At 39.4% G+C, this 72,089-nt stretch overlaps 2 protein-coding genes across 2 annotated transcripts; one reads left to right on the top strand and one right to left on the bottom strand.

Moving 5' to 3' along the window:
• Positions 1-24,556: 24,556 nt before the first annotated feature.
• Positions 24,557-37,459, top strand: ANKRD22 (ankyrin repeat domain 22). Its single transcript, XM_068547901.1, has 6 exons — positions 24,557-24,586; positions 28,800-28,991; positions 32,206-32,313; positions 35,168-35,245; positions 36,669-36,767; positions 37,035-37,459. Exons 1-6 carry the CDS (start codon positions 24,557-24,559, stop codon positions 37,110-37,112), a joined length of 585 nt encoding a protein of 194 aa, XP_068404002.1. The 3' UTR covers positions 37,113-37,459.
• Positions 37,460-40,221: 2,762 nt separating this feature from the next.
• Positions 40,222-60,073, bottom strand: LIPM (lipase family member M). Its single transcript, XM_068548955.1, has 9 exons — positions 59,927-60,073; positions 56,622-56,739; positions 49,152-49,350; positions 48,184-48,293; positions 47,121-47,257; positions 46,840-46,986; positions 45,459-45,530; positions 44,131-44,202; positions 40,222-40,467 (listed from the first exon to the last, which is right to left on the bottom strand). The coding sequence occupies exons 1-9, from the start codon at positions 60,071-60,073 to the stop codon at positions 40,222-40,224; spliced, it is 1,248 nt and encodes a 415-aa protein (XP_068405056.1).
• Positions 60,074-72,089: the final 12,016 nt, after the last annotated feature.

The raw sequence follows: 72,089 nt of genomic DNA, 5'->3' as shown, positions 1-72,089 counted from the left end.
CAGGGATCGAACCCAGGCCCATGGCAGTGAAAGCACAGAGTTCTAACCACTGGAATTCCCCCTACATCTTTAAATATATTCCTAAAATATAATTTACATCCAACTATGTCAGCTCAACAGATCATTACTGGGTGACTTTTTTTTTATATGTTTTTTTAAATTTTTATTTATTTTATTTTACTTTTATTTATTTTTGGCTGCGTTGGGTCTTCGTTGCTGCGTGCGGGCTTTCTCTAGTTGCAGCGAGCGGGGGCTACTCTTCACTGCGGTGCGCAGGCTTCTCATTTCGGTGGCTTCTCTTGTTGCAGAGCACGGGCTTCTCTCTAGTCGCGTGGGCTTCAGTAGTTGTGGCTCGTGGGATCTAGAGCGCAGGCTCAGTAGTTGTGGCTCGTGGGATCTAGTTGCTCCGCGGCATGTGGGGTCTTACCGGACCAGGGCTCGAACCCGTGTCTCCTGCATTGGCAGGCGGATTCTTAACCACTGTACCACCAGGGAAGCCCTACTGGATGACTTCTAAATGCCTAGCACCAAGAGAGATGCTTCAAGAGTCCTGGTTCTGTCACTTACAATCTCTTCGCCCTTAGATAAGTTACTGAACCTCTCTATGCCTCAATTTTCAGATCTCTAAAATAGTAATGATAATAATATCTACTTTGATGTTTGTGTGATGATTAAGTAAGACAGTGCCTTTAAGGTATGGTTCCTAGCGTATAGCAAACTCTCAGCCAATACTAAATAACATTATTACCATTATTAATAATGTTAATTAGCTTGTCCTGACCACACTTTTCAATGACATCTGTTATCCTGATCTTGCACAGCTGTTCCATTTCCCAGCAGGAATTCCCACATTCTTTTCTCTTCTTCGGGGTCATATAGTTCCAGGACACATAAGTGCCCATGTTGGTTTAGAAAGAACCAGCACAGTCTTCACTTACATCAGGGCACATAAATCTAACTTTACATTTTATCATAGCCACGTACACGCTACTGTTTACCATACCATTTAAACCTAAAGAAGCCCTTCAATTCAAAATTACTTTTAAGAGGAGATTATTTTAACAACAGACTATGTATATAAAATGAAAAATAAATTAGAAAGCAACTTAATATCTGAAAACTGTTTCATAAAACTGTTAACTTTCCTCATCATTTGGGCAAAAAGGTAGGACATCTTTAAGAAGCACTGGCACTTTAAGAAAAAAGTGATGTGCAACTAGTGGAAAAATAACCAAGATGTAAATGAAATACACATTGTAATTTAAGGTGTGTGAAAATATACATACAGGGAGAACTAAAGAGCTTGGGAAAAATGCATGTAGACACTGATAATGAATTTTCTCTGGGTGACTTTTAAAAAACTGGTTTCTTTATTTTCCAACTAAAAAAAATAAGCAAGTATTACTTTATTGCTTCAAATGAAATATAACAAATGGAATGTTTTTAAAAGAAATAGAAAGAGTATTAAAATTTATAGCAGATAGGATTCCCTCCTTCTTTTAAAATTAAGCAGTAAACCAGAAGATAACTTCTAAGGCCCCTTCCTTCTCTATCAGTCCATGATTCTTTAAATTAAGAAGGAGTATTATGTGATATTTAATTAACTTGAAATGTAGAGTTGGAATATAATCAAAGTAGCTGGTCTTAGAGGGAAGATGATGCAATATACACAGTCCGTCTTGGAAAACTGTTAGAAAAGCATTTTTCACTATCAAGACAATAGTGAAACTTTGAATAACATTTTTAGATAAGAAGGTCAATATCAAATTGTGAACTGTTTGAGAAGTAATCCTTCAAGCCTAATTTTTTTTTTATGATTCTCAGCAATGATAGTGTATGCTAATCAAGAAATATTAAAACTAAGACCATTATTCAACAATCAATAAACAAAAATTACATCTTGCAAGAACCATGAAACGCTATCCTAGGGAGCATTGCTGTGGAGAAAGAGAGCAACAATTGAAAAAAACTCATCAATGGTCCTCATGAAGCTGAGTTTCTCTATATTCTTGATTAAGACAAAATCTCTAGGGTTCTAGCAATTTGCAGGCCAGAGATCCAGCACCTTCAGAAACTGTATTATCTGGGGATTTTAACTCAGGTCCAGGATCTTGAGGTGATACAGATGTCACTTCCTTTTTTCTTTAAGACTGGACCGAGGAGAGAGCTTATACTTGCTTTGGGGGATGAGAAGGCAGATGATTTACCCAACACCTAAGAGACTAAACGAACCAACCAAAATAAAGACAAGAAATGGTTTTGTATAGGCATTTTCTCACCACTTCTTTAATATATCAGTCAGCATTGATAGGTGTGAGTGAAAGAAATCAAGTAGAAAATATTGGCCAGAGCTCACTAACTCCAGATGGGTCCAAGAATCAGATTTGGAGATGGTACAGCCTGGGCCAGTGCTGAAAATAATGCTGCAGAACTGGTCTGGTAAAGGTACCACTGACACCATTGTTCAGATGCGTCACTGCAATTAACGCCCCCAGTTCCATCAACACTGGTCCTTGAAGTGTTAGGAGACACTTCTTCATTGGCGTCTTGCATTTCTGCATGTCTTGCAAGCAGAGACACTGGTTGCCTTCGTTTCATATTATCTTTCAAGGATGTTTGCACAGCAGAAGCCTTAGAAGATATCGTATTTCCCTCCAGAGCAAAGAGTAGACATGCTCACTGCCCATTATAAAGGATCCAGGTTCGTCTCCTGTAACACAACCACTGCGTGTTCAGGCATCTATCTGGCCCATTTGCATTGCTCCCATGAAAATTAGGATCAAGGGCAGCTAACTAGTGCATATGCTAATATTCATCCAGCTTGATGTGCCATGATTAATAGAGTCCTTTGTCTTTGACCCAAGGGTTTAGTGTCTTCTACTAGCATCCATCCAACTGTGGCACGTGAACCTATTAGCTTAAAGTAGGGCAAAACCTCATACCCATCAGTTTTTGCACCTTGCTGCTAGAATTACTCCCATTGCTGTCTTAAGAAACTGGAGGCCACCACTAGAATGGAAATGGCAGTCTCAGCCTTTTTTCTCTTCCAAACTTCCAATACTAAGCTCAGGTGGCAGTTGCTTCTAATCAGTGGACCCTAGGTCATATGCCCATGTCTGAGGTGAACAGGAGTCCGGGAAATCCAATATTTGTTTTTCTACAGTTTTCACAGTGGGAAAGTCTCCAAACATAGCTTTTAGGAACACAGGCAGAAGTACAGACAAATGTTCACTGCATCAGTAGTTATTCTATATTTCTCAAATTGATACATAGCCGGAATTCTTAGGAATCTGTCAATGGTTAGATCTAAAGAAAGAGGTCTATAATATCCCTCAGGGAAAGGCTTTAAATTCCATGGCTGTTGGCAGTGATGTTTGTGCCACGAGGCAAAAAATACACCAGATGGCACTCTAAGTGGTAATGATACTTCTGCTTTCTTCTAACTGTTTTGGATGATTTGGGGGATTTTTTGTTTTGTTTTTGTTTGTTTTATGACTTGTGCATAGAAAGGCAAGCTGGGGTACCCCAGAATCCTTCCAAGAGAAGAAGAGAGATATGGCCAAATTCCAGTGTTTCCTTTCATATATCTCAAAGAAGATGCTTTCCTATGGAGCCATGGATTATTCACGGCTAGGATGAGGCAAGTTACAGGTGTCCAAGGCCTGCCAGAACCATAGGTGGAAGCCAGTCACCAACACTTGGGATAACAAGGAAAGAGGCAAGACTGAAGATGGGAAGATTCTCTAAGAGAACAGCGAGTTGCTAGGAGTGGGGAAGCAGCACTGGGGGAGAGGGTCCTAGAAGAGCATATTTGTTAAGTCCCTTTATCATGTAGAAGCCTTGACCTTGGTGTGTGTATGTGTGTTTTATTTTTAATTTTAGAGTAGCATACATACAGAAACATGTGCAGCTCATAAGCTCAATTAATTATCCTAAAGCAAATATATCTGTGAAATCATAACCCAGATCAAGAAATAGAACATTGCAAATACCCCAGAAATTCTCTCAAGTGCCTTCCAAATTACTATCTCTTTCTCTTTCCCAAAGGTAAACACTACTCTGATCCTGACATCATATGTTAGCTTGCTCTTTTGAATTTTATAAAAACGGAATTATAAGTATATACACTTTTGTGTCTGACTTCTTTGTTCAACATTATATTTGTGTGATTTATCCATGTTTTTGTATGTAACAATAGTCTGTTCATTTTTATTGCTGTGTGGTATTCCATTATACTACCATATCAAATTTTATTTATCCATTCTACAGTTGATGGAATTTGGGTTGAATCCAACTTTTGTCTATTATAAATAATGCTGCTTGAACATTTTTGTATGTCTTTGGTACTTACATTTTGCTTAAGTATATACCTAAGAGTAGCATTACCTGGTCATGGGATAGTCATGTGCAGAATTTTAGTAAATACTTCCAGACAATTTTACAGAGTGGCTATAGCAATTTATACTCCCACCTGCACTGGGGCTAAACTTTGAGGGACATCAAGCTCTGAAGCTATATAGAATCTTCCATCTTGGATCATCAAACGTCTTTGAGTCATTAACAGAGTTTTGGACGGAATGTAGGTAAAGGTCCCATATTTCTTAGCACAAGCTAAGTCACCGCCTTCTTTGTCAGATAGCTCTTTCCTTTCCCCACTCTTGGTTTCTTTCTGAGTCCCTGCCAAAATTCCTGAATATGGTCCCCTAAGGTTGGAATTATAAACTAGGGATCAATATTTGGTTCAAACCAGGTTCATAGCTCATGGGGAACTCAACTCCGACACGTGCACTGAAGTATGGGTGATAACAGTTGGAAAACAGCACTATTATTATCTTCTCCTTGGAGACAAAAAATAGCCATGGGTAAATACAAAAATGTTTGCTACTGTCTTTTCTATTTAATATTTTAAACATAATATGTGAAAAACATTAAATTTTATATATTTAATATTTTTTCTGTTGAAATGGTTACTTAAACATTTTTTTCTTTATGGAATATATCCAAATAAAATAAGACTAGCAAGGCAATTTAAAAGTTACAAGTTCCTTTAGCTTCTATTTCTAAGTAGACTAGGCTGGATAATATTATCCATAATAGTTAATATTTGTTGAGTTCTTTTACTGTGTTATTTATATACATAATGTTTTATTAACCCCAGAGCAACCCTCTGAGGTACGAACTATTAAAACCTCCATTTTATAGGTGAAGAACTAGAGGAATAAATTCCATGAGGCCAGAGACATTATCATTCTTTTTTGCTACTGGTTTTGAGCATTTAAAACAGTGCCTTGGGACTTCCCTGGTGGCGCAGTGGTTAAGAATCCACCTGCCAATCCAGAGGCCGCGGGTTCGAGCCCTGGTCCGCAAATCCCACATGCCGTGGAGCAATGAAGCCCGTGCGCCACAACTACTGAGCCCACGTGCCACAACTACTGAAGCCCGCGTGCCTAGAGCCTGTGCTCTACAACAAGAGAGGACGCCGCAATGAGAAGCCTGTGCACAACAACGAAGAATAACCCCTGCTCATTGCAACTAGAGAAAGCCCAGGCGCAGCAACAAAGACCCAATGAAGCCAAAACTAAATAAAAATAAATAAATAAGTTTATTAAAATAAAATAAAATAAAATAGAGCCTTGCACATGGTAGGTAATCAATATATATTTATTGACTAAATAAATAAAAGTAATATGAAGGTTTTTTGAGCAAGTCGATCCATCTCTGAGTCCAGAGCATGTGCTCTTAACTTTCACTACTGAAAAGAGATGCACTCCATTCAGTGATCACACTAACTGCATGTCACTGTAAGCTCTACCAACGGCAAGATGCAAAAAGAGCTACTGAACCCAGAGGTGAAAGGAGGTTGGAGGGAGGTAAGATTTATCAAAAGAGGAGTCCAAATGTTTTCCTCAGTCTTTTGATCCCTGATGTTTTTGATGCAAATGTATCACCAGTCATTCCAACAAGCATATCTGACCCAGCATCTAATATTCTGGCTACACCGTATGACTAACCCAGCTCTTGACGTAAGGAATCAGAGAATCAGGAGCTGGAAGGAACATTTAGGGTCAATGAGTTACCCCACCCAAAACTGGTTTCTTCTAAATCAAGCCAGGCCTATCCTCTTCTGGAGTCCAGAGAGCTCATTTTAAGTGCATTTTTTCATCTTGGATTCTCCCTTTGTTTCCAGGGGAAATTCTATCTGTGGAGAAACTCTGACTATATACACTGCAGTCATATCCCTATGTTATGTAGTCTGATTATAAGGGGAGAAGTGGGAGGACAGGGAAAACTAATCAGTGGAAGCAGTCAGCTTAAAAAACATGAATTTCCAGTGAAAACAAAGTAGCAAAGAATTAGAGATCAAAACATATTAACTAATATTCATATCAGTTATGAATTATCGTGTTCATTGTTTCAGTTATCTCTTACAGTGTAACAAACCACTCCAAAATTTACTTAGTGAATCAAAAAAACTTATCTCATGATTCTGAGAGTTGGCTGAGCTCTGCTAGGAGATGCCTTTATCTCACATTGTGTTTGCTAGGATCACTCATGTGGTAGCATTCAGCTGGGAGCTCCTGGGGCTGGAACATCCAAGGTACTGTCACTCAACTGTCTGGTGCTTCAGCTGGGTGGCTGAAGCTACCGGAGTTTGGGTGGGATTCTCTCTGTGGCCCCCCATCATGTGGTAGTCTAGCCTACGTTTTTTAAGCATGGCTGGATCCCAAGAGAAGGTGAGAAATAAACTGGCCTAGGTACAGAATCGGCATAGCATCCCTTCTGTCACATCCTGTTAGTCAAACAAATCACAAGGTTGTCCCATATTGACGGGAAGAGCAATATGCGTGCATAGGAATGGGAGGAATTGATGACTGTCTTTACAATTTCCTATGTTTGCTATGATTTAGACACTTCTAATCATTAGCTCATTTAATTTTGATGATTACCTTTTCAATTCTCTGATGAAGAAACCAGTAGTCAGAAAAGTTGTCTGAAGTCATCAGCCTTTTAGTAACAAAGCCAGGAATAGAACCTCTGTCGCTTAGATCCCAAAGCCCATGTTCATTTCAATTATGCCACAGTGTCTCTCATTTTTGAAATATTTAGTTAGGACACCATTTCGGCATAAACTTAAACAACTCTGAACTCAAAGACTTGAGAAATAATCTTGTCTAGCCCCTTCACTTCACAGATGAGGAAAGTGAAGTCTAAGCACGTTCAAATTCACATAGAAAATCAGAGCAGGAATTGGAAATCTAGTGTCCTAACATTTCATGCCACAGCTCAAGCCAAGGTCCAGCACTGTCCTTAGGGGTTGGAAGCCCATAGAAGTGCCTGCTGTGTGAGCTCACCAGACTATCCAGCTGTGTTGGCTGCATTTCCCCATTCTCTCGTCTGAGTGTTACGGGCTGCCAACTGTTGGGCTCCAAGATGTGCTCAGTCATCCAGGAGGCAGAAGTGAACCAACAGACATTTCTCACCTGCCCTATGTGACAAGGAGCTACAGGGAGAAGAGGAGCCGTGAGGCGAGGGGCTGGGAAATTGTACAGGAAACCTGACCCTAGCTCCTAACTCATTCAGCCTTCTGTTTGACCACCTGCAAATGAGGCTGTTAGCCTCAGAGCTCATGTCAGGAGGGCCTGCTCTGAGAGGGGAACATTCTAAGAGTTGTGGATTTCTCTTCTGTGGCATTTATTTGGTCAGAGTTAATAAGGCCTGTGTTGAAATGCAACAGGACAATGGCTGGTTGAGTTGGCTTCTTTTTTTTTTTTTAATTTATTTATTTATGTTTGGCTGTGTTGGGTCTTCATTGCTGCGCGTGGGCTTTCTCTAGTTGTGGTGAGCGGGGGCTGCCCATCCTTGCGGTGCGCAAGCTTCTCATTGCGGTGGCTTCTCTTGTTGCAGAGCACGGGCTCTAGGGCGCAGGCTCAGTAGTTGTGGCTCACGGGCTCTAGAGCGCAGGCTCAGTAGTTGTGGCACACGGGCTTAGTTGCTCCGTGGCATGTGGGATCTTCCCGGACCAGGGCTCGAACCTGTGTCCCCTGCATTGGCAGGCGGATTCTTAAGCACTGCGCCACCAGGGAAGTCCCCGAGTTGGATTCTTAAAAGTTCAGGGAATCCAAGCTCATGACAAGCAATATGGAGTTTCTGTGGTCTAGTGGTGTCTCGGGAGCTGAACAGATGTTTGCTCACAAACATCTGGAAACCAAAAAACTGTCATAATGGCAAGAAGTCTACTTGCCTCTGAGGTCTAAAGCACGTTAAGATCAAATGCACTACAGTCTCTTAGAGGTAGCAGGAGTGCACAGTAGTTCAAGGGAAGGCTTTTGGCTACGCTCAGCCACTTGCCGGCTGCTGACTTTGAGCAGGTAATCCTACCTCTCAAAGTCTTAGTCCCCTCATCAGTAAAAACGGTGATAATAGTACTAACCTCACAGGGTTATTGTAAAAGAGCACTGAGTGGGGTAAGGTGGATGAGGTTCTTGAGATCTGCCCAGTAAGCCCTCAGTAAAGGCTAGCCATTATTTTTTATTATTATCTCAAGGGATTACTACAAGGATTGAACTTGGCAATATATGATAAGCAGCTGGCAGTGGGCTCAACCCATGGTAAGTGCTAAATAAATGAGAGCTGTTATCTTTGATATCAAGGCAATGCTAGGTAGTCACTAAAAATGATATTAAAGACTATTTTGTAACATGGAAGGGTGTCAATATGTACTGTTGAAGGGAAAACATAAGATGCAAAAAAATCATGCCAAAAATCTCATTTTTTTCAAATAAATAAATAAATAAAATGTACATTTCCATAGGAAGAAGATTGGAAGGGTATGTATACCAAAAAACACTTTATTATAAACTAGAGCCAACCAAACAAAATCCCACAAAAACTTGAGACTGCATTTCATAGGCTTGGAGCTGAATCTAATACAATGAACATTAGGACCTCATAAGGGAGTAGACATAAATCATCTCTTTTTTAAGCCCTGAAAGAAGTCAGGAATAAAAGAAAATTATAGGTCACAGGGTAAAGTGGGCTACATTCTTCATCGTGGGTCAGAGTAGTAAACTCACACCCTGAAGTGTATATCTTGTCTCATACTGTGAAACTGGCTTTACTGCGGAATTGAAAGAGACTTACAATTTAAGTCATCCAGCAGATTCTTGAGTCAGTGGAGAAATAGTGGAAAGTTTGCAGAAGTAGGTGGCTGTATCTTGAAACAGGCATCCAGTGTAACAGGATTCGTCAGTAATATATTTACTTCCTAGTTTTATTTTCTGTTTTTACCAAGAAATAAAAATTAACTCTCTTGTCTCAGATATGTTAAATTATCTAACAAAATTAAGAAACAAAAATCTCAGCATTCCAATGACTATGGGACCACGAGCATGATATTTACTCTTTGAGTTTCCATTAAAGCACATGATAATAACTAATTCTGTAAGCACATGGTAAAGGATGACACAGAAATAGAACACACTGTGGAATTAATCATTGCATAAGAGCTAAACAATTAAATAACCTATTTTAAATTTAAACTTGCAATGCTGGTATTTTTTTTTATTTTAAGGGTTGGCTGACCCCATTTCCTTCTCCATTACCATAAATTTCTGTATTTACTGGAAAATTCAAAAGTGATTTCAAATCTGACAAGATTTTTTGTCTTGAAGTAAAAACCCTATATTAGTACAAAACAAGAAGTATTACTGCTGTTTGGCTTCTGAATCCTGGACTTAATTTCAAGTGAACAAATGATATAAAAAGCACTGACAGAACAAGAGAGAATTACAGAATGAGATGGCAGGGCTCCAACGCATAAAACTCAGAAACACAAACATTCTGATTAGCAAAAGTACTTATTTGATTAAATAGCAATTCTTAGCATTAAAAAGGTGGCTCAAATGAAAAGCCAATGTCCTTGCGTTATTTAAAGAAGAAATAGCCCTATACAACCAAGGAATTTATACAGGCTGTAGATGAGAAAAAAAGTCTAAAATAAGGTATCTAAACTCTCTCATTTCTTACATTGAAAACTACTGGTTGATATGCTAATAATTCTCAAAACCTTTATCTCTAGAACAACTCTTACTCCAAAGTTCTGAAACCACATAACAAACTTACTTTTGGATATCTCTCCTTACCTGTGCTACACTTGTGTCCCTTACTCACAACTTACGCAAACTGGAACAAATCGTCTCTCCCCAGCCCTTCCCTAGTCTGACTCCTCTTCCAGTGTTTTGAATTTCAGTGAAATGTATCAAAATCTACCAGATTTCCCAAGGAGCAAACATGCATGTCATCCTTGATGTGCTATTTCCCATGTATCTCATATCAGAGTAAGAATTCCTGCTATTTCTAGTGTCTAAACATCTGTAGAATATTATATCAGCCAGGGTGCAGTAAGGAAAACCACACTAGTTATTTCAACAGAAAGATTTAATATAAGGACTCAGTTAAGTGGGTATCGGAAGGTTGAAAAGGGAAAGAGAGAACCCCGAGGTAACGGAGAGAGGATTGCAGGGGGCAACCACCACTTCTCGGACTGGAGGAACAGAGAGCAGAGCTTGGAGTTATCAGAATTTAGGAACTTGGGGGAAGGACCCTGAAATTCTTGGGACCCAGGCTTGAAGAGGGGCCACTGTCTGGCCGTTGCTGACGCTGGAGGAGCTCAGCAGACAAATTGCATCAGGTTGGCAGTGGGAGGGGAGACAGCTGGTGCTGGGGACTCTGGGGGGGTGGTGATTAGGCCGGTTCAGGGAGTGTGAAACGAAGCTGGACCAAGGGACTTCCCTGGCGGTCCAGGGGTTAAGACTCCGCGCTTCCACTGCAGGGGACACGGGTTCGATCCCTGATCGGGGAACTGAGATTCCACATGCAGTGTGCGATGGGGCCAAAATATTAAAAAAAAAAAAAAAAAAAGTTGGCCCAATGGCTGTTTCCAGGATGAAAAACTATTGCTGGGCTTAAACTGATAGGATCAGCAAACATGGAATGAGCGGGTCTCTTTCTCCCTCCTTAGCCTTGTAGTCTCCCTTGAGGGCTCCCTATTGGGAGAACCTAACATGAGGTCAGTGGGGAGAAAAGAAATATAGTCCACAGGGAGCTAGTGTCAGCATCACAGAACAAAATATAAACAAGTGTGTTTGGTGCCAGGAGGTAGTAGCTGTCAAATGACGAAAATAAAACCGTTTAGTTTGATGTCCTTTATTTAAGGGGAAACAGTCAGTGGGTTGGAGGAGTACAGTGCCTCAGAAACAGTGGAGTCCTCTTTCCAAGGATGTTTGGGCAGGAGTGAGTTGTATAGGTTGTTAGAAGCAGCAACACAGATAGGGCATGATTGGTTAGGAGGTTGGAGAGCTCTTCACAAGGCTAGCAGGTCAATTAGGGCATAAGGAAAATGTATTTGGCTTAAATTGATTACCCTGGGGTTGCATATCTGACCTTATTTAGAACAAGGATATCAGAACAGATTCTTGGTGTTTGAGGACTGACTGGCTGGAAATACTGTGTTTCTGGTCAAGCAGAGCATTTACAAGGACACGAAAGTTATGTAAGTTTTGGTTTGCTGACGTGGCATCTTACGTCCTTCAGAGTTCCTCCTTTTCTCTCCATCCCCACTGTTGCTCTTCTGCCTTTGTTTGGTACCATAATCTCTCAGTTGACCTAACGCAGTAGCCTCCTAACTGGTCTTGCTGTTTTCTCTCTTGTCTGCCTCAAATCCACTCTCCACACAATGGCCAGAGTGTTGGCTTTATTATATAAATGAAATTCTGATCATGACACTCCTTTAATCAGATGCTTCCAGTGGGAGCCATTAGACAATGTGGTGAGTTAAGATCCCTAGGTATGCTCTACTGAACCTCTCTTGGGGGTCAAGTCTTTGGGCTACACCTTGAAGGAGCCTCTTTTTCCTCACAGGGAGTTAGGTGTTGGTCAGCTGGAGTTGGCTATAAACACAGCCATAGGAAATGGACATCTTTAATTTTACGCCTGTAGTGTCTGACTCAAATATTACTTCTTGATAGATGTTCATGTGTGAAAGTTGTTTCCTAGAACTTTTTCTCTTCTGTTTTTGTAATTAAGCCTTTTTGTAAAGGCTCAGTTTGCCAGATAGTGAACCCTAAACAATTTTAAAAAATTATCTGTTTCTCAGACCTCATTAGGACAGTGTTTCACCCTGAGGGGTACGAGAACATGCTAACCCCAAATATGCCTCTTTGGCATATGGATTATTTTTTTGAGCTAAAGGCCATTGAGAACCAGCAGATGCAAGACAAGATTTAAAAACAGGGTACAAGTTTTCCTTTCGTAAAGGAAATTTTTATCTATAAAGGAAATTGACATTTATAGAAGACACTGAACAACTTGTAGCAATAAATGGGGCACTGACTTAAATCTGCCTGACAAACTTTATTATTCAACTCTTGTTTACCTCACTTTTCCTGCCACCTCTCCATAACTTGCCTCCGCTCCCCTTCCAACCTTCCCCAGAAGCCCCAAACACCTTTCCTTTAGCCTAAGATGGTATCTAGTCCTAAATTCTAAACACCTCTTGGAGTTACACATCCCCCGAGTTTCTCTCATGTATATATAAGATATACATGCTAACAAACTTCCCTTTACTGTTCTCTTGTTGGTCTGTCTTTTGTTGAGCCCCAGCAAGAACCTAGAAGGGTAGGAAGAGAAAGGTTTTCTTTCCTCCTCTATGACTATATTCCATTCTCACAGTATAAGTGATCCAAGTCCTCTTTCTTCACCTTTAGTTCTCCTGTTGGCCTAGAAGAGGTTTTTTCTACCTTAGCACTACTTTGGGCAGGATAATTCTTGTCTGTGAGAGGCTGCCCTGTACACTGTAGGATGTTTAACAGCATCCCTGGCTTCCATCTTCTAGATGCCAGTATCATGCCCACACCTGGTTGTGACAACCAAAAATGTCTTCAGAGAGTGCCCTGTATTTTTATTTGCTAGATCTGGCAACCTTACCTGGGGAAAAAAATCATCCCTGGTCAATGTTCACTGGCCTAGAGACAAGTGCAAGTGTTTCGCCACTTGCAATGAATCAACTGCTTTATTATTACTTTGTTTTTAGTGTCATCTGTCCATTCAAACATTTCATCTTTCACAATTATAATGAGTATTGTGTCTTTAGAACCAGATTGTAGGGCAGGAAAAAGAATTTTCCCTCTACCCTTCTAGGTTCTATGGCTGAGAACCCACCTGTAATAAAGACAGATTAACAAGAGGAAATCAAACAGAAGTTTAATAACATGTATACCTCATGTACACATGGGAGAGACCCAGGAAAACTCTTGGAAATGGCCAAGCCACCACCTTAAATACCTCCTTCAGCTAAAGACAAAAGAAGATGTTGGGGGAGGGGCAGTTATGGGAGGTGACCAAGAAAAGCACAGAAAACAAGGGTAAGGGTGTTATGCAGATTTAAGTCATTGCCTTCTCCATTGATAAATTTCCAGAAGTCATCCTTTTCTTCCTGGTACAGTGAGGGAGACAATTTTACAAATGGAGAATTCCCTTATAAATGTAAATCTCCCTTACAAAAGGGTAAATTCTACTGCTTTCAGAGATCTGCAGTTTTTCAAGAATAATCAATTCAAAATAATCCTTATGCTAAAAAGACATATTTTAGGGTGACACATTCTGCTACCCTTTGTCAGGAAGGAAAAAAACCTTTCCTCTACCCATCTAGGTTCTTCTGGTTGGTCTAAGAATTAAATCGACAAAAGACAGATTAACAGGAAAAACTCAGATTTAATTTTGTACATATAGGAACCTAACATACATGAGAGGTTCAGTGACAGAAAAGTAAAATAAGGTATGTGTGCCATCCTGAGCTAGGGAATGGGACAGGGGCCTGGGGCTTCCAAGGACAGGAAGTTCATTCACGGGATAATAATAAAAAGAGGACATGTTTAGTAATTAAATATTTGCCCTGCCATATTAATTGGGCCACTTAGATAAAATTTACCTCCAGTAATAACGTTTTTCTGGGAAAAAACCCCAACTTAAGTTCTTCTAGGTAGTTAAGGGAGGGGCAATAGTTTCCCTTGAACCCACAGGATCTTGATTGCCTTTAGTTCAAAATAATCCTCATGCCAAAGTGGCACATTTTGGGGAAGCTTGTCCTGAACCCTTACACCTTCAAGATGCAGTCAAGGGAGAGATGCAGAATCCAAATAGAGGAGTTGTGGTCCTGATAAGAAATTAGAGAAGACTCTTTTTTTTTTTTTTTTTTTTGGCCGTACCACGTGGCAGGCGGGATTTTAGTTCCCTGACCAGGGATTGAACCCCTGTCCCCTGCAGTGGTAGTGCAGAGTCCTAACCACTGGACTGACTGACAGGGAATTCCCTAAAGAAGACTTTTGAGTTCAGTTAGGGTGAAAAGAGTTTGCAGAAACTACAAATTAGTTAGAAGAGGTTACAAAGAAAGCTGAAGGGGATTACGAAAGATTTGCGTAAGAGAGTGAAGGATTTAAGTCAGTGGGAAAGACACTTAAATGTCTTAGGAAATAAAGAAATGCGAAATGACACTAAGCCAAAGAGGAAGTCAGCTGCAATCTTAGTGGGTATTGCAGGCTTCCGTCTCCAACAGAAGAATTAGCTAATTCTTAAAACTCCTGGGAGGTAGGCCCCAAAGCTAAGTCCATAGTAAAGTGTCTAAGTCTCATTATAACAATGATAAGAATAGCCCATTGTGTCCATCATTGGAGTAGGAAGAATTTCCCTGAAAAAAAAAAAAAAAAATATATATATATATATATAGGCTTAGGCCTTGGATCCTGGCGCCAAATCTTGGCCACAAAGAACCTTAACTGATCAAATCAGTTTGCTTGGGATGGTTGAACGCTTTCTCTCATGGGTGTGTGTATTAATTCTGGGAAAGTTTAGCACTTTGCTGTGATTGTGTTAAGTTCAGAGAAAATGTGTGAATATTTGGTATCATATTTGGTATATAAAATATCTACGACGTTTAAGAGATTTGGCATGTTAGCACGTTTGACCAAGTGGCCTGGTGTTTCCATTTAAAATGTATAAGAGAGTAATTGATGTATAATAGAGTAATTGATTTTAGACATGATTTTAAAATGGAATATTATAAATTGACTAAATTTGGAAACAGTATTAGGATGTTTAGGATGACTTAATATTTATTATATTAGAGTAAGTTTAGTTTATTAGTTTATTAGATTTACAAGATCGTTTAGCTGGGAATATATTACACTACGCTCAGAATTAAAGTGCTTATAAAGGAAAATCAAATATGGTAATACTATAAGTGTAATTTAAACCTTTTAGTATAATTGAATTCACTAGAATGTAAATGGGACTGATATTTCAAAAAGTTTAGGTTTTTTAATTTGAGTTGCTCAGACTTTACTCAAAAGATGCCCTTGAATGTGATTATGAGCACATTTATGTATATAAAATACTATAGCTCATAAATTGACTTTATTATTTTAATTAGTCTATATTAATAAAAAATATCAAGGAATAATAAATAAACTTATGTGTGCATAAAGACAGCAATAATCCATCAGTTTTAAAGATTATTTTTCATGAAGGTCAAGTCCTATGCAGACATATATGGTTCTAACAAGCGAGTTTGTTTGCACTTAGCCTTTCTCAATAGCCACTGAAAACCAGATTTCAATTAGGAAATGTCCTAAACACAGTACCCTGTTTTGAGCCCTGAGTCGTTTCTGCCCGTGTGAGAACTTTTCTTCCCGCCTCATCTTTGTTTCCTTTTTTCCACATGTCACCACTGGCAGAGTAGGTATGACTCAGAAACCAGTTCCTCGGGGTTGTAACATTAGATGATGCGCAACTTGGGTGATTCATTACACAGTAAACTAATGCCCTTGTTTCATTGGGTTGGGCTCTCTGGAAGGGGTGTTGCTGTGTAGGTTGCTGGAAGAACACTCACAGGTGTGGAAAGAAAGGACTTGCCACCAACCTGGGCTTCTAGGGACCTTTCTCTCGACTGGGAAGGATTTTGATGTTAATTGGAAATACCTCCAGAAGATTCAAGAAGCTGTGAAATAAGTCTGTGAAGGACCAGCATGGGAATCCTATACTCTGAGGTATGTAACTTCCCTGGAAATAAGATTCCCAAGATGTTAAAAATTGCTTATGCTTTTCAAATGTAATTTCTTATCCCTATTAATGTCTCCTTTTCATCTGTCTAACTTTCTGTAAAAGCATTAAGTCAAAACAAAGTCCAGTGTGCTAGTCTTTTTGATATTTTAATATTTTAAGGCAAATTATTTTGCAATCCTAAAACTTTAGCTAGATAGTAGCTAGTAGAGAGCCATATAGTATACATGTCATGATGTCCAGATGTTTGAGGGGGTAATTTGGATCTGTAAAATGAAATTTATGAAAAGGGAGTTAATGGAGTTGTGTTTTCTGATGTCAAACATCCAGAGGACAAATGAAAATTGTCTTCAACTGGATTTTCTAAGCAGACTAAAGATAGCCTGGCTCTTTTATGGAAATGTGGGTATAGAGTAATGCCTTTCCGCTTGATATTTGAAAGGAAATTCACCTCTAGCAATTACTAATAAAGTCTATCTCTGTGTAGAAGAAGGATAAAAGCAGAATGTAGTTTTGATATTTTGAGTTTTTTCTTTTCACAGCTGATGGATACAGAAATGCTTTTTCCTGTATTGAGAGTAACCTACTAGAATCAAATAGATTTTTAACAATGTTTCAAAGGAGTACAAGAGAGTCATGTTTAAACAAGAGTCCAAGAGGTGTAATGAGGTTTTTATTCATGATTTGCTCCCTTTCCTCTCTCACACAAATAACCGGTCGGTCTGCATTTCATTGCAGATGCTCAACAGAACCTCTTTGGGCGCTTCTTCTAATACTGGAGGCAGTTTCTCAGTGTTGGCAGTTATGTCTAATGCCAGGTGTGTGTGTGTGTGTGTGTGTGTGTGTGTGTGTGTCTTTCTGTAGTCAACTTTTCTTTGATTAGTTTATATTTCTAGATATGTCTTGCCCAGTGACTTTAGGCTGGTGAAGAACTCACATATATGAAAATGTCAACACATGTAATGTTCTAAAATGCTACTCTGGCCTTTCTTAAGCCCTAGATTGCCTAAGCACCAGGAAGTGGAACTTGTTGAAAATGCAGTTTCAAGGGCCCCCAACCCAGAGTCTGTTTCACTCAGTTTGAGGTACGGTTCAGAAACCTGCTTTTTAGGGGAGCCTCCCAAGTGATTCTGATGTAGGTGATCAGTTTACCACCCCTGGGAGAAAAATGCTGCTCTCGGCTAGTGCTTTTCAAATTTTAATGTGCATACAGATCACTCAAAGATCTTGTTCAAATGCAGATTATTATTCTGTAGGTCTGGGTGGGGCATAAGATAATGCATTTCATCTCCGCAACATGCTGCTGGTCCTGGACCATGCAGTGAGAAGCCAGATTGTAGCGTACAGTCTAGGTCCTGGAAATAATTACTTAAGGAAGTCTTTGTGTGAGCAGTGTAATTGTTTGTTGATGGGGTGTGGATTTGGCAAGTGGTTGAGTCAAGGCAAGGCATTGATACTTATAAGTATCAGTGAGAATATCCCCGGAAGTGGAATGAACTTTTCACTTTTCAGATATATTGAGGACAAAGCAATGTGGAATCTACTATGATATTTGAAAGCAAATACGACAATCACACACACACACACACACACGTATACACACACCCCTAAAAGACCCTAACTTACCTAGAAGCTCATAAGTAATTATTCAAAGCTCATAATTAACATTGAATCAAAGCTAGTGTCAACTAAAATAATATATGCATAACCTAAAAATTGAGAGTTATGTTTTATTCAGCGGACACACTGAGGGCGTCAAGCCCGGGAGGCAACATCTCAAATAACCCTGAGAAAACTGCTCCGAGGAGGTGAGGGTGAGCTAGGACAGATAGGAGTTTTGCAACAAAGGGCAGGTAGTAGGAAGAAAAAAGTACTGTTAATAAAAGAAAACTAGATATGTCAAGTTAAGGAATTTAGTACTTTTCTATGTATGGGAAGATGCAAGAGTCTGGGCTCACTAAAATCACTCCTTTGATATGCACCTCAGCTATATGGGGCCAGGATCCTGTGTTTTCATATCCTGAGTTTCCGCAGGGCTCACCTTTGGAGTGGCTGCAGTCTGATGGCTGCTAGATGGCAGGTATTCTTTGTTTCCTTCCTGAGTTCCCTCGGGGCTCACCGGCTCACCTTTGGTGGCTGGTGGTGACTGCATTTGCTGATGACTGTGACATCCTTTGTTTACTGATATGGCAGGCAATATTTTATTTCTCAGTAGTCTTAAGTAGTGTTGGGATAAATGGTGTTTCCATGCAACTCAGTACCACAAGTGATACTACTTTGAGTAACTCAAAGAGGTACTTAGAACTTGGGCTCACATAGCATCTTAACAAAAGAAAAATAAATTTTTAGAGGAGTGGCAAGACAAAGGAAAAGTACATTGAGTTTCTAAGGCAGCAAACTGAGGGAAGGCAAATATGTAGGGGAGCTAATGGAAGACAAGGGCTAGTTAGAAATTTTACTCTGTAAAATACTTTGGTGACTTCTCTGGGCTGACAAAGGTAATTTTGTCCTTCCTGGTAGAGAAAGAAGGGGCAACACCTTCACATATTTATGTCCTGCTTTTAGCTAAAGAGGGGGAGGGCAGAGAACATTCTTTGTATCTGCTTCTTCTCAATTGCCTTTAGTTCAAAATACCTGTTACACTAAGAGGTGTAAACTGAGGTTCATATTCTGCTACCCTCTAGAGCCTTGCATTGCTAATAGTTATGCTATTATATATATAGCATATACATATATATTTATTGAGGTATAATTGACATAACATTATATTAGTTTCAGGTGTACAAAGGAATGATTCAATATTTGTATATATTGCAAAATGATCACCACAATAAATCCATTAACATCTGTCATCACACATAGTTACAAATTTTTGTTTTGATGGTAACTTTCAAGATCCACATTCCTAGCTGCTTTCAAACATGCAATGCAGTATTATTAACTACAGTCACCATGCTGTACATTACATCCCAATGACTTATTCATTTTATAACTAGAAATTTGTACTTTTTGACCCCCTTCACCCATTTCTCACACCTCTGACCTCCTGCTCTGTCTCAGGCAACCACCAATCTATTCTCTATATTCATGTGCTTTTGTGTGTGTGTGTGTGTGTGTGTGTGTGTGCTTGTTTGTTTGTTGTTTTTCATTGTTGTTGTTTAGATTCCACATAAAAGTGAGAGCATATGGTATTTATCTTTTTCTGTCTGACTTACTTCACTTAACATAATACCCTTAAGGTCCATCTTTGTTTTTGCAAATGGTAAAATTTTGTTCCTTCTATGGCTGAATAATATTCCATTGTGTATATGTACCACATCTTCTTTATCCATGTGTTCATCGATGGACATTTAGGTTGTTTCTAATATATTTGTAAGAAAGAAGGGGAGAATGAGGGGTTGTCCCAGAGTGGGTCCTAACCTCTGCAGTAGAGGATATGCTTAGAGCTCAGTGAGAGAACTAAGCTTGGATTGATCACCCCCGGCTATGCAGGCCAGACTTTTAAACAGGTCTGATTCATTTAAACCAGGGATCCCCAACTCCTGTTAGGAACCAGGCCTCACAGCAGGAGGTGAGCGGCTGGGAGGCATCATCTGTATTTACAGCCGCTCCCCATCGCTCGCATTACTGCCTGAGCTCCGCCTCCTGTCAGATCAGCGGCCGCATTAGATTCTCATAGGAGCACGAACCCTACTGTGAACTGCGCACGTGAGAGATCTAGGCTGCACGCTCCTTATGAGAATCTAATGCCTGATGATCTGAGGTGAAGCTAGAGCTGGGGAGCAGCTGCAAATACAGATGATCATTAGCAGAGAGGTTTGACTGCACAGACACCATAATAAATCAATTGCTTGCAGACATATCAAACCCTATCTGTGAGTGGCAAGTGACAATTAAGCTGCATCTTACGGAGCAGACTGGACATAAGCAACAGACTTCGGGTGTCACTGTCTCCCATCACCCCCAGATGGGACCATCTAGTTGTAGGAAAACAAGTTCAGGGCTCCCACTGACTCTGCATTATGGTGAGTTGTATGATTACTTCATTATATATTACAATGTAATAATAATAGAAATAAAGTGCACAATAAACGTAATGTACTTGAATCATCCCGAAACCATCCCCCCCTCCCCTGGTCCATGGAAAAACTGTCTTCCATGAAATGGGTCCCTGGTGCCAAAAAGGTTGGGGTCCACTGATTTAAACCCTTATCACACATATCTGTTCATACTATTTGCAATAATAACAAGTATTTAATTAGGCCTTTATTATGTGCCTGGCTGTGTTCTAAACATTTTAAGTGTATTAACTCATTTAATACTCACCCAACCATATAAAAGAGTCACTATGATTATCCTTATTTTACAAGTGAAAAAACTGAGGCAAAGATAGTTTCAGGAACTGGCCTAGAGTTATGCAGCTAAAAAGTACTTACTGGCTAGAGACCTGTGTATATTCAGGGAAATTGTGCTCATGTCCTGATGAACATGCTAAGTTCTTTCCCTAAAGCTCTCTCAATAGGCATGTCACCCTCCATAAATAAGCTGGTCTTAACCACTCTGCTCTTCTGCCAACGCTCTTCCCCACGAAGTTACACTCTTGTCCTTTTCCCTTTGTTAGAAGAATAGGGTAAACTAAATCCAGGTTCCAATGAGGTAAATTTTACTCCCACCCTGTAGAGAAGTGTTGCACACTGCAAAGTATTACAAAAATTAGAAAGAAGGAAGTTGTATAAGAACTTGAAGAGCTCAAGAATTTGTGCTTAGGAGATCTAAAGAACATTCTCCAGGCTCTTGTCCTTGTCAGGTGGGGAAACAAGGCCTTAAAAGGAATATCTAGAAAATTATATTATAATGATGTATCCCTTTAAACTTTGGGAAAGTCTAATGTTAAAGTTACCTATGAACAGTGGTACCCACACACACACATACACACATACATGCACTCTTAATATTAATGTTTTAGGAATATATCTGTTTTTCAGATGGGAAGATGTTACCATAGAAAAAGAGCATATGGTTTAAAGAAGAGGGGGATCATATTGAAATATACAGTGTCCAGAGAAAGCAATTTAGGCTGAGCAGGGCTTTTTGGGGGAGCTGGTACCATCGAGGAGGAGAACTCAGGGGGAACAGGAATAGAGATGTAATGAATGGGAAGGCCATTGGACCGGAAATCCAGGAAACCTAGAATTTAGTCCCCATTGTGCCAGAAACTCAGGGCAGTTGGGGGAAATCACTTAACTTCTTCTGGTCACAGTTTTGATATATAAAACAGGATAGCTGGGTGAGATCGGGTTCAGCATGAAACATTGTGTCCTTCCATGATAAGGGAAAAGGAGAGGCAAAGGCAATTGAAAAAAATGCCTCCCTCACAATCTCTATCTACTTAGTTTGGGTATTGAACCCTTTAAAGATTTTGGCATTGTATATTTATTTATTTTAAAAAAATATTTTATTTTATTTATTTTTGGCTGTGTTGGGTCTTCGTTGCTGTGCACAGGCTTTCTCTAGTTGCGGCGAGCAGGGGCCACTCCTCACTGGGGTGTGCAGGCTTCTCATTGCGGTTGCCTCTCCTGTTGCGGAGCATGGGCTCTAGGCGTGCAGGCTTCAGTAGTTGTGGCTCGCAGGCTCAGTAGTTGTGGCTCGTGGGCTTAGTTGCTCTGCAGCAGTTGGGATCTTCCCAGACCAGGGCACGAACCCGAGTCCCCTGCATTGGCAGGCGGATTCTTAACCACTGCACCACTAGGGAAGCCCTGGCATTGTATATTTAAAAAAGAGCACCAAATAGGTTCTATCCCAACTGATTTCTTGATTCTTTCCTTGTATATTTTAAGTATTTTACAAGTGATAATGTGGTACTAAATCACATTTTAAAAAGGAAATGATAGCTTCAATGTATGAACAGAAACCGGCACTAAACATTTGTAAATATTTATTCATTCATTCAGTCATCCATTTATTTAATCAACAATATTTATTGATCACATACTATATTCCAGGCACATGCTAGCTCCTGGTACATAGTGATAAATAAATAAGAGTAGATCTTGACCTCTTGGAGCTACCAATGTAAAATGAATACACAAGTTAAAAAAAAAATAATAGTAAGTAGTGAAAAGAGAAATCAAGGAAGCAACAGGATAAAGAGAGAGTATATAAGAGGGGTGTACATATGTAATTAGATTTAACCTGAAAGGCTCCAATGAGGTAGTGACATTCGAGCTGAACTCTGAGGAATACAAATCTAGTCTTGGGAATCTTGGGGAGAGTGTTCCGGACAAGGGGTGTATGTATGGAGAATCTGAAGCATGGGAAGTTGGGCCAGTTGGAATAACTGAGTGGTATATGAAAGGTATGGGTGAGAGCAGTTCGTCTAGGTACAGGCAATAAGTTTTATTGTCTATTCCGAATTTAGAGACTAATAATACTGACTAAAGGTTGATTTGCTTTTTGTCATCACGGTGCTCCAGTAATTCTAAATAATGTCAGTTTAACAGGGTCATCCCCACCCTTGGGCAGCCATTGTTTGGCAGAAAGTCTTGGAGCCCAGGAGGCAGTGAGAGTGACACTACTGCTTCCTCAAAGCCCTGCATTTACCTCTTTGGTGGTCTGAGGTAGTAGGGAGATATCAGGGCCTCCGATTGGCTAGATCAAGTAGCTAGAAGCCACCCTTCCTCCGTCCTTTCTCCTCATGATTGGAGGCAAAGGCTTTCTTGCCCTGCCCTGGCCTCAGAGCTTCTCAGGTCTCAAGTGTGGTAATGAAGCTTCTTTAACTTCCTGGCTGTGAAGACAACATCATATTCCTGAAAAGACCTTGTTGGAGAAGGAATAGAAAACAGATAAATGTGTGCCCTTCCTTGATTTCCCCTTCACTGTTACTACTCCTCATAATCCAACCACTGCTGGGGCTGTCCTTTATGTTACATAAAGGTTAAGTGGACCTACGACAAAAAAAAAAAAAAATTCCTGTGGCTTTTTTATTTATCTGAAAGAAAGAATTTACTAAGAAATTTAAATCACGGTATGTGAAGAAATGAGTCATCAGAAGGAAAGGCTTGAGCTTTATTGTACAAATAAAATAAAACCTTCACTATTATTCCCTAAGATTTCCTAAGTTGAAGAGGAAGAAAACGTCTTCTTGCCTTTTCTGGGAAGACATTTCATTAGTGTACACGTTTCTCTTGTACACTATCTGAACCGTGTTGCATCAAAAACCACAGATTTGGGCTTCCCTGGTGGCGCAGTGGTTGAGAATCCGCCTGCCAATGAAGGGGACACGGGTTCGAGCCCTGGTCTGGGAAGATCCCACGTGCCGCGGAGCAACTGGGCCCGTGAGCCACAACTACTGAGCCTGCGCGTCTGGAGCCTGTGCTCCGCAACAAGAGAGGCTGTGATAGTGAGAGGCCCGCGCACCGCGATGAAGAGTGGCCCCCGCTCGCCGCAAATAGAGAAAGCACTGGCACAGAAACGAAGACCCAACGCAGCTAAAAATAAATAAATAAATTTTAAAAAAATCTATTAAATCAGGAAGACACCAAGACTGGAAGCTTTTTTTTAAAAAAACCCAAAAAACCCACAGATTATCCTCAGAAATTGTTAGGGAACGTTTTAAATGGGGGGAGCTGCAGCATGGAGACGGTTAATAAGCAACTTATCAAGGCAGAGTTCCAAAGTCTCCCTCTTTAGACTGACAACTAGGGAGGATCCACTACACTTCAGGGGAAGCAATACTGAAAGTGGGGATGGTGGGGAAAAAACTTTGCTTTTCAAGACCTCTGTTACAGTGCAAGCAGCTCAGTTTCCTCCATGGTACTCAAATAATGTCAACTATTTTTCCGGCTGTGATTTCTATTTAACTTGGAGCAGTGTAAAACACGGTTATGTTAAATAACCCATACAGAATAGTTTAGTTAATCATCAACAAACTGAACGTGTCTTGTGCTCCCCAGAGGCGCTTCTTAAATTTTAGGGCCTGGAAAACAGTTATCAGCTATTTTGAAAGCCAGGCACGTACCCTTCCTCTTCTTCTGGCTGGTCTATGAATTAAATGGACATGAGGAAGATTAATAGGAGAAAATCAAACAAAAGTTTAATAACATGTATACATGGGAGAGACCCAGGAAAACTGAATAACTCACCAAAATGGCTGAAACCCTCACGTTAAATACCATCTTCAGCTAAAGACAGAGAGGGTGTTGGTGGTAGTGATTTGGGACTTTGAAGGGGAGGAAGGTAATTCACAAAAGATGGAAAAGCAAATGTTTGGTAAATAAATGTTTGCTGGGCCTGCAGAGACAATGGGACACAGAGTGAACTCTGATCTTTAGGCTCTGCTGTGTTTCCCCCATACTCTTTGCAGCGATCTCTGCTGAAAGCTCTATTCCAGAACAGGGCCCCCTCACCCCCGCTTTTTTTTAAATTGAAGTAGAGTTGATTTACAATGTTGTGCCAGTCTCTGCTGTACAGCAAAGTGAATCAGTTTTACACATGTATACATTCTTATTTCTAATATTCTTTTCCATTATGGTTTATTCCAGGAGATTGGATATAGTTCCCTGTGCTCTACAGTAGGACCTTGTTGTTTATTCATTCTAAGTGTGATAGTTTGCATCTGCCAACCCCAAATTCCCAGTCCATCCCTCTCCTCCCCCTGCCCCTTGGCAACCACAGTCTGATCTCAACCAACAGTCTGTGAGTCTGTTTCTGTTTTGTAGACAGGTTCATTTGTGCCATATTTTAGATTCCACACATAAGTGATATCATATGGTATTTGTCTTCCTCTTTCTGACTTACTTCACTTAGTATGATAATCTCTAGTTGCATCCATGTTGCTACAAATGGCATTATTTTGTTCTTTTTTAATGGCTGAGTAGTATTCTACTGTATATATGTATCATGCCTTCTTTATCCATACATCTGTCGATGGACATTTAGGTTGTTTCCATGTTTTGGCTATTGTGAACAGTGCTGCTGTGAACATAGGGGTGCATGTATCTTTTTGAATTATGGTTTTGTCCAGGTATATGCCCAGGAGTGGGATTACTGGATCATATGGTAATTCTATTTTTAGTTTTCTGAGGAACCTCCATACTGTTCTTCATAGTGGCTGCACTAACTTACATTCCCACCAACAGTGTAGGAGGGTTCCCTTTTCTCCACACCCTCTCCAGCATTTGCTATTTGTAGACTTTTTAAAAAAAATTATTTATTTATTTGGCTGAGCCGGGCCTTAGTTGCAGCACACAGGATCTTCGTTGCCGCATGCAGGATCTTTTAGTTGCGGCATGTGAGATCTTTAGTTGCGGCATGTGAGATCTTTAGTTGCGGCATGCGAACTCTTAGTTGCAGCATGCAGGATCTAGTTCTCTGACCAGGGATCGAACCCAGTCCCCCTGCATTGGGAGCTTGGAGTCTTAGCCACTGGACCATCGGGGAAGTCCCTATTTGTAGACTATTTAATGATGGCCATTCTGACCGGTGTGAGGTGGTACCTCATTGTAGTTTTGATTTGCATTTCTCTGATTATTAGTGATTTTTTTTTTTTTTTTTTTTTTAATATCTACTTTATTTATTTATTTATTTATTTTTATTTATTTATTTATTTATTTATTTGGCTGTGTTGGGTCTTCGGTTCGTGCGAGGGCTTTCTCTAGTTACGGCAAGTGGGGGCCACTCTTCATCGCGGTGCGGGGACCGCTCTTCATCGCGGTGCGCGGGCCTTTCACTATCGCGGCCCCTCCCGTTGCGGGGCACAGGCTCCAGACGCGCGGGCTCAGTAGTTGTGGCTCACGGGCCCAGCTGCTCCGTGGCATGTGGTATCTTCCCAGACCAGGGCTCGAACCGTGTCCCCTGCATTAGCAGGCAGATTCTCAACCACTGCGCCACCAGGGAAGCCCCTAGTGATTTTTTAAAATTAATTTTTATTGGAGTATAGTTGATTTACAATGTTGTGTTAGTTTCTGCTGTACAGTGAAGTGAATCAGTTATACATATACGTATATCCACTCATTTTTAGATTCTATTCCCATATAGGTCATCACAGAGTATTGAGTAGAGTTCCCTGTGCTATACAGTAGGTTCTTATTAGTTATCTATTTTATATATAGTAGTGTGTATATGTCAATCCCAATTTCCCAATTTATCTCTCCCCCAGTAATTAGTGATGTTGAGCATCTTTTCATGTGTCCACTGGCCATCTGTATGCCTTCTTTGGAGAAATGTATATTAAGGTCTTCTGCCCATTTTTCAATTGGGTTGTTTGTTTTTTTGCTGTTGAGTCGTATGAGCTGTTTGTATATTTTGGAGATTAAGCCCTTGTCGGTTGCATCATTTGTAAATATTTTCTCCCATTCTGTAGGCGCTTTCTTTTTTTTTTATATATAATGGTTTCCTCTGCTGTGCAAAAGCTTGTAAATTTGATTAGGTCTCATTTGTTTATTTTTGTTTTTATTTCTATTGCCTTGAGAGACTGACCTAAGAAAACATTGGTATGATTTATGTCAGAGAATCTTTTATCTAAATTCTTTAGGCAGCTGAGGGAGGGGTAAAAAAACTTTCTTTTTTAACTTTTATTTATTTATTTATTTATTTATGGCTGTGTTGGGTCTTCGTTTCTGTGCGAGGGCTTTCTCTAGTTGCGGCAAGCGGGGGCCACTCTTCATCGCCGTGTGTGGGCCTCTCACTATCGCGGCCTCTCTTGTTGCGGAGCACAGGCTCCAAACGCGCAGGCTCAGTAATTGTGGCTCACGGGCCCAGTTGGTCCGTGGCATGTGGGATCCTCCCAGACCAGGGCTCGAACCCGCGTCCCCTGCATTGGCAGGCAGACTCCCAACCACTGCACCACCAGGGAAGCCCTAAGTGAAGATTTTGAGGAGCCCAAGCAGAGGGAGCTTTGTGTGGTGTCCTGTGTGAATGTGGGCCCAGTGTTGTCAAATCTTTCAATTTTTAAAGAGAATCTGGAAAGCCAGATCACTACATGAAAAACTCCAGCTTTTGAAATACTGTAAATTAAAATGCTAGGAAAAGAAGAATTAACAATTTGTATGTGATATCTAAGTGAGCCAGGAAGACATTTTACTTTTTAGCAGAAAAATTAACTCTATAGCCACCTGTTTTCAAGTTCTGCGTACAAGACCATCAGTTTCCAAGTGCTAGCCCGTGAGTAGTAGTCATCAGTGGCAAATTTTCATTGGTGTATGCGAAATTTTTTTAAAAAATGAAGTAGGTTTTTCCATAGAGCTAATTCTATCTAACAGACTTTTTTCAGTCCCCTCGGATTATAGACTTATGTTGTCAGTGCTTTTATGACCCTGAGCTGCCCCCTAGTGGAGACAAAGTTTATAACAGCATAGAACCTTTTCAGTTGCTTTTACACCTCATGCAACAAAACACTACGTGATGTCTAGTAATTTAATTTAATTTTCTAACTTTTTAAAAAAACTTTGCCTCCTTTGCATCTGGACCATGTCTTTTTCTGATTTCTCCTGCAACCGCTCTGACCATCACTTCTTTACCTCTTGGCAGATATCGCTAATTAATTTAATTAATACTTAATAAGCAATTATAATAACCTCCATAAATTGAGCATCATTCATGTGCCAGGTATTCTAAGTGCTTTTTTATACTGTCTAATTAAAATCAATCTGAAACTATTTAATGTGTGCCTACCATGTGCCCAGTGCTGTGTTATATATATGCTGGGGCTATGGCAGTGAATGGAATGAAGTAGCCTCTATTCATGTGGAATTTATAGCCTGAACTTCAGTGCTTTCCCTCACTCACTGTGGCCTCAACCCCTCCTGGTTCACAGTAGCTTGCAACACACAATTATAAATAATTAAGAAAAGAGGTATAGTTTTGTCAGTTGCTGTGAAGGAATGCTGGACTCAGGAAAGACAGATAAAATGAAAATAAGTTATGACATGAAGGATGAGCTAGCAGTTAGCCAGGTGAAGAGAGAGGCGAAAAAGTGGCTGTTTTTTTGGCTTTTTGTTTGTTTGTTTGTTTTGTAGAGTAAGGGCAGAGGCCCCAATGGAAGAAACTAAACATGAGATATTGAAAAAAAGAGAGAAGTCCAGAGGGAGAGAAGAGAGGGAAAGTAGGCAAGATGATGTCTGCTCAGATCTTGCTGTTAAACTCCCATCGTGCTTTGCAAAATTCCTTATAATGCTTTCTAAAATAAAAAGCATCTAGTTGCAGCTAATTACATAATTCGTTATTTGTATATTATTTGTCTAAAATAGCTCTTTCCCACTGTGCAGATTTCCTTGAGTACAGGGGGCCATGCGTCTTTGTCCCATTACTTAGTGGTGCCCTAAACTCCTCCGATATGCAGATTTTATCTTGAGTAGAAACCTGCTTTTCTGACAGGCATCATTTATCCATGAACTCAACACACAATTTCCTTACTGAGTTGGCAATATTGCATCCATCTTTTCACTCATTCGTCCATTCAATGAACATTCCTGTGTGCCAAGCAATTTAGGAAATAGTAAGGGGTCCCTGGTGGCCCTACGCTTGTTCTAGACTTATGGCTAGACATCACTGAGACCCCAAATCTCATCAACAAAGCAGTAGATTACAATTTGGAAATATGGAATTTTAAGGTGTCGGGTGATTTTTTTTCTTGGTGTGGTTTAACTATTCCTATATTTCAAAACCTGCTTTTGTTTTCCTCTCCTCAGCCCATCTGCCAGGCGGCCTATCAGAATAACTTGGGTCAAGTGTGGCAGTGGGTGAGGGAAGACGGCAACTGTATCAACGTTCAAGATGGCTTTAATGGAGACACCCCCCTGATCTGCGCTTGCAGGCGAGGGCACCTGAGAATCGTTTCCTTCCTTCTGAGAAGAAACGCTGATGTGAACCTCAAAAACCAGGTGAGGCCATGACCATGGTAGTTCCTTTCTCCTCGCACCAGTGGAAGTAGTGGATGTCATTTGCTTATTGTTTGTAGCTCCTAACACCAACAATTTTTTTGGGCCTTACTTTAGAGAGACTGAGGCCATATTACCAGGCTAAAAAGCAAAATAAAACATAGGTCAATGAACAGGCATATTTTGTGGGTTTCATGGCTAATTATGTCCTTGTATTTCTTAAAAAAAAAAAAAAAAAAAGGAATGGTTCACTCATTTTTCTGGATAGAGCTTCTTCCTTTCTTTTCCTCCTCCTCCTCCTCCCCATGCTTTTCTTTGCCCTTCTTCTCTCCCTGCTCCTCTTCCTCACTATTACAGAAGTAAAAGGAAAGATTTCCTGGGAAACAAGTATTGACCTGGTGGTGCTATTTCATTAGTTAGATTTTTACCTACTATATCAGTGTTCTGATCTCCAGAAGATCCTATAATATGCTTGTGGAATAAAAGAATTTCACTGAGAAATTTGCCAAGAACAAATATGCTCACGAACCAGAGGCTACTTGAAACCAGACAGAAAGGCATGAAGAATATACTTAAATATGTGTTATTAGCTGACTTGGAGTCTTCAGAACTAAGGAAGAGCAGGACATGCTGTGAACATCCTTTCAGAACCCCATGGGAACATCCAGTATCTGCATCATAGTAAAGGCAACATTTAAAGTACACTAAGTCAATATAAAAAGTCACTCTTTGTAATAATTATGAATGCCCTGTACCCACTCAAGTACATTCAATGAGGGAAAATAGCCTATAGGGCCCCACTGCTCCCTTCCAAGTCAGTTTAAAGTCTAGCTCATTGGGAGTAATAATATATTATCAGAAAATGGATCACTACTGGACTTTCTTTTAATTTTTTTATTTTTTAAATTTTATTTATTTATTTATTTATTTTTTGGCTGCATTGGGTCTTTGTTGCTGTCCGTGGGCTTTCTCTAGTTGCCACCAGCAGGGGCTACTCCTCGTTGTGGTGCAGAGGCCTCTCATTGCGGTGGCTTCTCTTGTTGCGGAGCACGGGCTCTAGGCCTGCGGGCTTCACTAGTTGTGGTACCTGGGCTCAGTAGTTGTGGCTCACGGGCTCTAGAGCACAGGCTCAGTAGTTGCGGTGCACGGGCTTAGTTGCTCCGTGGCATGTGGGATCTTCCTGGACCAGGGCTCGAACCCATGTCCCCTGCATTGGCAGGTGGATTCTTAAGCACTGTGCCACCAGGGAAGTCCACAAATGGACTTTCTTGTTTGTGCTTCCTATTTTTTGTGGGTTGGGTTTAAAAGCAAGTCACGGCTGCGTTAATCTAACAGATAGGCTGCTTAGTGGAGTGTGACATGATTGCCCCAGCACCCAGCTGAGGAACCAGGTGTGTGGCCTTGTGGTGAGATGGGGTGGCCAAGACAGATGTCTCTGGGTTGGTGCCCTCTCAGGAGACTTGCTGGTTAGGAAGCTGAGGGAGGGAGATGTTTGTCAACACAGGGACGGGGCTGAGGAGGCATGCTTATCTCTGTTTTGCAGAGAACGTGAGCCAGGCTGCTTATGGAAATCCTGGGAAGGACTTCAGTGGATACCTTAGCAGAGATTTTATGAGAAGTGTTTGGTTTGCAACTGTCCATTTAAAAAATATTTTTAATGGTTTTTAAAGGTTTAATCCTTTCCCTTTTCCCCAATACTAATCCTTGTACATTAATAATCTGAATTGGTGCTTTCCCGTTTCTTAAACCTATATTTGAGTTATCTTCAGAAGTACTGAACAGAGGCCTTAAAAGCAAGCAAACAAAAAGCTCTGGTGTTGGTACAGATGTACATACATGCCTAACAGAGTGATGGATTGTATGGAAAGCAAATTAAATTAAAACATAAAGATATCTTTTTGTTGTGTTGTTTGTTTGTTCGTTTTGGTGTGCCAGATTGACCAGGATTAAGACAGAAAATCAAATGCTGATCAGGAAGGAAGTGTAAATCATTATAATTTTACCAGAGCACAATTTAGCAGTACGGTGTGAGAAGCATCGATGCCTTTTATGCCAGGAATTCTGTTTTTTGAAACTTATGCTAAGGACAAATTTAGAAATGTTGATAAAGCTTTATACATGAGGATTCAAGCAATGTTATTTGTGAAAATGAAAAGTTAAAATTACTTGAAATGTTCAACAGGTAGGGTTTGGCTAAATAAATTCGAACAGCTCCATAGAACGGTAAACAGTGCAGCCATAACAGTTACGTGTTTAAAAATATTAAATGGCATAGGAAAATGCACATATTCTACATGTTAACTGAAAAAAAGCAGATATAATTTTGCATGTGCAGTATGATCCTACACTGAAAAATTCCACATATATGCATTTTAAAGACTGGAGGAAGATACAGCAAAATATCAACAGTTAACTCTGGGCTGTTTGATAATGGGTGATTTTAAATTCTATCCTTATACTATTGTCTAGTTTATAAAATTTTTACAGAGAACACAGATACCTTGATATTAGAAAAACAAAAATACTCTTATTTAAGAAGAGTAGAAATGAACCTCTCTTTTCTTCCTGACTTTCCTCTCTTCTCATTGATTTGGTTGGAATTCCAGTCACCATAGCTTGTTTTGCATTACACTTACTTGTGTGTGTTTCGGTCTACCTTTGCTTGATTATGAGGCCCTGAGGTTTTATATCCCCCACAATTCCTAGAAGCTTAAATCTGTCACCTGATAATTATTCATGTATTTGAAGAATTAAATTGAGTTATTTCCATTCGTCCAGCACTGCTTGTGTTCATGTAGGAACATGGAAAAATTGCCATGTGGTTAAAATTTTCCTATAAACAAACCACAAAATGAATAATTGTGTACCATAGATGATTAAGGAGTAACTATAGCTTTTCATACTAAATTGTCCTATGCTTATATCTCAATGTATTTTTTTCCCCAAACCAAAGTGAATGTGAGAATCTTTTGATGATTCATAAAATGTACATTTCACTTGTCTTTCTCTGGCCCAACTTTTTCTTCAGACTGTACTGTGTTCAATATTCTGGTCAATGGAATTCTGGGTTTATTAATTAGATTTATTCCACAGAAAAAGATGCCATGAATACCACAAAAATAAAAAGCGCAGACTAAATTTTTTGATAGGGTAATCTAAAAATATGCAGTTTAAAACAATATTTTATTAATAAATAGTCCTTTTCTTAATTTTTTAGAAACAGAGAACCTGCTTGCATTATGCTGTGAAGAAAAGATTTACCTTCTTTGATTATCTACTCATTATCCTCTTAATGCCTGTCCTGCTTATTGGCTATTTCCTCATGGTGAGTACAACACTCGTGAGAGCAAAAGATAAATGAGTATAAATGAGTAAAAGATCGACAGCATGAGTCATTAAATTTTGCCAAGTTGGTGAGATGTAAATAAATAGTAACAAAGTAAGCTCTTGGTTTGTATTCTACAAATGGCATCTCTAACATACATGCTATGTTATGACTGAAGTAAAGCAAGAAGAAAGGTAGCCAGGGAAATCAGTCAATGGTAAAATAATCTGTGCAATGTTTATTAGGAAAAATAAATTAAATTTGTTCAAGAATCTTCTGAAGGAAAAGCAAAAATCCTGAATATTAAAAAAAATCCCCTCCCTACTATTTCTTTTCTTTTTTAAAAATTTATTTATTTATTTATTTATTTATTTATTTATTTATTTATTTATTTATTTATTTATTTATGGCTGCATTGGTCTTCTTTGCTGTGCGCAGGCTTTCTCTAGTTGCGCTGAGCGGGGTCTTCTCTTCGTTGAGGTGCGCGGGCTTCTCACTGCCGTGGCTTCTCTTGTTGCGGAGCACAGGTTCTAGGCGCTCGGGCTTCAGTAGTTGTGGCTTGCGGGCTCTAGAGCGCAGGCTCAGCAGCGCACGGGCTTAGTTGTTCCGCGGCATGTGGGATCTTCCTGGACCAGGGCTCCAACCCGTGTGCCCTGCATTGGCAGGCGGATTCTTAACCACTGTGCCACCAGGGAAGCCCCCCTACTATTTCTTTTCTCCTTTTTTTTTGTAAGAAGAGTTTAGATTTTTGTACATATCTTTTTGAGTTTCTGATTTTTAAGGACCCATCTTGGTGTGAGTTAAAAAACAGATCCCAGGAGACTTGCACCAGAAGCTGACAAACACAGGAGATCTTTACAGAGAATTTGAAGCCCACCTCTCACCTTGGTAGATTTATTCATGTTTGAAGGAACCTTTGGCATGCAGTAAGCTGCTTACATAAAGGAAGATGTAGTTTGTAGAGGAATGCAGTCATATTATGAGTAGAAGATGAAGCTTGAGGTGTTTTGTTTTGTTTTTTCCAAATAGAGCGACAGGTTTGCACTGACTCATTCACTTTTTTTCCATCTGGTTCCTCTTGTGGCCAGTTCTGCCTTTGAGAGATAACTCAACAGATACGTAATTTATTCCAGTTAAATGACCAACTCCCTTCTCTTCTTGCTAATAGACTATGGGTGTTAGTTATTCTTGTTAACATAAACTCCAGAACAAAATCTGCCAGTAGGTAATGTTATTATCTCCTTGGGTAATTAAATGTTTTACATTTTGAAGAACTATAATTAAATATGATAACATTGATTTTGATGCTTGGATTTATGAGAGAGAGGAAACTCTAATTCACTGATAAACACATACTCTGTTTATACCCTTGAAAAGTTCTTGAAAAATTGTGTATTTAGTACACAGCATTTGAATATTTGTAGTTTTGGGGGTGGGGTAAACCTGCCATTCATTTTCAAATGCTTTTGGAGATTATGAAGAAAAAAATCACAACTATGATTGGCAAGGCTCATTCAGAATTTGTTGACACACAACCTTGCTCTCTAAGACAGTAAAATGTTTAAAGCTGGAGCCCTGGGCAAATATACGAATTATTATGAATAACTCAGCTCTGATTGCACGTGTTTTATCTTAATTCATGGGGCCTGAAATTGTAAATTTGTGATGCCTAAGGAATAAATGACATGAGAGGAAATGATAGGGGAAAGGATCAGAAAAGACTGTGTTATATTAGAGGAAGATAAGAGGAGAAAGGCAGTTTAGACATTGACGTAGGAGGGAAGCCCAAAGAGAAGACAGCTGGGTGGCGCTTCCGAAGTGGTAAAGGGACTGAACTCCAGGACATGCCCACCTGAGCAGAGAAAGCCACGATCCCTAACGGAATAGGATGGTGGGGGGATGCTCAAAGTGTCCTGTGGTCAGAATCTCAGGGAACGAGGCAGGAAAAGTGGATTTCTGAGGAGCCTAGTTAATTTCATTCATGTGTTCAATCATTCAACACATACTTATTATAGACTTTTATGTGTCAGACACTGTGCTGGGTGTTAGGAATACAATGATGAACTAAACAGGTGTAGTCCTTGTCCTCGTGAGAGTTAGAGGATTGTGAAGAATAAGTCATTGATCCAATAGTGACAGAACACATGTGAAGTTCCTATGAGGTAGTTGGTAGAGAGAGATGGTCAGTGTTAGGAGAGCCCAGAGGAGAGAGATGTCGCCTGGACAGTTAGGTCAGGGACAGCCTCCTGGAGGGAGAGGGGCCTGGGCTGAGATATTAAAGATGAACTTACCAGGCAAAGAGGAGAGAGGAGCCTTCTAGGCAGAAGAAACATTCAGGGCAGCTCTTCTATGGCACGGGGGAGCCTGGTGGGAATGAAAGACTAACCAAGGCCAATGTGCCTAGAGCAAGGTGAGCCGGGGGTGTGGATGAGATGGCTGGGGCCATAAGTGGAGGGCAAAATATATGGCACCTTGTCACAGGCTGAAGACTTTGCTTTTGCCCCCGGAGCAATGGGATTCTATAGAAGGGTTTTGAGCAAGGAAGGGAAAGACGGGCCACTGGACTCCATCCTCAGTAGGATTTGGCAGGTGTGGGGTAGGGCCCCAGATTTTGCATTTTTAGGTCCCAAGGTGCAGATGCTATTACTCCAGGACCACACTCTGGCAACCATGGCTTTACCTAATTGATATTAATGGGCAGTGAGGAGGTGGGGGAGAGTTTAAGAAAGATGCATAGACGCATAGGGGTGTTGGGATTAAAATGAAGCCTATTGACTGGAATACTCCAGACGTAAGAGGGAGACAATGTTTGTAAATAAACCTCTCTTGTTCTCGTGCTTGCTGTTTGTCATAGGTATCAAAGACAAAGCAGAATGAGTCTCTTGTACGAATGCTACTTAACGCTGGTGCAGAAGTTAATGCTATAGATTGTGTAAGTTTATATTTTTAGTCACTTTGAAATAACATTGCAAATGGTATTTGTGGGTAGTGTACTTGTCATCTATAAAGTTGCTCGCTTTATTTTCCGAAACACTTGTACGTTTAGTTTCTGCTCCCTTCCCCTCCTTCCTTCCTTCCTTTTTACTGCGTCAGGCAACCTTGATATTGCTTATATTCTGCCACTGAACTCATGGGAATAACATTTTTATTGAATTTAGAATATTTTTAAAAGAACTGCTCCACCACTGGTGGGGAGTTAAGAAAAATACAGGCTCTGATTACAAAATTCCACCACCAGTAGTTAAGCTCGAGTCAGAATGCCTATGTATAAACCTAGGCTTGCCACTTTTTACCTATGTGAGTTTTGGCAAGTTTTAAACTTACTTGACTCTCGGTTTCCTCATCTGTAAAATGGGAACATCACTAGTCCTTACTTATGGGGATCATATGGTATTTGTTTTTCTCTTTCTGACTTACTTCACTCTGTATGACAGACTCTAGGTCCATCCACCTCACTACAAATAACTCAATTTCGTTTCTTTTTTATGGCTGAGTAATATTCCATTGTATATATGTGCCACATCTTCTTTATCCATTCATCTGTTGATGGACACTTAGGTTGCTTCCATGTCCTGGCTATTGTAAATAGAGCTGCAATGAACCTTTTGGTACATGACTCTTTTTGAATTATGGTTTTCTCAGGGTATATGCCCAGTAATGGGATTGCTGGGTCGTATGGTAGTTCTATTTTTAGTTTTTTAAGGAACCTCCATACTGTTCTCCATAGTGGCTGTATCAATTTACATTCCCACAAACAGTGCAAGAGGGTTCCCTTTTCTCCACACCCTCTCCAGCATTTATTGTTTGTAGATTTTTTAATGATGGCCATTCTGACCGGTGTGAGATGATATCTCACTGTAGTTTTGATTTTCATTTCTCTAATGATTAATGATGTTGAGCATCCTTTCATGTGTTTGTTGGCAATCTTATAGGGGTCATTATGTGAAGCATTGGGCAGAGTGCCTGGCACATAGTAAGTGCTCAATGAATCCTAACAGCTGCTGCTGCAGCCAAGATCCCAACCCACTGGTGAGAAGGCCCCCATCTGCAAACTAAGGAAAGATAAGGACAAAGGTCAAAGAGAAATCCAAATGACAGTAAGAACAGTGATAACAGGAGTACCATAGGCTAAATTCTTCCTGTTTATAAGGTTTTGTCTTCACCTTTTGCCCCAAACCTTTGCAATCATTTTCTTCTCCCAAAAGTTTACTTGCGTGAAATAGTTCCACAAAGATGGTTTGCAGACTGTTTGTTTGGCTTAGTTGTACATTACAAAATATGAAAAGTGCTTGCTAAAGAAGCCATATGTTGCAGTGTGTAAGGATTCCGATTGATGTTGATCCTTTGTGTTTCAGTATGGCTGCACTGCGCTACATTATGCCTGCAAAATGAAAAACCAGACTCTCATTCCTCTGCTCCTTGAAGCCCATGCAGACCCCATGATAAAGAATAAGGTAAGGATCTGTGGACCATGGTCTGAGGTTCTATCATCATAACCTTCTAACTTTGGCTTTGTGTTGACATAAATTAATTGCCTCTGAAGTTGTTAAGAGCAAATTAATTGTCCTCATTAAGGAATCAAGTTATCCTATTAATACTAGAACCGAATGACAGTCAACATTGTCTGTCATTCGGTTCTAGCATTAATAGGATGACATGGTCATTGCATTGACATTTGACTTTCTCGGAGATAAATAGCTATGATTTCTTTTTCTCCTCAGCATGGTGAGAGTTCCCTGGATATTGCACAGAGATTAAAATTTTCCCAGATTGAATTACTGCTAAGGAAAGCATCATAATCATTATGACTTCATAGGAAGAAGTACAAAAAGGACTGGATTCTATTTCCATCTTGGACTGTTGGTCTGTAGACCACTCAATCTGGAGGTCACCATAGTATGAGGATAACTATGGTTGCCATGGGTAATGTTTTGGAAGAGCTTTGTATTTCTAATGTTTTTTTGCTCAGTGGAGTTCACTGTGGTCAAAATCCTTCTAGCGGAAACACTATAGCTGTCGGATTCTCCACTTCAGTCAAAAAAGGGTGATGTTTCAAACTCAGTCTCCCCTGAAGGAGAGGATCAGCGTTATCCATGTTATCTGTTTTCAGTTGTGTTGCTCTTATAAAGAGGCTGTCCCGTCCATATCCTGCCCCAGGACAAAAACTGTTCTTCTGAGGCTCCTTTGAGTAGTAAGAGGAAGAATCAAAGCATGCACATTTGTATAGAATGGTGTGTGTATGTGTGCCGGTTTAGAGATTCATATATACATATTCCAGCTTCAACAAAATCGTCTATCAGTTGTCACCACAGATATTGGCAAATGCTACAAGTCAGAGCCTTGTTTTCCTTTCCAAGGAGCCAGTGTACCAGCATACCTCTAGATGTTTTGCTATCAATTTACAAATAAGAGCCATCTTGATTTTGAACAAGATTATGTAACTATCAAGTTGTTTATTGAAAAGTAGCTTTATGATTCTCTTGTGAACGCAAGGCAGTTACTAATCTTGTTAGGACTGTTTATTTTTTATTCATAAAATTAAAACTATTACTGTCAATTATTTGGATAAAGTAATTCTTTACAAGAAATAGAGCTATATGATGAGGTAGTGTCTGGATTATACTTCTAGAGGAGAGATTGTGAATATCAATATATCTCTCTCAAGTCCTTTGTCAGTGACACAGAGCAGAAATAAGCACATTTAAAAAAGACTGAGGGCTTCCCTGGTGGCGCAGTGGTTAAGGATCCGCCTACCAATGCAGGGGACACAGGTTCGAGCCCTGGTCTGGAAGATCCCACATGCCGCGGAGCAACTAAGTCCGTGTGCCACAACTACTGAGCTTGAGCTGTAGAGCCCACGAGCCACAACTACCGAAGCCCGAGCGCCTAGAGCCTGTGCTCCGCAGCAAGAGAAGCCTCCGCAGTGAGAAGCCTGTGCACTGCAAGGAAGAGTAGGCCCCGCTCGCCGCAGCTAGAGAAAGCCCGCGCACAGCAACAAAGACCCAATGCAGCCAAAAATAAATGAATAATAAATTTATTAAAAAAATAAAAATGACTGAATTTTGCAAAGCAAGACTGAATCATGAATATTTTTAGACATGGACTACGCCACACCGTGTGGTAACAAATATAGTCTAAGAACGAAAGATTTACCATCCTTGAACAGAGCAAAGGTCTAATAAAAATCAAATCCAGGAATATTTATTGAACTATGCACAGTGCCTTAAGGCACATATTTTGTGAGGGAAGTAGTTGTACGTAGATATAGATTCTGAAGCCCTTAAACATCTCTTTCTACATTATTTAAGACCCATTCACATTGAACTGAGTTATCAGGTGACCCTGAGGATTGAAAAAAAATCAAGTGAAACTTCACAAATCAGTATACCTTCAACACATTGCCAGTATACCTTCAATTTGGTGCCAGAGTTTCGCAAAAACTCCATGTAAAATTTATGTAAAATTACATGTAAAAACTGCCATGTAATTTATAACTGTTGTCTTTGAAACCGTGTGAAAATTGGACAATTTTCTAAAGAAATAAATCCAGATTTATAAATGAGTTGGGGTGATTGTCTAATAGTACCTTTGTCAAGATCAAAGCATAATGATTTATTATGCTCATGACATTTTAAAACTTTCTTCCCAGAGTTTAATTTTTTTTTAATTTATTTATTTATTTTTGGCTGTGTTTGGTCTTCGTTTGTGTGCGAGGGCTTTCTCTAGTTGTGGCGAGCGGGGGCCACTCTTCATCGCGGTGCGCAGGCCTCTCACTATCGCGGCCTCTCTTGTTGCGGAGCACGGGCTCCAGAGGCGCAGGCTCAGTAGTTGTGGCTCACGGGCCCAGTTGCTCCGCGGCATGTGGGATCTTCCCAGACCAGGGCTCGAACCCATGTCCCCTGCATTGGCAGGCGGATTCTCAACCACTGCACCACCAGAGAAGCCCCCAGCGTTTAATTTTTGAAGGCAGAAACCTGGGCCAGACATTGGAAACCAGAAGGTCTCCTAGCCGCAAGCTGTAAACTCTCAAACAAGCCTGGACTAGAACCTAGGTACGGAAATACACGTGCATGCTTTACGCAATGCATAATGCATTTATTAGAAAACTCAAAATACCCTACAAAATTATCTTCTCTGACACTCAACTACAAAACTTGGCCTTTTCATCTCTACTTGTACATTGATTTTTCTTTTTCTTTTTTTAAAAAAAAATTTTTTTGAAGTGGACCATTTTTAAAGTCTTTATTGAATTTGTTACAATACTGCTTCTGATTTATGTTTCGGTTTTTTGGCTGCGAGGCATGTGGGATCTTAGCTCCCCGGCCAGGGAGTGAACCCGCACTGCCAGGGAAGTCCCTTCTTTTTCTTTTTTGGTTAAAGCAGCTTGGCTTCCTGAGGTAGTGTTACGTCTCTGTAGCAATAAGGTGAAAACGTCTAGCTTATTTTGTCAAATTCAACAACAATCCAGAGATTTAAGACCTCTGACCCCAATTTGTCTTTTTACTTTATTGTTCCAAAAATATGGCTCGTAGACAAAAAAATAAATGTTTTAAGGAAATGTACCTGAATGACATAAAGAATGTCTAGATAATTTCTAGCTGTCAGGTAAAACCTACCCTTCAAGATGGCAGAGCACATAATAGCACATGAAAAGTATGTTCACCCAATGAGTAATTTAATTAATTGAAAAAATTAAATGCCAGTTTTAGTGCCAAATGCAGAAAATCTGAAGGAATGTATACTGCATTTCTGCCTTCCCTTCTCCACTTCCCTTCTACTAATATGGTAGGTTTCCAGTGCTGGAAATCTTTGAAGTCCTCCATTCATGTACCCCGGCCCCATCTTTCATGAGATTTTTCCTAAGACTTGTCATTATCAGATGCTTCACAATCTGATACTGACAGTTCCCTAGGAAATGCTGGTCTCTTCCTGCTTCATCAGATGTATTATTTCATTGTACATACGGTGAGGAGCATCCAGACCCCAGATGAAATCCACGTGAGCCCATTCAGGAATGTTCTTATGATAGATGATGTTGGTCACCTCAGAGAGCAGTATTCTCACGTCTTCTGGATTTGAAAGCCAGTCCTGACCCCCAGTCCACATTGCTGTAGGGACCGTCATGTCTCTAACTTTGTACCTTACAGGAGCTGGCTAGAGAAAAGGAATAGTTTTTAACTGTAGGTAACATTTGGACTTCCAGACTCATAATTTACTTTTCTAATAAACACAGTAAATATGCCTTGTGTTGTAATGAAAGGTGCATGGGCACTAAAGCCATATAGAACTGCATTAAGAGTTTCTGCTCCAGCCCCTACTTGAAGGTAAAAAAATGACTTAGCCTCACTGAACCTCAGTTTCTTCATCTGCGAAATGGGGATATCTGAAATAATTTACTAGATTAAATGAGAAAACATCTCAATTGCCTAGCACTTTAGGCATTACATGTTCAATTCTTTTCCTTCCTATTAATAAATATTTAACACACAAAGTGCCTTTTAAAAGTTAATGCTCCTATCTTTTTCAAAGATAATTTCACAAAGTTTCATGAGGCCAGATTTGAAGATACTCTACAGAGAAAGACAAGAGGATGGAACCTACTGAAAAGGACTTGGGTGTTCACAGGGGTTTTCTGTCCTAACAGAAAGCCCGTGGGGCACGCCCAGCTTGACTGTGTCTCCAGAAACATGGGGAAGTCAATGGCACTGGAACTCAGGGAGTTGGACCAAGAGGAGATAAAAATTAGATTCCGGGTCCAGTCCCACATCACCCAAAGAAGGTTATCTAGGATTCCTAATTCTTGAGAACTTCCCTATTCAAACAGATCTGCTACATCAAGCTGGCTGACTGAGAGCCCTTGAGGTTAACCAACACTCAGAACTTTCAACAGACATGTCAAGGTCCGCTTCTCACTCAGAAAATCCACCCAGGAGCCGGGGTTCCAATCCCGGCAGTCCTTGTTTCTCTTTGTGGCTTTTAAGAATTTGAAGTTATAGCATCTAATACTGTGAGTTATAATAAGACATATGTATGTGGTCTTCATCCACATTTGTGGTACAGAGCTCCTAATAACCCTTGGAGTTTCCTAAGTGACAGGAGCCATAAAGGTGTGTTTTGTGACGTTAATGAGGTGATTTTTTGAACAGGATGGGGGCTGAGCTCCAGAAGTGGAGCCAAGCAAGTGATTAGAGAGTTGGAAATTTCAGTCCCATTCATGACCTCTGGAGAGGGGAGATGGGCTGGAGATTGAGTTCAATCGCCAGTGGCCAATGATTTAATCAATTGGACCTCTGTAAGGAAGCCTCCACAAAACCCCAAAAGGACAGGGTTCAGAGCCTCCAGGTTGGTGAACACGTGAAAATGTGGGGAGAGTGGCCCCATGGAGAAGACATGGAAGCTCTGCTCCCCCTCCCTTGCTCAGTGCATCTCTTCTATCTGGCTGTTCCTGAGTTATATCCTTTTATAATAAACCAATAATCTAGTAAGTAAAGTGTTTCTCTGAGTTCTATGAGCCAATCTAGCAAATTAATCAAACCTCAGCCTGAGAAGGGGGTCATGGGAACCTCTGAATTATAACCAGCAGGTCAGACACACAGGTGACAACCTGGGCTTGCAACTGGCATCCGAACTGGAGGATAGTCTTGTGGGACCGAGCCCTCAACCTGTGGAATCTGATGTTATCGCTGGGTAGACAGTGTCAGAATTGAGTTAAACTCTGTCACCCACCTGGTGTTGGAGCATTGTTTGTTCATGTGGAGAAACTCCCCTCCACACACGTATACTGGAATTTGGTGGTCAGACCTTTCTTTTATAGAGTCACTTAGATATGAAAGGTTGGAATATTCTATGGAGCCTGTAATATGTTTTTCTCATCTAACAGGTGAAAAGACTGAACTGAAAGTCAGGTCTGGCTCTAAGGCTCTGTGAGTCTATGACACCTTTTTGCATGTGTGTTTTCTCTTTCTTTCCATGACCATTTTCTGGCACCTGCTCTGCACAAGTCACATTCTCTCTAACTCATGACCTTAAATGTTGATAAATTAAATCTTATCTTGGAACTGGGATGCTTTCTCTAAGGATATATTTTAGGAAACAATGAAGAAGGATCTTAAAAATGTAGCTGGTACCTGTGATTGAGAGTTTGCTATTCAGAGGCACGACAGTGGTCTGTCCAATTTCCGAGACTTTTATATCTAGATATACAGAAGTATATCTACAGAAGTGGATGTTAAGTGTGATATGAGACTCTCAAAGATTAGCCTGCGTGTGTATTCTGCTCCCTCCAGCTTTATGTGTGTGGTCAATATTTGCTTACATTCTCACACAAGCTAACCAATAATCTTCAGTGAAGGTTTTATGCTTAGAAAAGTTTAATACTCATTTCTAATTCTCCATAACTTTTATTTTAAATTTTATTCCATAACATTGATTACACACACAGATTTTCTTGGGTAATATTTTTTTATATTTTTCACTTGCAAATTACAGATTCATTAAAAGTGTGACCAGGGAGAACTCTTACATGTTATCTAGTCCAATAATTTTTATTTTAAAGAGAAAGAGATTGAGGCCTGAAGAATCAAAGCAGCCTAGCCATGATCACACAAATCTGTAGTGCAGAGGCAAAACTAATACAATAATTCTCACTTGTCATTAATACTCTTTTTACTGTACCATGAACCAACCTCACCCCTGCCATCCTCATTTGTGGTTTTCTTCTGTTGTTGTTGTTGTTTTTAATCTTGAAAGATCCTCTAGCAGCCACCACAGACTACACCCTTCCCTTCACTAAGTCTACCCATCTTGCTCCTAAGAAGCCCCGTGCCTTGTTTATGGAGGCAGCCTCATCAAAAAAGTTCTCCTACTGCATTAAAAAAGTGGTTCTCTTTAACCCTTGAAAGTCTCTTGGCTGGGCTTCCCTGGCATCTCATTAGCAGGGAATCCGCCTGCTAATGCAGGGGACACAGGTTCAAGCCCTGGTCTGGGAAGATCCCACATGCCACGGAGCAACTAAGCCCGTGCACCACAACTACTGAGCCTGTGCTCTAGAGCCTGCGAGCCACAACTACTGAGCCCACGTGCCACAACTACTGAGCCCGTGCACCACAACTACTGAGCCTGCTCACCTAGAGCCCGTACTCTGCAACAAGAGAAGCCACCTCAGTGAGAAGCCCACGCACCATAACAAAGAGTAGCCCCTGCTCATCTCAACTAGAGAAAGCCCTCAAGGAACAACGAAGACCCAACACAGCCAAAAAAAAAAAAAAAAAAAAAAGTCTCTTGGCTAAGCTTTGAACTTTTCCATTTTCAAATGAAGTTGAACCAGAACTAATTATTTTTACTTGAATTCTTTCTTTTTCATATTCTTTTCCATTGTATTCCCTGTGCTGTATAGTAGGACACATTGTTGTTTATCCATGCTATATATAATAGTTTGTATCTGCTAATCTCAAACTCCCAATCTATCCCTCCCCCCATCCCCTTCCCACCTTGGCAACCACAAGTCTGTTCTCTATGTCTGTGAGTCTGTTTCATAGATAAGTTCATCTGTGTCATATTTTAGAGTCCACATATAAGTGATATCATATGGTGTTTGCCTTTCTCTTTCTGATGTACTTCATTTAGTATAATAATCTCTGTGTCCCTCTGTGATGCTGCAAATGGCATTGTTTCATTCTTTTTTATGCCTGAGTAGTATTCCATTCTACTTGAATTCTTGTATTTTACTCCCATTTCTAGAATAAACTGCCAGTATAACTTCCCTCTCACACATTTCAAAAGGGTATATTTTCAGCAGATGGTATTTGCTTTTGTTACCTGATTTCCTTTTTCCAGATTCTGGGTCTCACTGCCCCAGTCAAATGCTCGAAGTTCCCCAGAATTCACTGCCTAAAAGGAAACAAAAATTTACATGGCATTCAAATGTGTCATGGGATAACGGTGGGAGGAGGAGTGAAAATGTGCTACCAAGTCTGCAATTGTGAGAGAAGCAGAGAACAAAGGCTGAGGCTGCTCTACGGTTCAACTTTAGGATAATCTTCGGGAGAGTGTAAAGGCAAGAATAAGGTTCTTTCAGGGAGAAAAATGTGCTATAGAAATACTTGACCACCATATTATACAACTCTAAAAAGTGTATCCCCATTGTAGTCTATGTAGGGGGATATCCTGCACAACTCTGTAGACTACAATGGGAGAGCAACCCCTAGAGTTGTGCAACGTGGTGATTCTGGGAGAAGTTGACCAACATTTAATCCAGTGTAGAATTCTTCTTTGGTTTTGATTATAAAATCTCTCTTTCTCTCACACACATACTAAAACATAACAATGACATTTGAAGAAAAATTTGACTAGGTTCTAAGTTGTTAGAAAAACAGATAGGACCAATATTTATGATTCATAGGTGTCATCATCACTATTAAAACTTTTTGCTCGAGTTAAAAGTCTCCCACTTTTTTTTAACAAAGTTGTATTTTTAGTAGGTAAGAATCTAAGGTTAGTGATGCTTAGCTCTCTGTCCTATGTACATTCTTATTTCCACAGCCAATCGGGGTCACTCTATAGTATCATCTATAATAAGCAATATGAGGTTCAGTGTTTCATCACATGTGAAAGAATAATTAGCAGTCACATTGTCTTTGAACTAATTCTGAAGGAACCCACCACACAGCGCCTAGAGACAGTTCCTGTGACTGGTAATCAGGACATTCCCTCCTGTGACCTCAGGTGAAGTCTGCGGCACAAAGGACTCCTGTGAAAATCTCCTTGGGTAATTAGGTCCACATTTGCATTTTTATGACTACTTGACCACACTGTCTTGCTGGAAGAGCCGAAAGGAGAATGTGGAAACGTGATCTCCAGCCTCGTCATTGAGATGGCTAGAGACTGAGAAAGGTCTCACTTGAACCATCTGAATTCACACTTCTAAGGTCCACTAAAGATGTCCTAGGGCCAATCCTTTCCTCCCATATCCTGAAAAGTTTCAGTGTTCTAGATCAAGCTCACAGTTGAAAAAGTGTTGACAGAATCACGAGTCATCTTGGAATAAATGTGAAATAACCCCTGGGCTGTCCAAAGGGCATCCTTTAACTATTCCAGACAAACTGCACAAAGACCCTTAACAAAGACTACAAATTCAGCATCCTTACCTGGCTCCAGTGCAGGATGTTTTGCACAGATGTTCCAGCAAGCGTGTGAGCGACATACACATTTGCTCGGCTCTGTAATAAAGCATGAGTAGTTAGTGGGACGTGGAAAAACTCACAAGATGTGCACCTTGTCAAGACCACATCTCCAGGCTATCAGACTAAGAAATGGGAACATCATTAAAGTATCAGCAGTTATCTATGAAACAGGAATATACACATGCACATAAGTAAAAAAATGCCACTGAACATATCCTATATTCTTCATCAGAGAAAAGCTTCTCATTAGACATCTTGACTTCTTCTTTTGAAAAACTTTCCTAGGGTAATTAAAGATGAAGGCTCAGGAACTGGGCCTGTATTCAAATCTCACCTCTGCTATATAATTTTTAGGTGAAATTGGGAACATTACTTAATCCACTAAATCTAATCTATAAAGTGGGAATATTGATAATACCTGTGTCATAGGGTTGTTACAGGGACTAACAGCCTGGCATATAATAAAATGCTTATCAAAAGGTAGCTATTAATCGTATCATTAATTAAAAAAGGAAAACAATCCTCAGGAATTACAAACATGCTCTTCCAGCTGTTGGCAGATAGCCCGTTCTCTGTCTGGTGTCCTTGGGGTATTCTTCCCTCTGCAGAGAGCTGCCCTGCCCAATGTGTCCTGATTACTGGTGTCGCCTGCATTAAATGACTAGTTGATATGGGGGTATAAAGACCCAGCCCTCTGATGCTAACTTGGGACAATTCTGAAGGGTCATCCCATTTTCACAGATCCCTAGAGGATCAACTGAGTTTCCCACTGGGACTGCATCACAGCTGGACTTTTTTGTTATCCACCAAATCCTGTTTCCTTCCCTTCTCTAGATGTTATCCCAAGGGCCTAACCCCAAATCATTCTGCACACGAATCTCCATCTCACAGTATGCTTCCTGGGGAACCCACTGTCACACTCACCAAGTCGTAGCTATGCCTTAGCCAAACCGAAACTCCCAGACAGCCTATCACAGGACTTAAGCTACAAACCGGAAGCACCCGAGTAGAAAGAAGAAGTAGGTGACGCGTGGCAGTTTTCTCTTTTGACTTCTGGGTTCTAGTCATATTTTTTTTGCATCTGTTGATTCACTGTAGTAAAGCTGCTTTCAGACCTCTTCGATCTTTAATCTATGAAGTTAATGTGTAGTCACACCTTTGTGTTAACCTTGACTCAGACCATGTTGAAGCGTTTTCCGCATATTTTTACGATTTGAAGAAAACGGAGTTTCTTGGAGTATCGTTTCTCTAAGTCTTCCCTGGCATTAGCTCACCCTCAAGGAGTGAGACTAATAACTCCTCACTTTGCTTTGGGACACTGAGAATTTACTAGGCTCCCACTTACCATGTTCATGTTGTTCGTGTTAAATCCTCCCAGGAGTAACATGATGTGGCTACAAATCTGATCAATAATCACCTGGCCGCAAAGGTAAATAACAAACTGTCTGAGAAATCTGGTCTGGTAGAGAAATTCTTTTTTACCAAACAATCCCTGTAAAAATATGAAATGGAATAGTCATTACATTACAGTCAAAAGAAGTGTCTCTAACGTAAAAGTGTATGTCTTAGCAAATGGGCTGGAAAACTCTTGTGCCTAGACAAGGAATTTTCTGAGGAGTCACACACCTTGATCATCACATCTGGCAGCAACAAAAATTTGGTCCCAGGGCTTTTTGCATGTTTAACAGTAGCTATGGGTGCTAAAGCAAAATACATTCTTATTTTCTGAGCCAGCTCTGGCATGGTGGAAAATGCAATAAAGCCTGCAATAGAGAAATATGTCAGCATGGATATTGAATATCCTAGAACTAATAAAGTGCTTATTTTACTTTTATCAAGATATTTCAGCAATTACACGTGGCTGTGTTTTAACTCTATTGTGAAATTATAAGCTCCTTGACAGGGAAAAACAACAGCAGCGACAACTGCTCTGTGTTCCCTCTGACATTTAGATACTTGTTGCCCAGTACTAGGTTCTCAGTGAATTATTAAATTAAATTATTGAGTCCAATAACATGGACTTTGAGAGGTAACTATATGTTAGACACTTTGCAGGAGACTTTCATGGTTCTTGTTTAATTCTCAGATTCTTGGGGGTATTTTTAATAAATCTTTACAGTGAGAGAAAGCGAGAGTTAAAGAAATTGTCTTGTTTATTGATAAGAAGCATGTTCTGTAACATAATGGGTGTTGAGATAGCAGAGTTTTGCTTGTTCTCCTGGATCTCTAACTTTTCTGGAACCCAAATTGGAACATAATCTAGTAGACAAGTTGTCTAGTGAACTGGAGTCCAACTCTTATTTCTGCCATAGACCAGGTACGGGACACCGGTTAAGTCTAGGTGTAGGTTTCTATACCTGTAAAGTAGAGATATTAATTCTCCCAATTACAAAGGGACAATCTCTTTGGAGCCTTTGGGAGGAAAAGGCTATCATATACAGCCAGGGCATGGTCACTATATTTGAAATACTATGGGTCTATTTCAAAAGAGCCTGTATACTCTCTGTTTAAGCTGATATTTGCAGGTTGTGGAGGAGAAGGGTGGGCAGAGAGAAACTAGAATCCCGTGGCCCTGAAGCAGATAAGGCCAGATCAGAGAGAAGCATGCGATGCCTGATCCCAGGCCTGGCTGTGCGTCATTTGCTCACATTTCTTCTGAGTATACAAACCCGATTTTTTTGGAACCTACCCATGGTGGTACCCTGTGAATAGCCGATATAATAGATCTTTTCCTGGCCCGTTTTCTGCAAAATAAAGTTTATGACTGCCGGAAGGTCAAACCTAGCCATCTCATCATAACTACAAGGGGAAAAGACAAAGTTATATGAAAAATTATAATCAGAACAAACAAAAGCAGCCCCCATGGTTTACAAACAACGCCTTGAATTGTTGACCCCATCAGCTTGTTACTGTGCCCCTTACAACACTCAGAATGGACTTGTTTCAAACCTGTGATTCATGGGTGCCTCTGGGGTCACAGGCTGTTAGCAAACTGCTGTTTTCTCTAGATATTATCATAGAGACATAACCATCTTAATGAACATTTAGTTAGCACAAGCTCCACCTGCTGGTGGAGGTGTCCTCTTATTCTATTAGCAGAACAGCACAGGGCCATTCAGATTCTTTATATGAAAAGTATTAAAGATGCTGCAAGGGCCTTTCTCTGGTGAAATGGATAAAGAGAAAGTTGAATATCAATAGGTAATTTAAATAAAAAGACTAAAAAACTTTTGTAAGAGTGTGAGAGATGTGTTAATCAAATTGATGGTCCCTAAGGCTTATTAGTTCCCCGTATATTTTTAATACTGCCTGGCCTCATCTTCTTCTGGGGGTACTAGTCCATGTCATCACTCAGGGAAGAGTTAGTCCCAGGATATTCATCTGAAAGGAGAGGAACCTACACTTGTCCCATTCCGGTCTCAATCACCTGACACTAACCACCATTCTCATCCCATTCACCAGACTAACCTTCTACTTGGGGAACCCAATTTACATAATCCAAAGAATCACTAGTCAGTTAAGCCAATTGGGAGATATTATGTTGGGATATTGATGAGCCAACCAAAGTAAATTATCTACATACCAGAAGCCATAATTCTTTACCCAGTTCTCCCAAAGCCATCTGTGTCCACCTCCACTCTCAATATTTTCATATACCTGAAAGCCCAGAACTCATCTTGGTCTATGGAGAGGGTCTTGTGTTTCTGAGACCAGGTGTTTCCCCTGCTGTTCCCCAGCCACACATCAAAACCCGCATCTGCCAGAATGAAGCCCAGGCTGTTGTTGGGCAGGTTGGAAATCCAGTTGCTAGCGTCTCCAAGCAGGCCATGCTGCAGTAGCACCACAGGCCTGGGACCTACAAAGAAGTGAATTTCAACAGCGTGAAATATTCTGCACCTTTCTCGTTATCCCTTAATGTGCGAAAGATTTCAAGTTAGACAAACCTGTGTTCAAATCTTGATTCAGCTGCTTGCTAGCTTGATTATCTTGGCCAGTTACTTAACCTTTCTGTGCCTTGATTGCCTCGTGAAAAAAATAGTATTTTTGTTATGATTAAATAAAATAGTACACAAGAAGCAGATGGCACAACGTATGGACACCAAGGGGGAAAGCGGGGGTGGGAGTGGTGGTGGTGGTCGTGGTGGGATGAATTGGGAGATTAGGATTGACGTATATACACTAACATGTATAAGATAGATAAGTAATATGAACCTGCTGTATAAAAAATAATAAAATTCAAAAAAAAAAAAAAGCAGATGGCACAATGCCTGGCACAGAGAAAGAATCAATAAAGTTTGGCCTCTGTTGTTGCTTTTGTGTAGTTATTATTATTACTAGACTTGTCTGGGATCAGAGAAAATTGGACGTGCCCCAGGAGGTAGTATAGTATAATGATTAAGATAATTTTATATAATAATCATAGCTACTATATATTAATAAAAAGAAATTGTTATTATATATTAATATATTATTTATATATTATAGAATTATACATGAATATATGTGTATATATTAATGTTATACTATAAATAATGTATACTATATAACATTTCTATTAACATAAAATTAATATACAATATAAAATTAATATATAATATTATATAGTATTATAGAGTATATATAATTATTGACATACTGTTAATATACACACATGTATACACACTTATAAAAATACATATATACACAAATATATTTAATATATTATATATTTGCTATATTAATAATAAATAAACATATATTATATATAATTATTAATATTGCCATATATACACGTATATGTGTATATATGTGTGTATATATATTACCACATATATACATATATGTGTATATATATTAATATTACCATATATACATATATATGTGTGTGTATACATATATATATGTATGTGTGTGTGTATATATATATATATATATATATATATATATATGTAATGGTTTGATGATTATGGACCCTCATGTGAAAAGGACCTACAAGCCAACCTGATAAAATAAAAGTTTAAAAAGTCTTTTTTTAAAAAAAATTTATTTATTTTATTTATTTTGTTTTTGGCTATGTTGAGTCTTCGTTGCCGCAGGCGGGCTTTCTCTAGTTGCAGCGAGTGGGGCCTACTCTTCGTTGCGGTGCGCAGGCTTCAAACTGTGGTGGCTTCTCTTGTTGCAGAGCACGGGCTCTAGGCGCGAGGGCTTCAGTAGTTGTGGCGCATGGGCTTAGTTGCTCCGCGGCATGTGGGATCTTCCAGGACCAGGGCTCAAACCCATGTCCCCTGCATTGGCAGGCGGATTCTTAACCACTGCGCCACCAGGGAAGTACTTAAAAAGTCTTTTGTCACAAGCTTATAGACATCTTTCAGTTGTTTTCAGGATGAATTTCACTGGCCCTCCTTTTTTTTTAACATCTTTACTGGAGTAAAATTGCTTTACAATGTTGTGTTAGTTCCTGTTGTATAACAGAGTGAATCAGCTATACGTATACATATATCTCCATATCCCCTCCCTCTTGCGTCTCCCTCTCTCCCTCCCTATCCCACCCTTCTAGGTGGTCACAAAGCACCCAGCTGATCTCCCTGTGCTATGTGGCTGCTTCCCACTAGCTATCTGTTTTACATTTGGTAGTGTATATATGTCCATGCCACTCTCTCACTTCGTCCCAGCTTACCCTTGCCCCTCCCCGTGTCCTCAAGTCCATTCTCTACATCTGTGTCTTTGTTCCTGTCCTGCACCTAGGTTCTTCAGAACCATTTTTTTTTCATTCCATATATATGTGTTAGCATACGGTATTTGTTTTTCTCTTTCTGACTTACTTCACTCTGTATGACAGTCTCCAGGTCCATCCACCTCACTACATATAACTCAAGTTCATTTCTTTTTATGGCTGAGTAATATTCCATTGTATGTATGTGCCACATCTTCTTTATCCATTCATCTGTTGGTGGACACTTAGGTTGCTTCCATGTCCTGGCTATTGTAAATAGTGCTGCAATGAACACTGTGGTACATGACTCTTTTTGAATTATGGTTTTCTCAGGGTATATGCCCAGTAGTGGGATTGCTGGGTTGTATGGTAGTTCTATTTGTAGTTTTTTAAGGAACCTCCATACTGTTCTCCATAGTGGCTGTATCAATTTACATTCCCACCAACAGTGCAAGAGGGTTCCCTTTTCTCCACACCCTCTCCAGCATTTGTTGTTTGTAGATTTTTTGATGATGGCCATTCTGACCTGTGTGAGGTGATACCTCATTGTAGTTTTGATTTGCATTTCTCTAATGATTAGTGATGTTGAGCATCTTTTCATGTATTTGTTGGCCATCCGTATGTCTTCTTTGGAGAAATGTCTATTTAGGTCTTCTGCCCATTTTTGGATTGGGTTGTTTGTTTTTTGATATGGAGCTGCATGAGCTGCTTGTATATTTTGGAGATTAATCTTTTGTCAGTTGCTTCGTTTGCAAATATTTTCTCTCATTCTGAGGGTTTTTTTTTTCGTCTTGTTTATGGTTTCCTTTGCTGTGCAAAAGCTTTTAAGTTTCATTAGGTCCCATTTGTTTATTTTTGTTTTTATTTCCATTTCTCTAGGAGGTGGGACTAAAAGGATCTTGCTGTGATTTATGTCATAGAGTGTTCTGCCTATGTTTTCCTCTAAGAGTTTTATAGTGTCTGGCCTTACATTTAGGTCTTCAATCCATTTTGAGTTTATTTTTGTGTATGGTGTTAAGGAGTGTTCTAATTTCATTCTTTTACATGTAGCTGTCCAGTTTTTCCAGCACCACTTACTGAAGTGGCTGACTTTTCTCCATTGTATATTTTTGCCTCCTTTATCAAAGATAAGGTGACCATATGTACGTGGGATTTTCTCTGGGCTTTCTATCCTGTTCCACTGGTCTGTATTTCTGTTTTTGTACCAGTACCATACTGTCTTGATTACTGTAGCTTCGCAGTATCGTCTGAAGTCAGGGAGCCTGATTCCTCCAGCTCTGTTTTTCTTTCTTGATTGCTTTGGCTATTCCGGGTCTTTTGTGTTTCCATACAAATTGTGAAATTTTTTGTTCTAGTTCTGTGAAAAATGCCATTGGTAGTTTGATAGGGATTGAGTTGAACCTGTAGATTGCTTTGGTTAGTATAGTCATTTTCACAATGTTGATTCTTCCAATCCAAGAACATGGTATATCTCTCCATCTGTTTCTATCGTCTTTAATTTCTTTCATCAGTGTCTTATAGTTTTCTGCATACAGGTCTTTTGTCTCCTTAGGTAGGTTTATTCCTAGGTATTTTATTCTTTTTGTTGCAATGGTAAATGGGAGTGTTTTCTTAATTTCTCTTTCAGATTTTTCATCATTAGTGTATAGGAATGCAAGAGATTTCTCTGCATTAATTTTGTATCCTGCTACTTTACCAAATTCATTGATTAGGTCTAGTAGTTTTCTGGTAGAGTCTTTAGGATTCTCTATGTATAGTATCGTGTCATCTGCAAACAGTGACAGCTTTACTTCTTCTTTTCCGGTTTGGATTCCCTTTATTTCTTTTTATTCTCTGATTGCTGTGGCTAAAACTTCCAAAACTATGTTGAGTAATAGTGGTGAGAGTGGGCAGCTATGTCTTGTTCCTGATCTTAGTGGAAAGGGTTTCAGTTTTTCACCACTGAGGACGATGTTGGCTGTGGGTTTGTCAGATATGGCCTTTATTATGTTGAGGTAAGTTCCCTCTATGCCTACTTTCTGGAGAGTTTTTATCATAAATGGGTATTGAATTTTTGTCAAAAGCTTTTTCTGCATTTATTGAGATGATCATATGGTTTTTATCCTTCACTTTGTTAATATGGTGTATCACATTGATTGATTTGCATATATTGAAGAATCCTTGCATTCCTGGGATAAACCCCACTCGATCATGATGTATGATCCTTTTAACGTGCTGTTGGATTCTGTTTGCTAGTATTTTGCTGAGGATTTTTGCATCTATGTTCGTCAGTGATATTGGCATGTAGAAAGCTGGAGTAGCAATTCCCATATCAGATGAAATAGACTTTAAAATAAAGACTATTACAAGAGACAAAGAAGGACACTACATAATGATCAAGGGATCAATCCATGAAGAAGATATAACAATTGTAAATATTTATGCACCCAACATAGGAGCACCTCAATACATAAGGCAAATGCTAGCAGCCATAAAAGGGGAATTGACAGTAACACAATCATAGTAGGAGACTTTAACACCTCACTTTCACCAATGGGCAGATCATCCAAAATGAAAATAAATAAGGAAACACAAGCTTTAAATGACACATTAAACAAGGTGGACTTAATTGATATTTATAGTACATTCCATCCCAAAACGACAGAATACACTTTCTTCTTAAGTGCTCATGGAACATTCTCCAGGATAGATCATACCTTGGGTCACAAATCAAGCCTTGGTAAATTTAAGAAAATTGAAATCGTATCAAGTATCTTTTCTGACCACAATGCTATGAGAGTAGATATCAATTACAGGAAAAAAAACTGTAAAAAATACAAACACATGGAGGCTAAAAAATATGCTACTAAATAACCAAGAGATCACTGAAGAAATCAAAGAGGAAATCAAAAAATACCTAGAAACAGATGACAATGGAAACACGACGACCCAAAACCTATGGAATGTAGCAAAAGCAGTTCTAAGAGGGAAGTTTATAGCAATACAATCCTACCTCAAGACACAAGAAAAATCTCAAATAAACAACCTAACTTTATACCTAAAGCAATTAGAGAAAGAAAAGCAAAAAAAAAAACCCAAGTTAGCAGAAGAAAAGAGATCATAAAAATCAGATCAGAAATAAATGAAAAAGAAATGAAGGAAATGATAACAGAGATCAATAAAACTAAAAGCTGGTTCTCTGAGAAGATAAACAAAATTGATAAACCATTAGCCAGACTCATCAAGAAAAAAAGGGAAAAGACTCAAATCAACAGAATTAGAAATGAAATAGGAGAAGTAACAACTGACACTGCAGAAATACAAAGGATCATGAGAGATTACTACAAGCAACTATATGCCACTAAAATGGACAACCTGGAAGAAATGGACAAATTCTTAGAAAAGAACAACCTTGCAAGACTGAACCAGGAAGAATTAGAAAATATGAACAGACCAATCACAAGCATTGAAATTGCAAGTGTGATTAAAAATCTTCCGACAAACAAAAGCCCAGGACCAGATGGCTTCACAGGCCACTTCTATCAAACATTTAGAGAAGAGCTAACACCTATCCTTCTCAAACTCTTCCAAAATATAGCAGAGGGAGGAACACTCCCACACTCATTCTACGAGGCCACCATCACCCTGATACCAAAACCAGACAAAGATGTCACAAAAAAAGAAAACATTGGCCCTCTTTTTGAAGAGACGGTTAGAAATCTTTTTTTCCTTCATGGCTGGGAGATTTCTTCCTTAAAGAGGCCAACGGGAGCTGCAGGAACAACATCAGACACTAGAGGGGAGTATTCTGCACCGACTGGACCTTAAAGGCTGATACCTTGAACTCCAATCGTCTGGGCAATGAGTGAACAGTCTAAATAAACAGGACGTGAGAAAACAAAACTCCATCCACGAATAGGTGCTGCAGGTGACCCCTAAGCTTATGAACTGCCACAGTCTCCCGATTTGTGGAGCTTAGTGAAAAAGTTCTCTCTGTGTCTCCAGGCTATACATTTATTTATATAAAATTCATTCATTCATTCCACATATATTTATTGGCACCTGCCATGTGCTTGGCACTCTTTTAGGTACTTTTTATAGACTTGAACAAAATTGATACATTTTCTGTGCCTGCTGAGTTTACATTCTGGTTGGGAGAGACAGATAATAAACAAACAAGCAAATATCTATCATATCAGTGGTGCTATAAGGAAAATTAAGCAGGATTAGGGGCTAAATCTCAGTAGCTGGCAAGGGCTTACAATTTTGAATAGGGTGGTCGAAGGAAGAATGGGAAAGAGAAGGCCTGAAAAAGGGGCCAAGGCAAACTGCATGGATATCTGATGAAACAGTGGTCCAGAAGGAGAACTGCAAGTTCAAAGGCACTGAGATAAGGGCGTGCTGGACATATATAAGGCACAGCTGTTCAGCTTGTGTAAAAAAAGCTTGTTTTCAAAAAGCTGCACAAATATAAATTGGGATAAAACAGAACCCTGCAGCTTCTTTATACCAAAGCCCAATAACATTCCCCCAGCATTTTCTGGTCCTAGGTAAGAGCATGGGCTACACTGGCAGACAAATCTTAATTTGAGTGCAGATTTTGCAGCATACTAGCAAGGACTAGCAAAGACTCTCTGGGCAAGTTACTTAACTTCTGTGAGTGGCACTTTCTCAGGATTATTGTGAAACTTATATGAGACTAACACAAATAAAGCACTTAGCATTGTACCTGGCATACAGAAAGAACACAATAAGGAATTACATTATCTGTACACATGACAGATAATGTAGTTGCTGCTATAAACATAGAGCTAGAGTATTAAAAGGAATAGAGCCAAACAGAGATGAAGGATGGGCAATAGTGTACTATTACACTTTAATAGTAATGAAGGTGAATTTCTTAAAAGCCAACAATAGCCAAAACTCCCATACAGAAAAAAAAGGGATTATATGGAAACATGTACCAAAAATTTAAAATGTACACATAGTGCCCAATTTTTTAAAAGACTTTAGTGAAAAGCTGGGCAATGTCTTAAATATTTAAAGGGCTATCTGGATGGGGAATATAGAGTGTGCTAGGGTGGGCGTCAGATGCCATGGCAGAGTTTGCATTCTTCATGAGCAAGGGCTGGCATCGTCTGCTTAAGGGATCATCAGTGGATATTCTAGAATATCTATATAGGAGGGGTTTGGGGAATGAATTAAATACTAGAAGGGATCAAGAAATGAACTTTTCTTGAAGGTGTTTTTTGAAAAGCAAACACTATGTTTATTTGAGATAATTGGGGATGGGGCAGTGGTGATGGGGATTGTGAGGTAGCTGAAGGCATCTTTTGGCTGGAACAGTGGGCCCAGTCTGTACCAAGAGCCCAGACTCCCTCTACACACTCACATCACAAGGAAGTGTTTAATGTAGGAAGGATTGCTATGTTGGGGTAACATAGGGTGAACCATACCTGTCTTCTTAAGTTGCACTAGGCCCTGAGGAATCCTGTTAACAGAAAGGATATACCCATCTTCTGTTGGGACTTCATACTCCTCACAGGGATAACCTTTATGTTGGATGATTTCACTCTATGGAAAAAACACAATTTTTTTTTGAGTTCAGTTCTGTATGGTTATGTTCTCAATGATTATACGGTAAAAAGTAGATTCCTTGATGCTGGAAGAGATAGACAAGAAATTCCTTGCTTTTCACTAGCTAATTATGTTATTGTAAAAAAAATTAGCAAACCCTCTCCAGTGCTCATTTTCTTTATCTTTAATGTGGAGATCGAACCAGAAGGGTAGTTCTTAAAGTGTGGGCTCTAGACCAAGAGCATAGCATCACTTGGGCACTTGGTAGCAATAGCAAATGATCAGTCTCCACTCAAACCTATTGAATTGGGAACTCTGGGGCTGGGGCCCAGCAATTTGTGTCTCAACAAGCTCGTTAGAAAATTCTGATGCACTCTAATATTTGAGACCCACTGGAAAAGAACACTGATTCCAAAACCTGGGTGTGTGTCAGAAACATCTGGGACACTTCAACATAAATATTCCTGGGCCCACTTTGGGTTAGGGATCAGGGAATTCCAATGCAGCCAGTGGGGCAGGACAGCTTATGAGAACCCCTGGTCCATGTATTCCCTAAGGTTCTTTTCAGCTTTAAAACCAGACTCAAGAGCAGTACAGTCGTTCCTCAGTATCTGCGAGGAATTGGTTCCAAGAGACCCCATAGATACCAATATCTGAGGATGGTCAAGTCCCTTACATAAAATGGGGTAGTATGTCAGTCCTCCGTATTGGCGAGTTGGGCATTCACGGATATGGAGGGTTGACTGTAGTTCTTAACACTTTTAGGTTAAGGATCCCTCAGTGAATTTGAGGAAAATATACAAATGGATATACACATGGACACACCATATACTTTCAGGGGTTTCAGATTTCCTGTTCCCTATATATGGACTCCTGGTTAAGGACCCCTACTCAATACAGTTGTTACATATAGAAACTCTTTGTGAACTATAAAGCTGCTGCGATCTCCTCAGTATCCTCAGTTTCTGCCTACTGTAGTTAGAGAAGGAGGGAATTATTTCTATTAGCTGCTGCTTTTAAAGGAACAGGAGAGGAGAAAGCTAAATGCCCAGTGTAGTATATAAGACAAAAGGGCATAATGGTTAAGAGAAAGGTCCTGGGGTCCCACTGCTTGAGTTTTTAAATCCTGGCTCTCACACTAATGCGTAAACTGCGTGATCTTAGGAAATTTAGTTAACTTGTCCCTCTTCCTCAGTTTATTCGTCTGTAAATTAGGTATACCAGTGGTTTATAGTCCTTGGGATTATTGCAAAGAATGTAAAAAGATAATGCATATATGACACTAACAAGATTGGCTGACACATAGTAGGGACTCAATGAGCATTAGCTACTACTATAACTAAAAGTCACCCGTGCCCTCCCTTTCAAGTAACTCCTATTCATCTTTTAGAATTCAGGTTAAGAAACCTTTCTTCAGAAAAACTTTCCTAAATTCCCTAAGTCCCCCTATTTTATGTTTTCTTCTTTGATTTCACTTCTCTTGTGATTAGTTTTGAGTGATTAGGAGTTGAGGTCTGTCTTCTCTGCTGGATTGTAAACTCCATGAAGTCAGGGCGCCTCAGTGCATAACACAGTATCGGGGCCTAATAGGTGCTCAACTAACACTAGCTAGAAAAATACCTGAATGAGGACAGTTGTATACCAAAATACAGGATAAATTATATCCATATAAATTAGAACTCAGAGTCAAACCCATTCAGACTCTGAAGCACTTTTTATTCTACTTCATTTACTTTATATGAGAGATTACAAGAATTTTCTATCTTACTTTGCCTCTCCATGCATGACTGCTAAATAGCAGAGTCCAATTCACTGGATTTTAGTCTTAGGGCTCCTGAAGCCCAAACAGTGTGTAGGTGCTGGCCACACCCAGTGGGTGAGGCCCAGGGAGATTGGCTCTACCTACAACTAAAGAGATCCCCTTCACTTAATGACCTAGAGGAATTTGTATGGGAACTTCTCAGGGCCAGAAGGATGGCCCTTAAGGATCTACACCAGTTTGCTAACTATCTGGACAAACCATCAAAAGACAGTCAATAGTTGGAATGGTCAAAAGAAACCTGATATTTGGCATTCATGTAGATTCAGAATATTTCTATAGCCTGTCAGAGTTTTAGAATTCATTCAAGGAGGCTTCTGTAAAAAAGGTCTTAAATCTGTATAAAAAGCATGTTAAATCTATGATAAATGTATGGAGGATGAACATTATGCACAATCACCTCACTCAACTGGAGGTAGCCTCTCCTTCCCTGGGAGGGTTTATTGCATAGTTGTCACAATTATGAGCTTTGTGTTCTGGCAGGCCTGGATTTAAATTCTAGCTCTACCACCTACCAGGGGTGTGGCCTGATTTGAGTTGTTTAACCTCTTTAATCTCAGTTCCTTGACTGGAAAAATGAGGATGGTCCCATCTATGTCATAGGGCAGTGAAGATAAAATCAAAAGCTTTTTCTGACCTATTGAGAGGATCAAAAACAAAAAAGAGATAAAAATCAAACAGTATCTCTACAGCTTTCATCACAATGTCTGCTATGGGATAAGTATTACTACTATATGGTGGACATTGTTAAAATTCAACTAAGAATGTGAAAGCAAGCCAAAAAGTATTCTCTGAGATACCTAGAAATTTCACTTCATTCATGAAGTTTACTCACAGGAGGACCTCTCTAGCATTCATAGGGGTCCTTTTATTTCTAATCCACAGAGTCACCAGCTCAAACTAGGATTAAATAGATTGGGCGGCACAGGGTGTTACTAGAAGTGGCTGTCCTGAGAGTACGAGAGGAGGCCTAACATCTTTCTAATATTGGAAAAAGTAGAAAAAGAACAGAAAGCACAGACAATGTGGAAATAATCATGGGTCTGAGCTTGACCCAAGATACTGCAATGATTTAACTGCTCCTGGAATGAACCTAAGAATTCAAGAAAAAGTTAAACTGTGTTTGAAGCTCAAAGGGATTAAGTCATTTGCCTAAATTTACTGAAATTGTTGAAGAGGAACCCATGTTTACCCACACCCAACTTAGTGTTCTTTCCAGTACAATATGTTAATTTACAACTATGCTCTACTAGCAGAAATCACCACCACATGTAAATATAATATATAATGCAGATAATACACAGAGACAAACAATAACATGTAAGGTACTTTGTTTCCCCCCAAATATGGAAAATCCCAACTTACAATATTCATGAATGCCTCTGGGTCCACAGCTTTCGTTGGCATATGTCCTGAATTCACATTTCTCTGGAACAAATGTGCCATCAGAATCAGAAGACACATCTCGTTTCTGTGTGAAACAATCCACTCTCTTGACAAGATTTTTGACATGGTCCAACATCTGCATTTATCTGTTCTTGGTAATATAACAACTGATTCTAAAGTCAGAAGAATCTGTAGGTTTAAAAACTCTTTCATATATTTTCCAGCTGTAATTTCTTCTCCAAATTCTGAAGCAACTTAAACAAGCCTGGTTGACAGGAACAAAAGAATATAGAGTAGAATGGAAACAACATCCAGGATGTCCCAATACTATCTGGCTCCTCCCACTCTCTCACACAACTTGGTGTGTAGAAAGAACTTTCTTTGATGCAACCTGGAGTTATGTGATATGATACAACTCATAAAATCCCTGTTCATCATCAGGTAATATGGACCATAGGAAGCATCATTTTCTTTTTTTCCTAGTTCTTTTAAAAAAAATTTTTTTTATTGGAGTATAGTTGATTTACAATGTGGTGTCAGTTTCAGGTGTTCAGCAAAGTGAATCTGTTATACATATACATATATCTACTCTTTTTTAGATTCTTTTCCCATATAGACCATTATGGAGTATTGAGTAGAGTTCCCTGTGCTATACAGTAGGTCCTTATTAATTATCTATTTTATATATAGTAGTGTGTATACGTCAATCCCAATCTTCCAATTTATCTCCCCCCTTTACCCCCTGGTAACCATAAATTTATTTTCTACGCCTGTAGAAAATTGTAACTCTATTTCTGTTTTGTAAATAGGTACAAATATCATATGATATCGCTTATATGTGGGATCTGAAAAAAAGGTTACGAATGAACTTTTTCCTAGTTCTTATCTATCTTTTATAGGTAGAAAGGTATGAAGTCTGCAGAAAACTTTATGACCCTTTAGAGTCACAGTCTGGGGCTTCAACGATTACTGTCCGTTGGTTGAAGGTCAATGTAGTGATAAGCATTTTTACTTATCAAGAATGTCAAAAAATTTTAGGACATTTTCTATTTTTAGTTATGGGCAAGAACATTGATTGGAAGAAAATGAATCTTCCATGTCTAGGCCATTTCTAGGTAGCTCAGCTAAATAGACATGAAAAGTTTTATTTGGGTTTGTAATCACTAGTTAATTGCTGAGAGATTCCTTTGATGGATACCTGGTCATTAAATCATCTGCAATAACTAAAAGGAGTTGCAGCCTAGCTATTTTCATGAACTAAATGCCCCAGTTCAATCAACTATGTGGCCATGTGAGCAATTCCTTAGCCTACTAATATTTAAGCAGGCCAGGAGAATAGTTATTGTCTTTTTAAGTAAAGGATGTGTTAGAATTTAAGAAAAAATGCTATTTAAAGTACAATATTTCTTTACTTTTACATCAGCTCCTCAGAACTGAGCTACCAGCAGCCACGCTAATTGAGAGGCTTTTGGGATGTGGGTTGGTGAAGGAGGGGAAGCCAGAACAGGAATGGTGAGTCTGTGTGTAGACAGCTGCCCACACTCTCAGCCTCACCCACTCTGGGCCGCCTGCATAGGTGTCATGAGGTGAGCTTGCAGCTCTTTTCTGGAGGAGTCTCAACATTCCCACCGCTAGTGATCTCATGTGTGCTACGGAGTAGCGATCTGACCTACTTTAGGAGGGCAGAGGGAGCATTTGCCCAACACTTGGCAGAGCCCCAGGTCCTCAGCACCCACTGAACTCACTCCGAACTTATGCAAAATAAAATTGTGGAAAAGAACTTGGCCTCCCAATATTGACATTTAAGGATTTTAAAATGTTAATCAGCCAGACATATACCCGCTACTATATATAAAATTGGTAAATATCAAGGACCTACTGTATAGCACAGGGAGCTGTACTGACTATCTTGTAATAACGTATAATGGAAAAGAATCTGGAAAAGAATACATGTATAATATACATATATGTGTGTGTGTGTATATAGATATATATATATAACTGAATCACTTTGCTATATACTTGAAACTAACACAACATTGTAAATGAACTATACTTCAATTAAAAAAAAAAAGTTATATAGCCAGAAGGAAAGAAAATCTCATTCAGCCCTTGCATTTTCATTTGGGAAGATATGTTAAAAAGCCTTGTCCAACATTACCTAGCTAGACTGTGGCAAGGCCATAACTAAAATTCAGGTGCTTTAATTCATCATTGAATATTATTAACACATGGGAATAAAAAGTAACATTTCAATGTTCCCCATTCAAGGACAAAGGCTCACCTACTATCGAAAGCAATTACATCAGTTTCTGTGAATTGTCTCTTTAAAAGTTCTCTCTGGATTTAAAATTCAGAACAATTCTCAATAATTTCATTATAAATTTGGGACATATAATCTCACATTGTTCCAATATATTCAGGTGAGGTCAACTCTCACATAATATACATGTGAATACTGTATAGACTTATTAATGAAAAATTGATGCCAAAAAACTGATTAGTTCTGAAAAAATCCTATGTTTTTGATAGTAGGACTACTTCCCTTCAACACGGCCTCTTTTATAGCCTTTAGAAACTGTGCCCTCCTTGCATACAAGCAAATGTAGAGAAAACAGAGTTCAATTTGGCTATCAAATTCTTGGGTGACTTTATGAGCTCACAACTGTCAGTTTGGAAGCAAGAAAGTGACATGCAAGGTCCAGCTCAAAGAGCTACGTTTTGAACAAATGTGAAATAAGTATAGCTCTTCCCCACTGCAGAATTTTAACAATGCCCTCAACACCTGAGCAACCCACAGCTTGTGGAAATTATCATTATAGAGAACGGGGGATCCAAATGTGCCAGTGTGACCTCCAACTTGGAATTGTTTATCTTGAGAGATTTATCTTTAGAAGTTTCTATCAAGGAACGCTGTGATATTTTAAAATGGGTTTTTTTTTGCCATCTCAATACACAAAGGAGGATCTGAAGTATCCTGACATCTTGAAACTAAGAAAATACATCTCCCCTAATGAGCACTATCTATAACTCAGTTAAATATCAAAATTACATAAAAAGGAACAGGTCAAATAGGAGAAAGATTAAGGAAAAGCTAAGAAAAAAGTGAATAGAGGATCATTACCTATAGATGTACTGTGTGCAAAAATTATAAAACATTGAATCAGTTAAACAAAACAGGACACCCCGACCTCCACACACACACCAGTAACACAAGAGTATAAAAAAAAGCAAAACAGGGAGTGAATTCCTCTTTTCTATTTGAGTTGCAGGTTAAAGGGCTCTCAAGTGCTGCTTTCCCCCAAGGTTGAATTGAGTTTTATTAAAACAATTCTTTCAGGTTCTATGATCCAAAACCTCAAGTCCAGTGAAGGCTGTGCCATGGAATCTGCCTGAAAGTCCAAGTCAGTGCTCTCGTCAGAATCACTCTGTGATCAAATGACCAAAACTTTTGTACAAACAGATGCCCTACTTCTTCTCTCAATATGAATTATCTCACAAGAGACTCAGGGCCATCAGGCAAATGCTCTCTTGGTTTATCTGCCCTCCCAGTTTGTTAGACATGCCTGAAAATATATGATTGTCATTTTGACACCAATCAATATCTCTCAGCTGCATTAATCGACATGTGATGATTCTTTTTTTAAAATATAAATTGTTTTGTCTTAAAATAAAGTTATTAATCTCTAAAATAAGTTGTAGTTAAATTTAAAAAAATTTAGATCTTTGGGAAAACATTTTAAAGATTATTGAAAAATAAGACAACAGAATGTACTTATGTTTATGCTGAAGCACAAGGAAAACTACAGGATTTTAATATAACCATGGCACAATATTGAGGTTGCTGGTATTACAGAAGGTATAACCTTTGTAGGTGAATTGGTTTCTAAAAACACAAATATTCATACCTAAACTTATCACCTTATGAAGTTCTAGAAAATTCAAGAATATACAGTACTGGTCCATTAACATCATGATGTTTCTGGGAATTTATCCCTTTCTTCTAGGTTACCCAATTTGTTGGCATGCAATTGTTCATAGTAGTTTCATGTGATCCTTTGTATTTCTGTGGTATCAGTTGTAATGTTGCCTTTTTTTAATTTCTAGTTTTATTTATTTGAGGCATGTCTCTTTTTTTTCTTAGTCTAGCTAACAGTTTGTCAATTTTGATTATCTACTCAAAAAACTAATTCAGTGTTCCATTGATTTTTTCTATCGTTTTTCTTGTTACAGTTTTATTATAACGTATCTTGGAGAAAGTCATTTTGAATTGATATTTTGGGGCAAACTATTAGCTTCATGAACTTGGATGTCCAAATTTCTCCCCAGATTTGGGAATTTCTCCTTCTCCTTCTGGGACTCTAGTGATGTGTACATTGTTTTCCATTAATTTATCCTGTAAGTCCTATAGACTCTCTTTGTTCCTTTTCTTATCTTTTGTTTTCTGTTCCTCTGATTGAATAATTTCAATTGATCTGTCTTCGCGCTCATGGATTCATTGTTTTGTTTGTTTCAATCTGCCTTTGAAATTCTCTATTATTCAGTACCAGTCATTGTATTCTCTTCAGCTCCAAAATTTCTGTTTGGTTCTTTATCTGTTTTCTATCTCTTTGTTGAACTTCTCATCTTGTTCTTGTATTTTCCTGATACCATCAAATTGTTTATTTGTGTTCTCCTGTAGCTGAGTATCTTTAGAACAATTGTTTATAATTCTTTGTTGGGCAATTCCTGGTTCTCCATTTCTCTGGGGCCAGTTCATGAAGGTTTACTGTATTCCTCATTCTTCGTGATCCTTAAAGCCTTGTGTAGGTGTCTGTATTTGGACACACAGTCATCTCTTCCAGACTTTATGGTCTGACTGTGGTAAAGGAAGACTTTTACCTGCGGATGGGGCATGCTGAAGTGTGCTATGGCCTCAGGTCGAGTTGTGCAGGGCACCAAGTGCAGGAGTGTGTGGTGGCACCAGGGAGTGATGTCTCTTGGGCTCAGATTGCTGGGATCCACAGCATCGACAGCTGTGTGGTCCTTGGTGAGTGCTACAGGGCTCACAGTGACTGCAAGTGTTCTTGGGGCCCTCAGTAGTGCCTTCAGGTCCAGCAGCTAGGGATCGGGGACTGATTGCAGACACACACATCGTGGTGGGGACTGGGGAGAGAGCAAGAGCCGGCCCAACTGTGGGCACACTGGCTCTTGTGGAGTCATGGCCCTCTGTGCTTTGATCTGACTTTTATAAGGTAAGCTGGAGTGTCTTCATCAACTAGTGAAACTATGAAACCTCTGATGTAGAGAGCAGCAATCATATCCCCCACAGACTGGTCCAAGTGCGAATCCTGACTCCGCCCCTTCCTGGCCCTGTGAGTTTTGTTAAACCACTTAACCTCTCAGAGCCTCAGTAAAAATGAGGTGCGGGCTTCCCTGGTGGCGCAGTGGTTGAGAATCTGCCTGCCAATGCAGGGGACACGGGTTCGTGCCCTGGTCTGGGAAGATCCCACATGCCGCGGAGCAACTGGGCCCGTGAGCCACAATTACTGAGCCTGCGCGTCTGGAGCCTGTGCTCCGCAACAAGAGAGGCCGCGATAGTGAGAGGCCCGCGCACCGCGATGAAGAGTGGCCCCCGCACCGCGATGAAGAGTGGCCCCCGCTTGCCACAACTAGAGAAAGCCCTCACACAGAAACGGAGACCCAACACAGCCATACATACATACATACATACATAAAAAGAATGTAAGCAGACAAGAATAGCATTAAAAAAAAAAATTAAAAAACAAAAAATGAGGTGCTATCAGGATAAATGGGAAAATGTATGCAAATGGAATAAGCACATAGTGGGTGCTTAAAGAACTGTCTTTCCTTTCCCTTTATCTTTTCTTCTTAAAGGACCCTGTGATATGGACACAAGCTTGGTGGCTTAAGTTTTCAGATTTAGTTCTAAACCAGGATTAAGTCATAGTTTCTTAGAGCCCAAATCATACACTTCTGAAATCATTTAGTTCAACTTTATCACTTTTCTTAAAAAATTATGTAGTATGTAGAATACATATTTGTGGTGAAACTTCAAACACTATGAAACACATGGAATGAGATGTACATCCTACTTTTCTTCTTGGAATTAATTCCCATTGATAGTTTGATGTGTGTCTTTTAAGACACTTTTTATAAGTTTACATATATACATAATTATGCATACTGATAATTATACATACATATAACATTATTTACATGAATGAATTCATTTACATAAATATGTGTATATTTACATATTTATATACAGCTCTGAAAGTCTCTTTCATATATAAAAAGTCCTTTCCATTTCAATATTTTAAACTATCTCATTCTATGTGACTGCATAAAGCCACATTGTATGTATCAAGATATGATGATGGACCAAATATTCCTCGTTGATGGCTTTTAGCTTGTTTGCAATGTTTCATTATTATGAATAATACCATAGCAACTACCCTTGTATATATATATATATATAGTGAGCACATATGAGAGTACTTTTATAGAAAAGATTTATAGATGTAAATCTATACTCTAACGTATGCCATCTACATTTTCATAGATGCTGCTAAGTTGCCTCCAAAAGACCAAACCAATGTAAGTTCTCCTAATAGGGCATGAACATGATTGTTTCTCCACATCTTCCTTCATCAATTCTGCACTTCATAAATCTTTTTAATTTTGCCAATATGATGGGATCAAGGCATCTCATTGTAATTTTAGTTTGCATTTTCTTGAGTTATAATGAAATTGAGACTTTTTAAATGTTTTGGCTATTTGATTTTCTTGTATGAATTGCCTTTGCAAATTATTAGCCTGTTTTCTCTGTGTTTTTTAAAAAATTTGTCTGGGCTTTTAATTTTTTACGAATATTGATCAACGGTTTGTTATACATATTGCAAATATTTTCTCTTTCTCTCTTAAACTTTTTGATTGTGGTGCCTTTCTTTAGTTATTACTTCATCATACGGAAGTGTTAAAATGTTATGAGTTAAGTCTCTTGAGGTTTTCATTTTGGGTTTCTGGCTTTTCTGAGTTTTAAGACAGTTTATCTCTACTCCAAGGTTATACAAATATAGTTATATTCTTTTCAATATTTCTACAATATTTTTCATTTAGAACTCTGGACCATTTGAAATTTATTTTTTAGTATGGGTAGGTATTGAATCTGGGTTATTTTTTCTAAGTAGTTGTTTAATTTTACCAGTATCACTTACTATATAGTCTTTTCTGATTCCACTGCCATGAAAGCCACCTTTACACTTTCATCTTATATTACAAAATCCTGAAGCCTCTGAGCTTGCAAGATTTTCCTAGAGCAATTCTTCTCAGCTGGAAGAAGAATTTCATCTCCCAGGGGAGTTCCGGCAATGCGTGGAGACTTTTTTGGATGTCATCACTATAGGAATGTTACTGGCATCTAGTGTTAGAGGCCAGGGGTGCGGCTAAGCATCCTACAATGCTCAGGATGGACTGCAAAACAAAGAATTTCCCAACCCCAAATGTCAGTAATGCTGAGGTTGAGAAATCTTGGCCTAGAGTCATCACAGTACATGAATATAAATCTGAAAAAAAAATTCTACTTAGAAAAGGTATGTGAACATATTTTTAAAATCAGTATTTAAAATTATTGCTTTTTTTGTGTCCGTTGACAAATCCTCTTAGAGTTGTTTTGCATATGAGCTTGTTATCATGATTTAGTAGCTGTCTGTTTTGCAGTTGAGGAAAAAATGTGACCTTTCCTCATTGTCTTTTCTACGCGATGCTCCCTAGTCTCATAAGTAAAATATTTTATGCTCACCAACTGTAGAACACAGTGTTTTATCCTCTGGATGACAAATACATATATCAACTGTGTGTTCGTTTCAAAGCACTGGCTTTTACTGGACCAGGTGCGGAAGAAGTTTTCAGACTTGATTTTACCTCTCATTTGCAAGAAAATCAGACTGAGAATCATCTGATTGATGATGCTGATTTCAGTTCCCACCCTAAACCAGCTGAAGCAGGGTCTCTACTTATATTGTCACCCTTTGAGATTTTGAAAATTTTGATGTAGGCAGTAGAGAAATGGCTGGAATTATTTTAGTCCAGGGGTACTTGAAAGATGAATCAGGCTTGGGTGGATCCAAATTTAAAATCTGGGGTCAGACAGGGAGCAGCATGAAGCACTACAGATCCTTATGAAGGGAGAGGGGAACTAAACCACAGAAAGGGTCATGCAAAGACACTAAAGTGGCAGGCACTGGAACTTCCCTGGCTGCTGGGGTGTGGAAGTACTTGGTGTTCAACTCTGCTTTCATCTGCCCTGATTTTTTAAGTGATCACATTTATAGGAATAAAGCACAATGAGATTAACAAACACCTAACAGATCAACTAGTTTATTTCACAGATAAAACAGGCCCAGAAGAGGGAAACAACTTTCCCAAATGTGTAAGACCAGCTTCAGCATGATGGAAGCTAAGGAAAGCAAGCGGCATGGGGAGTAAAAACAGAGAGAAGGTCTCAAGAGGAAACAGGGTAAATAGAGGCCCCTTCTATCACCTCACTAGCATTCATGGGATGGGACCTCCTAGCAACATCCACTGTACCCCTGTAAAATCATTAGATGGTAAGTGTCTCTGTATTCAGAGGTTGCCTCTCCTTTCTATGCATTCTTTTTTTTTTTTTTTTATTGCAGTATAATTGCTTTACAGTGTTGTGTTAGTTTTTGCTGTACACTGAGGTGAATCAGCTCTATGTATACATATATCCCCTCCCTCTTGGACCTCCCTCCCCGCATCCCCCCACCCCACCCATCTAGATCATCACAGAGCACCGAGCTGAGCTCCCTATGCTATACAGCATGTTCCCACTAGCTATCTGTTTTACACATGGTATTGTATATATGTCAATCCTAATCTCCCAATTCATCCCACCCTCCCCTTCCCGCACTGTGTTTGCATGTTCGTCCTCTACATCTGCGTCTTTATTCCTGCCCTACAAATAGGTTCATCTGTACCATTTTTCTAGATTCCACATATAGGCGTTAATATACGATGTTTGTTTTTCTCTTTCTGAGTTACTTCGCTCTGTATGACAGACTCTAGGTCCATCCACATCTCTACAAATGACCCAATTTCATTCCTTTTATGGCTGAGTAATATTCCATTGTATATATACACCACGTTTTCTTTATCCATTCATCTGCTGATGGACATTTAGGTTGCTTCCATGTCCTGGCTATTGTAAATAGTGCTGCAATGAACGTTGGGGTACATGTGTCTTTTTGAATTATGGTTTTCTCAGAGTATATGCGCAGTAGTGGGATTGCTGGGTCATATGGTACTTCTATTTTTAGTTTTTAAAGGAACTTCCATACTGTTCTCCATAGTGGCTGTATCAATTTACATTCCCACCAGCAGTGCAAGAGCATCCTTGATTTTGAGACTCTCTTTGTTCCCAGAACATAGCAGCTGATCGCCTACCTCACCCTGTTACTAACATGATGTATGATTTCCAAAGATTCTCCCCAAGGGTTCCTGTCCTGAAATGTTTATTTGATTGTCTGTGATATGTCTAGTATATCTTTCCAACAGGGAATATGCAGCCTATTATTAATCACATTAATACAGACCAAATAAAATAGATCAAAACAAACAATGAAAAATCTAGAAACTTTACAATTTTAAAACAATGCCCTTAAAGATATAGAAGAAAAACAATTTTTTCCTGTTCTTTAAAACCTATAATACACCTAATAAAGGATGGTAAAATTGAGGATTATAAAAGACTCTAGCCGTCATTGAGTTTCTTTAAAAATTTTTCCCAGGGTCATTAAAGGGGTAAGTGTGAGAATGTGTAGGTTTAGTTATGTAGCCTGGAAATACCAACTGAGGCCTCAATTCACAGGGACACCTAGCAGGGAGTCCCACCTGGAAGGGACAATTAACTGTAGTGGAATCCGACAGACCTGGGTCCAAATCCCAACTCTGCTTCTCACCAGCTGTGGACCCTTGGACAATTTTCTGATTTCCTCTCTTCTTACCTATAAGTTAATAATAATAACACCTTCTTGCAGCATTGTTGTAAAGCTTAAGTAAAATATGTGTGAGGTGCACAGAGTGATGCCTGGCATCCAGAAGCTACCTAATATGTTGCTGTTATTTATTGTTGTTGTTCTTATTATTGGGATTCTGTTCAATTTGGCTTGAGGTGGAGAAGACTGAAAACAAGGCTTACTTGGAAATTTTCTACCTCATATTTTAATGTATACGGAACCTGGAATGGGTGATCCCGACAACAGACCATGCTCTTTAGTGGATGAAGTTTGCCATGTGAGGTCTAGGCGAAGCTGCCTGGTTGGGCTAGGCTGCTGTGGATGCCATGGGCTTTCCCTTGACAGCACCTAGCAAGTGAGGAATTTCAAAGTTCTCCAACTAATAATTTGTGTAGACAGCCAAAGCAGAAATTTACTTTGTCTACACAATTTGATTGTCTGTATCGATTAAATCATCAAATCTATTATTGGTTGAGTGTGTACCTTCCACAAGACTTTTCTGAAATAGGCAATGGCCTTGAAAAGACCTTCCACATTTTGCCATAATGGGGATTGTCCATCTGCTATACCTTTCTGTAACCTGAAAACTCTGATTCTAGAGGTGTTTATTAATTCATCTAAACACCCTTAAAAATTTCCTCACTTATTTTTTTCCCCTTTAAGAAGTCACTCCATTTCCAGATCATCTCTTTCTGCCCTCTTCTTTCTCCAGTAGATGGTCAAGTCAAGATACAGGCAAGCATATTCCCTTGCTTATCATATAAAATATGAAATATTCTTCTTACTCTCTTCTCCCAAAAGGTTACCACTTATTTTCCTCTCTTTTATTTACTCAGGCGTACATCTAATTCTCTTTAAAAAACATTCTCTTTCAATGTTAATTTTTATAACTCTCTGATGGAAAATTTGGCAATATGTATAAAAAATTTAAGTATTCTTGATTCAGAAATTTATTTCGAGGGGCCATCAATAGTGAACAAAAATATTTATAAGGAACAGGGTGAAAAGTTGGAAGCAGCATAAATAGCCATGTGAGTGAAATGGTTACAGAAATTCTACTTGATCCTTACAACACAATACTGTTCCGTCATTACAAAAATATTGTAGACGTGTATTATAGCTAATACAAAAGTATTCATAATATGTTTTAATGGGGAAAATGAAGGCTACTACACAGTATTTATTGAATATTTTTTAAGTTATAAGCATACATGAGTAGAAATGAGACCAGAGAAAAATCTATCAAAATACTAATCAAGTAGTTTTCTCTGGGAGCTGAAGTTACTGGTTATTTATTATTTTCTTTGTTAGCTTTTCTCTATGTTTAAAAATGTCTGTAATAAACAATTTTACTTTTGCAATGGTACAAAAACACAGTAAGTCTTTTTTTTTTTAACTTGAGAAAATATTCCCAAGCCTATTTTAATCTAAGAGAAAGGCAATGTAATTAAGGAGTAGAAGGAACTCTAGCTATGACCTACCTCAGTATAGAGTCCATTCACTGAAGGAAGGCTGATTCAGGAATGCTGTCTGCTCAGGCTCAGGTGCTACAGTATAAAGGGAGGCCAAAGCAGAGGAGGAAGCAGGACACCGACCACACAGAGCTTCCCCTATAATCAGCTACCATTTTAGTAACCAGCTTCACTGCCTCAGGCTTAAATTCTTCTACAGTTGCTTTAATCTGTGGCTACCTTTTTCCCTGATGCCCTAGTGGAGTTCATTAGGCAGTGTTTCCCAAGTGTAGGTATACACCGCTGGGGCTCTGGAAGATTTTAACTGGTACATGTGCATGGTATTAAATAATGTTGAATCACATGATTGTGAGAGTTAGTCTCTGTATTAGTTTCCTGCTGCTGCTGTAACTAATGACCACAAACCTAGTGGCTCACAATCATATAAGTTTATTCTCTTACAGTTCTGAAGGTTAGAAATCTAAGGTCAGGAGGTTGATAGGGTTGCATTCTTTCTGGAGACTTCAGGGGAAAATCTGTTTCCCCACCTTTTCTGGCTTCTAGAGGCTGCCTGCATTCCTTGGCTCCTAGTGTATCATGTCAACTTCTGGTTGTTCCATTGTCATATTTCCTATTTCTAACTTTGACCTT

The sequence above is a fragment of the Eschrichtius robustus genome, chromosome 7 (genome assembly GCF_028021215.1).
Source record: "Eschrichtius robustus isolate mEscRob2 chromosome 7, mEscRob2.pri, whole genome shotgun sequence".
In the NCBI taxonomy this organism is placed as follows: Eukaryota; Metazoa; Chordata; class Mammalia; order Artiodactyla; family Eschrichtiidae; genus Eschrichtius; species Eschrichtius robustus.
Note: the sequence above shows the minus strand (reverse complement) of the source record. Positions and strands in the feature narration are given on the sequence as shown.

Excerpts from the sequence above, each read along its gene's own strand:
- ANKRD22 (XM_068547901.1), top strand. The coding sequence starts at position 24,557 with ATGTTGTGCCAGTCTCTGCTGTACAGCAAA. Across the intron at positions 24,587-28,799 it reads AGTCTCTGCTGTACAGCAAA|CCCATCTGCCAGGCGGCCTA; the intron begins GTGAATCAGTTT and ends TCCTCTCCTCAG. Across the intron at positions 32,314-35,167 it reads TTATTGGCTATTTCCTCATG|GTATCAAAGACAAAGCAGAA; the intron begins GTGAGTACAACA and ends TGTTTGTCATAG.
- LIPM (XM_068548955.1), bottom strand. The coding sequence starts at position 60,073 with ATGTCAAAAATCTTGTCAAGAGAGTGGATTGTTTCACACAGAAACGAG. Across the intron at positions 56,740-59,926 it reads CAGAGGCATTCATGAATATT|AGTGAAATCATCCAACATAA; the intron begins GTAAGTTGGGAT and ends TTTTTTCCATAG. Across the intron at positions 46,987-47,120 it reads TGCCAGATGTGATGATCAAG|GGATTGTTTGGTAAAAAAGA; the intron begins GTGTGTGACTCC and ends ATATTTTTACAG.